This window comes from Tasmannia lanceolata, unplaced genomic scaffold, assembly GCF_043159265.1.
Source record: "Tasmannia lanceolata isolate RefF3 unplaced genomic scaffold, GAP_Taslan_0.1 ptg000023l, whole genome shotgun sequence".
Lineage (NCBI taxonomy): Eukaryota > Viridiplantae > Streptophyta > Magnoliopsida > Canellales > Winteraceae > Tasmannia > Tasmannia lanceolata.
This window is the reverse complement of record NW_027518700.1, coordinates 6392343-6446827: the sequence shown is the minus strand read 5'-3', so window position 1 is coordinate 6446827 and position 54485 is coordinate 6392343. Positions and strand designations below refer to the sequence as shown.

General features: G+C 39.7%; 1 protein-coding gene across 1 annotated transcript; it reads right to left on the bottom strand.

The window, feature by feature from the left end:
- Positions 1-22218: 22218 nt before the first annotated feature.
- On the bottom strand, positions 22219-54029 carry LOC143855657 (sister chromatid cohesion protein PDS5 homolog D-like). The gene is made up of 13 exons (XM_077365726.1): positions 53693-54029; positions 47664-47867; positions 47319-47500; positions 43530-43656; positions 43241-43438; positions 36493-37458; positions 36269-36382; positions 31808-31893; positions 28174-28225; positions 27992-28078; positions 27865-27902; positions 23109-23183; positions 22219-23026 (listed from the first exon to the last, which is right to left on the bottom strand). Exons 1-13 carry the CDS (start codon positions 53795-53797, stop codon positions 22543-22545), a joined length of 2718 nt encoding a protein of 905 aa, XP_077221841.1. The 5' UTR covers positions 53798-54029; the 3' UTR covers positions 22219-22542.
- Between the last annotated feature and the right edge of the window lie 456 nt (positions 54030-54485).

Sequence of the window (54485 nt, the reverse complement as noted above, 5' to 3'; positions counted from 1 at the left end):
TGTATTAACTGGGCACAAATTCGGTGGCACCGTTGCGTTAAGATTTACTTCGAAGCTATGGGTATTTCAGTCATTTTAGTTGACATATGATTTAGTCCCAACAATTAAACTCTCATCTCTTGCCTTTTCTCCCAAATGTAGCTTTCAAAACTCCCAACCCCCCCCCCCCCCCCCCCGGTTACTGTGTTCCCTCTAGTTGACTCTTTTCTACCTTGGCCGCATTCTTGTTCAACTCTGTGTTTTACCCTTTAAGGTCTATCAAACCTCATTTGACTATCCCAAGTTAAGACCGTGTCAACAGAGTACTCGACTGCGCCGTGTTGAGTCAACTAGGAACTGGGATTTCTTTTCTTGTCTCCGGATCTTCTTGCGCCAACATACATCCGAGAGACGTATCCGTGTTTGAAAGATACATGAGAAAAGGCCGTCCTGGGACTGGTCATTTTGATAACAACTCTATAAAAAAGGAGATTGTTTCACCTCTGTTGTAAATAAGCAAGTTGTCTATCAATCAGTCTTTCCCTTTTTCGTGAATGATAGAGATTAAAAAAACATGTTTTTTTAATAACATTAATCTTAGTCCTTCCCCAAAAAAGTAAAAGGCTGATTCGGGCGTGAGGGAGGTGACCCCATATTGAAAGTGACTATTTACATAATCGTTCTCTTAATTTATACACACATACACATTTATAATAGAATATGGCTCTGATTAGTTACTTGTTTATTGTTTTGAGTATACAGTAATATGTTAATAAGAATATGGCTCTTTCTCTATCCTGCATGGCCCTGTACCATCTAGGCACATGATTCCATGTGCCTCTTCGCTAAAGCAAATACTTAAAAAGGGATGGGCTGTCTAGCCCAGGTTCTGCCACGTGTACATAATCAAATTCGTTAATAAAAACGGCAATCATATGTCCAGTTAAATGCCATTGAGAATATTATGATCAGATAATGCTTCGCCCTCGATCCATCAACCTTCATTTTAGGGTTCGATCGAGAAGTGCGTGAGATGCCCGATCGGGAGGGGAGAACAACCATGTCAGTTGCTCTATGATGTTCTACAAGATGAAAGGTCTTGATTTCGCATACATGCCCTCAACAGAACCTAAACATTTCATTTTACCATGAGAAAAGTACGGAATGTGGGCTAATGTTTAGTGAAATTACGGATTACGGGCACCTTTTAAAACAAGAACCAAAAAAGAGCTAAGCTTCGAAATCGGGTGGGAAAAAGACCCCAAGACCCTTCTGACACCATCAGGACTCCTCGTATGTTGGTCCTCATCATTCTCTTTGTCATTATTTTACTAGTTTCTTCCGAGGGAAAGCCCCTCGTATTTAATGCAAGTCATCCCCATTTACGTTTGGCGCACTGCACGAGGTTTCGTTGGGTTCGTCTGAATGTATATTTGAACCCAAAGAAGCGTGGGTTCATTTGGATCCTAGCCATTGGAAATTATTGCAGACGGAAGGATGCTTGACACGTCGTAAATAAACTTTTCGGAATGGTAGCGCCTTTTTTATAGCTAGTTTGGTTTGGATTTGAAATTTCTGTTTGAACCCAGAGTCCCTTCGGTTCGTTTAAATCTTGGCCATCGCTAATATGCATAGACGGACAGATGAACGACACATGGATATAGAAAGGAACGATGGCGTCCTTTACTAATACCGCCATGTTGAACCTTGCCTAAAATTTATGGTGACGTTATGTCCCTGTGTCCCAACCCTTACATAGTGATGAACAAAATATTTCGGTGAGGTCTCCAGAGCCTTTACGCCGGCTTACCTAATAGTCACGCCAGCGTAACGTACGTTAACGCCGGCGTACCCACTAAGTAAGCCGGCCAACTTAAACTAATGTCGGCGTATCTAGTAAACGCCGGCGTACCAGGTGTGATACGGTGGCGTACCCTTACTGAAGGCCGGCTTGTTTCGGCGATGGAGGTCAAATTTACCCAGTTAATCACTATCTTCTGATTTCTTTCCGCCTTTATCCAGGTAATGAATCTGGTTTGGTTTTTTAACCATTCAGTTATCTAGAGAACCAATTTAGTACTTAGTGGAGTTTACCCAGTAAATTGTGTTACGGTCAGAGAAAGATACTTGATGTGTGATGTAACCAGAATATAATATCAAATGGATTTGGCCTTGACGACATGAACGGAACAAAGAAGAATGTTATGATTAATCAATTATCTATACAAGAATAGGTTTGGACAATTAGTCATCTACTACTACACAGCTTCTAACAGTCAGCCTTCCAAACATTTATAATCAACATCTCTACTCCCTACATCTTATAATCCCCGCGGAATCTGAAGTATTGAAGAAGAGAGGCTACATGTGGCTACATTCCCAAATTATCTCGAATGTTCTCTCCACGCGTAGGAAACATATATCCTCCTGCCATAAGATACAACTGTAAGAACTCGACTAATGAGTAATTTCTTTGTATGCTTCTAAGAATTAGTACCTTTGTAGACTTGAATTGTTTGTAGTGGCATAGAGCTTTTATGAACTCGAGGACGAACACCCTACAGTCGACCCCACCAATACAAATTGTAGCAGTTGATATTATGTAACCTGCACCTGGAAATAGATGAAGAGTATATTGTCTTAACGGTGCAGTAGGAGTACTCACGCGTTTTCTTGCGTTGGTCTTCTTGTTTCGACGGTATCTTCCCATGTATCCGCCGCATGTTGAAATCTTTTTAGAACCCTCCTAAAGATAGTAATCTGCATGCCGAGATTATTGAGAAAATCCATCCAAACGTATTAAACTAAGGAATATCACTACGCAGGAAACCTCACATTCCCCTTGCAAGCTTCCTATTGTGAGCTCTGGCCATTGAATCATACATTATATATTTTCCTTCGTTCATACTGACCATTAATAATATCCAGTGTTTCCCGTCCCCTATTGGGGCCAGGATTCTGTCCACCCAATTCATATCGCTTAGGAATTAATTGATGATGGTCGCACATTCCTTACCATGCTTCACAAGCTCCTAAAAACCATGGCAATTAAAGGGCAACGCATAAGCATGGGATACAAACAGAGGCTGTGGTAATGGTAAAGCGTTCAGGTGCAGAACTTATTGAAACATAGGTAGGGAGGCATACGCATCGTTTGTCCACTGCCTTGGACATGGAAAGATCTCCGTACACATTTATGACCTTCAAAAGAATGAGATTTATAGTGGAACACTGAATGAGATAAATTATTTGAAATGTGCATTGGCGATATATATATATATATATATATATATATATATATATATATATATATATATATATATATATATATATATATATATATAAGCCCTTAGACTTGAGAACTTACCAAGCTGTGGACTAGACCCTCAAGATGATACAGTGTCCTCAGGTCCGACTTTTAGCAGTGACTTCTACTGGTAATTTATAGAGTATTACTGAAGAAATAATCAAACTGTTTATTGTACGCACTCTGGAACTGAGTCAATAAATTGTATTATGGTTGTAATTTACATACTCAAAATCGCTGCTGAAGTAATCGGAGATAACTTTCTCCTGGGTGTGGGGATCGAGTAGGTCATATGTCAGTTTCTTCTCTGCCCACGATGTTCTGTATTGGATCGTAAATTTTGTACTGACATCCTCCTCTTCCGATGATTCCATTTGTGATTTAATGGCCTCTTCCCCGTGTTCCGACATTTCCATTTCCGGCTCAACCACATGCTGGCCTGCCTCAAACAAATCCATCTGCATCTCAACCGACTGTTGGCCATCTTCCCTTTCCTCGGGAATGTAATCCGCATCTGTCTGCACTATCAACCAAGTGTTTGCTTAGCTTCATTGCTTAAATACCGGACGGCAGAATGAACAACATATATTATCTTTCATTTTATGCTCACCTGCTCTTCGGGAGTTGTAAGTAGATGGAGGTCACAATCATCTGGAACTATCTTCACTCGCACCTAATAGAGAGACAATTACTCAGAATTCAAAATTACGTAGCTCGCATAAGGAAATAAGATAATGAATAACAATGTTTGATTATTATACCTCGCCATCCTGCAGCCCTCTCACCATCTTTACTACATTGGCTGGTTTGCGTTTAGATTTTGTTTTTTCCCATCCAAGGAATCTGGGATATTTGTTGTTAGCACTGGTATAGGCCGTGAAGTGCTCGTATAGCCAAACCTTTCAATAAGAAATAAACAAGTAAGGGAGAGGGTATTACAATAGATATGCATTTTACCCCTGTGGTTTCCACTCTTACCTGCATACAATAGGTGCAGCCAGGGAGGTAAACCTCCTTTTTGGATCCTCCACTGCACGAGATCCTATCAATGCCGCGTATTATGTGCTGATGCACGGCCTTTCCCCATGCATAGTTACCTATAGTAGTCAGATCATCCACATATCTAACGAATTTGTGGTTTACAGTGTAGGCTGTGTCGGAAAATAGGAACGATGAGAACAGATATAAAATTAATAACTTCGCAGCGGTTTATGGGTGATGGTCTCTCGTACTCTTTATTGAGTTCAATATATGTACACTAGTTATGTGTTTAGTCTTACGAAAAAAACGGGTATGTAGTGGAGATTGCACGAGCTGAGTCTCCAAAGAAACTTCTTCTCCGACAGTGCTCAACCCTAATATTACGCTAATATCTTCTGCGCTGAATAGAATATATCTCTCCCCGAATTTAAAGACCTTAGTCTCTTTGTTCCACAGGGAAAGCATAGCAGCCATTACTCCCCTATGAAGAGTAGTATCAGGATTTGTAAACATGTGTGCAAAGGGGGTTTTGTTAAGTACAACCTGGGCTGGTGCTCCAAGGTTCGCCTCCACTACCCCATCTTGCAATTTACTAGTGGAGCATCGTGACTTTACGGGCGGAAGATCTACCAGTGCATCGACCTTAGCTGACCTTTTCCTCCTTCCCTCAGCAGAAGACATTCTTCTTTTCTTTGTCTGGAACACCTGAAAGAGACCATCCATGTTCACATTAACCCGCAGACCAAAGAAAGAAAGGAAAGCAGGGAAAGGATGGCCTTACAAATTGGTAAATAATGTTGGAGCACCTGAAGAGGGAGTTCCCTCCGTCTTTACACAGAAAACTCTAACAGCGTCTGCATCCTAGGGTTTCTGGCTTCTCGCGGTCTGCGGAGTATTAGGGTTTGAATATGTAAAAGTTAGGTTCTAAACCCTTTATCGACAGTTTGAGTATTTAGTAACAACGCTGGTTAGGACTGCAACAGGGTTGGGTTGGGTTGGGTCGGGTTTTTCAAAACCCTAGCCCAAACCTCAACCCATTGCCCGCCCTACAGGGTTCAGTGCTGGCCCTGGCCAGCCCTGATTGGCCCTGATTGGGCTGGGCCGGCCCTAATTGACCTGCAAATACCTGTTAAGAGTGCAAAAAATAAAGCAACCACTTATCATATAGAACAAAATGATCACTAAACAGAGAAAGGGAACAAAATAAGACAATATGAATTCAACAACATGACGGGCAACAGAGACAATTAATAATAATAATCTAAAGAAACATCAATCCAAGATAATAGAAAACATTAGCAAAAGAAACATGCACAGATGGTTCAATTCTATAATAGAAAACTTAGGGTCGGGCTGGGTCAGGGTACCTGAGGCATTAACCCAGAACCCGACCCGACCTGAGTCAGGGTCTAAAAAAATGAACCTTGACCCGCCCTCAGGGTTGGAAAATCCAGCCCTGACCCTGTTCGGGCTCAGGGCGGGTCAGGGCTGACAGGGCCAAACTTGCACCCCTAGCGCCGGTATCATGACTTTCTCATCTACGAATTTAAAGTTCCGCTGGCGTACCTTTGATAATCGGCGGCTTTAAATGATATACAGTGGCGTTATTATTATCCGGTGGCGTACCTAATGTAGAAATTTAAAATGGCAATTTTCGGCGCTTAATTTTAACCGGCGGCGTACATGTTCAGTTAGTAGGGGAATCTTCACCTAGTTTGCAAACACCGGCCTACCCAATGTAATGGTGGCGTACCAGTTGAAACGGTGGCGCCCGTTCTGTAAATTTGAAATTGTTGTAATTAGGGTTTGAACGGACAACGGTGGCGTGCCTATTGTAAACTGTCGTTCTTTAAGAGACGAACCCACTTTAAGGTTTTCAAGGTTCGTGGGTTCTATTTTCCTAACCGTATGAAGCGTGGGATGTGGGATTGTTACAGCAAATATTGCATTTTTCAAGCTGTAAGATACCATTCCCTGATCTTTCTTTGTTGGTGGGGTGAACTGAGGACCATCTTGCTCGTAAAATTGATTGAAGCTATGAAACGGAAACAGACTGACGATGCAGCCACCGGGGCAGGAGTACAGGTGATTTGCTGCCTCTTTGTATATGGAATATATCCTATGGAAAAATGAAACTAATCGAGTTTCTTGTACCACTTTGATAATGCAGGGAAGAGGAAAAGTTAAGTACGTAATGTCTATATGCTCTCCAAGGAATTTTCTCTCGCGTCTTAAGGATCTACGATTAGAGCTTAGGGATGTTCACTATGATGCACTGTATAGAACTCCATTCGAACATCTATTTCATCTCGAGGCCTTGTATTACATAAACCTATACTGACAATGCTACTTGGTTTGTGGGATTGTGAGACTAATTCAATTAGATTAGGTGGTCAATTAGTTCCATTTCATGTATCGGATGTTGCATTAGTATTAGGCCTACATATCAGTGGCGAAAGAATACCGATGAGACGGAGCCTCAGTGCAAATGTGCCTGGGTGGATGTTTACCAAACCATCTATAAAAGCGGACGAAATATGTGAGAAAATCAAAAGTTTAGTACGCAGCGATAAGGAGGACAATATTGATTTGGTTGTTAAACTTTTGTTGTTGCTCCTGTTCAGTAGATTTCTCTTTAATCAGACTGACCACAAGGTTGATGCGTCCTTTTTACCTTATATAGACAATCTTCAAAACATATCAAATTTTGCATGGGCATATGTTGTCTACAAGTACCTTCTTCAATCTATAAACAAAAGTGCAACGGGCAAAGGTCATCTCGCCGGATGCTCGATTGTCCTTCAGGTAAGCCACTACATTATGGTGAATCTAATAGTGCAATTGTAAGATCTTACATGAAAACCTTAAAACGTATATGCGCATTACTTCAGGTATGGTTGTTTGAGCATACTAATCTGTGGAGTTGCAATCACGCAGGAGCGACCCCACGAATATTTAAATGGAAAGGTATTGTACACAGCAGGAGGTCTGAGCATAAATTACTGTTTACGTTGGTGAAGGAGATGCAGTTGGGTGACTCCCAGGTGAGGCATCACAGTACTTAGTTAATCTAATGTGCATGTAATCTGCATGTTTTATTTCATCTCAGCAGTTGCTTGCAATCAATGACTAGGTCATCAAGGTTCTAGCACCGACTCCAGATTAGGTTAGGTTTATGCCTCCATTGCACATGAAGGCGAGATTTGCAACATCATCACCAATATTACATACATTTCATCCCTCGGTAATGTATCATCGTCACCGAGGCGAAGCAGATCAGTCGAACCCTATAACAAATGCTGACAATCTTATGACCCTTGCTTCCGTTGTGCATGAAAGCAGCGATACTACGAAGGAACCTAATGACAGTCTCGTCCAACAGGAAACAACGGCCGACAGTGTGTATGACCTTCATCAAGAGCTGTTACATAAGAGTTTGCTGAGAAAAGTTGCGGAAGCGGAGACTTTGGCAATGAAGGGAGAGCTACAGGCAATCAAATCACAATATTAGGAATACGATCGGAAGCTAAGTGAGCTAGTCAGAGAAGTAAATGTGCTTAAGGAGGGGCAAGCCCAACTTAACCGTGTCGAAAGAGTAGAAAGGGATGCACATGCTATTGATCAGTCAGATAGAACAATAGTATTTGAGGGGCTGTAGATCCATGAGTCCAGTCGAGACGAGAAGTTGGACGCCTTTTTGGCACTAGGAGAAGGGTAAGGATGAACTAAAAATCCCATGTCTTTTTCTGTTTTAATGCGGTTAAGATTTGAATGAGATATTGGTAATGTATGTACGTCGATTGAGCTGCCTTCTTGTCTTTTATAGGAAAATAATAGTAAATGGAGAAAATGATTTTCTAACGAAGAGCCATCTTATGACCCTCTATAATTTAAACGGGCTTGTTATAGATTCGGTGAGCATTATTCAACACGTTCCTTACAATGTGGTGGTTGATCCTTGACTTATGCCGACCAATTTCCTGTGTAGGTCATTGATGTTTATGGTGAGCACCTTAATCGAATGGATGAAAGCAGAGCACCGGGTAAGGGTCGGTGCTGCCTTGCGGTAGGTGAAAGCCACCATTGGTTGCCTTCTAAGCATTTTTATAAATATCCATTCCATGGTTATTATAATGACTACCTTGTAAATGCAGGCAAAGCTAAATCAAGCCAACCCCCCACCATGCCATCTCTAACACCATACCTCAGGGGCTTAGAGCACATTCCCATTAATGACATCAAACGAATACTTCTTTCGATAGGTGACGGAGTACATTGGGTTCTTCTTCTGGTAGATTTGGAATGCAATGCATTTGTAAAGTTCGACTCGTTGGGCTTAGAAGGCACCCAACCTGTGGAATGCAATCATATATTGCTTCCCATCCAACATTGGAAAAAACCGTCCTAACATTATATATAATCAATGTCGGCACAGGTTAATTTTTTTAAGATATACTTAATAAAGTGGGGAAAAAATACCGCAGAGTGGCCAATTATGATTGTAAGAAAGCAACCATTGCAGAGCAACCAGTGAGGGTATTTAAAACGATTCTCTCTATCATATGATCTCCTCTACTGAATATTAAATTTACGTACCACATCTTTGTGTGCAGATATGATTGTGAGGTATTTGTGATGAAGTATATGGAGTGCCTACTGATGAACCACGACCGACGACATACCCCTTATAAGACACCCTTGCAATCAATTTTTGTCCGGGCGTACGGAAAATGTAGGGTATAGGATGATGAATGAAGGATGATTTATCTGTATGTATTTAACTTCCGGCAGCGATTTTCCCGCCCCCTTATTTTAATTAAGAGAAACGGATCATCCAACATTGTTAATGTACATGCCTATTTCTACCATTGATCATTCATCGTACATTGTCATTCGTAGTCAATATTTTGCTATTACATGAAAGGGAGTTCACTAACCGGTACCAATTCTTACTCGTTTCTAACGTGGCAGCCCAAATGACGCCGGCGTTATTACATAACGTCGGCGTCATTTAGATACGCAAGCGTCACCGCAGAAATTTACCCACACATTCTGATTTAATTTACTGACTACAATACTAACACTCATGAAATTTACCCAAATATTTTCTACACAGACATCTCTATCATCATACCAACACTCATGGAATAATTTACCACACAGACATCTCTATCGTCATACCAACACTCATGGAATGAATGGAATAATTTACCACACAGACATCTCTATCGTCATACCAACACACATGGAATAACAGTCGTGTACCCAAAAAGTTAATATTTATATAGATTCAAAATTCAAACAAACAAAAGCTCATATTTATAAAAAATTCATATACAATCTAAAACTCCTCCACCTTAGACAAACCTTGGAGCCATCCTCAAGGGTGGCGACCCTGGTCATCGGAGGAGGGGGACGGGGACGACGGTGAGGGGGAGGGGAATTTTCACTAGGTTCCTCGATGATAGGTCTCAACGAGCGTGTCCTCTTCGCCACCGGCAATCCAATGTACTGCCGGAGGTATTTACTGTCTGGTAGAGCCTCCACATCAATTAAAGAGAATCCTGGCGGGAAGGAGAGGTTGTAATTTCTTTCGGATGGTTCTCCAGCCATTGTTCAAAGAAGGGAGTTGCAGTAGTTGCAGACGGTTCGAGTGGGATGGGAGAGAAGAACCCAACTTACATTTATTTTATAATAAGTTAGCGACGGTTCGGGCTTATCGCCTCCTGGAACGACGTATCATAATGATATGCCCTTTCCAATCAAGTCATTAATTCTAGATAGGTACGCCACCGGTACGATATACTTACGCCAGCATTACGCTATGTGGCCGCTATAAATAACATCTGTTGGCGAATTGCACAAGGATTCTTTTGGTTCGTTTGATTGTGAATTGAACCGATAGAACGGCGGCGCCTTTTTGACAGCTGGTTTTGTTTGCATTTCAAATTTCCCTTTCAGCCCAGACTCACTTGGGTTGGTTGAAATCTTGGTCGTCTCCAATATGAATTTCTGGTCGGATACACGACACTTGGACATCGAATTGGAATAGTGGTGCCTTTTAGTGTTATCCACCATTTTATTCATTCGAACTCTTTCATATCATCTATACCGTATATTCCGGTGGCGTACGAAAGAGCCGGTGGCATACCATTTACTAAATTTACCCAGTTTATCAATATCTTTTGATATCTATCCACCTGTAATCCAGGTATTGAATCTAGATAATAATTTTACCCAGTTATTAGTCAGTGAATAATCATGGACATTTTGTATGGGATGCTTCATTTGTGATGTAACCACAAGTTCATATCATATGGATTGGGCCTAGACAACATGAACATAACAATCTAACGTTTGTATTAATCTCAATCATATATAGTTGGGCTTAATTACATTGTGGGGCTTCAAGGCCAAATTCTATGAAACAAAAAAAAAAGTAAACAGAAAACAATTGGTTGATAGTGTAGCGACTGAGACTCCTATACAACTGGCAAAAAGGTGTTTCCAGATCCTTAGGGAAGAGTTGCAGAGAAGGACTTCTCGCCTCCTTGACAATGAGGTCATAATCCTTAGGGAAGAGTTGCAGAGAAGGACTTCTCCCCTCCTCAATTACGAGATCCAGGTGAAGAAAATCACTCGACAAGGTGTGCCTCGGGAGGAACCTCCGACCGTGAAGGACCATCACCCACCGATGAGCCTTCGAGCCGGGCCTTCAGAACTGCGTTTTCTTCCTCCAGGAGCGCGACCTTCATCCGGAGGTCACACACCTCATCCCCCAGTTGGAGGAACTTGGTGGCGAATTCCAGACCCCGAGTCTTGGCGCGTCTCACCGATCGTTGGAATCCTCCAGCAAAGGCTCGGAGGCATTTCTTGCAGTACATCTCGCACGTGTCCAGGGATGGAGCGCGAGATTTCGAGGAACCTTCCCCCGGCTTCTTCCCGGTCACCGAAGGAGAGGGCTGGGAGTTTAGCCTCCGGCAAGGAGTCCACGTCCACTATTAAAGCCTCAAAGAGCCTTGGTGTAGAAAGATCCAGGTCTTGCCCCATTGTTGAGAGGACGGTTCGAATGGGATGGGAGAGAAGAACCCAAGGCACAAAATAAATAGACTTAAGGTGACAGTTTGGTTTGGCCGCCCTAGAACGGCGCCTCATAATGATGGCAACCTTTCCAATAGGTATGCCACCGGTACAAAATATGTACGCCATTTGTACCCTACGATAGACAATACAAATAGTTACAACATAGGTAAGCCAACGGTACGCTACGAAGGACAACAAATAGCTACAACATAGGTACGCCAACAGTACATAAACTGTGTGCCATCGAAAATGAACAGTATACGCCACCGGTAAATGTAGATACGCCACCGGCACAATACAGATACAAGAAAAAGGAATATGCATACAGAATGGACTAACAAACGAGGATGATTGACATCATTTCAGAAGGACCAACTTCCAATGAGTCCAATTTGGTCCTGATGGTGTCAGAAGGGTATTTGGGTCTTTTTCTTACCCGATTTCGAAGCTTAGCCCTTTTTTGGTTCTTGTTTCAAAAGGTGCCTGTAATCCGTAATTTTACTAAACATCGGCCTACATTCCGTACTTTTCTCTTTTACCATTAATCGTAGGAATGGATTTAAATATAGTTGGTCTCGTCCTAAATTTTTTAATCATTGTTCTGAAAGGGAAAAGAAAAAGTTGATCAAAGGTTCACAATCACTAATGTCATGGCTGATGTCACGTTCCTCTTGTCAATTAAATGAGATTGATAACTTGTTTTGGGCCTTTGGATACAAGGATTTTATAATCCCCAATTGTACAATCCTAGCTAAATTCTGGATTTTATAAACTAAAACCTGGATTTTACATTTTCAGGATTGGAAAATCCAGGTTTTAGCTTATAAAATCTAAGTTTTAGCTTCTAATTAAAATCCTAGACTTTACAATCTTGGATTATAAAAGCCATGTATCCAACTGGTGGGATTGAGTTGGTCAAATGGTTAGATGAAAATCAAGTTTAATAAGCTTAATCTTAAGCGTGGGAAGTCTTTGAAGTAGACAAGTGGGTAGTTGAGTTGGATTGCAAACTTTTCTGGTCTGCTTTAAATACTTCAACCATGTCAATGGTCTAGTCAAAGTCTGTCCAAGAGGAAAGGTCATAGTAGGAAACTTCGACTAGTATTTTGCCGAGAAAATTGACTTCCTTTAATTGGTATTTGACTAGAACCATGTCAAGATGCTTAGCATATTCGTATTCCAAATGAACAAATAAAGTTTGTCTTACATTTATGTGATTGGTGGGCCCTGCTGAGCACCACAGTAGTGAACAGTGTTACAGTCAAGCAAGAGGTTGCTTGAAGCATTACGTCCTAGGTATCTAGTTTGGAATACCTAGTTTGTTGCCTCCAGCCCCTATATATAGAGAGAGATACACTAGGGTTAATGACTGGTTAATGGACTTTAGCCCATGTAGGCCCACTACACCGGTCCATTATCTTATTGGGCTTATAATAGAATAGACATGGGTTATACTATATACCCAACAAAAAGTTCAATAGTAGGAGTGTCCTTAGTCCTACTTACATTGTACATAGTTAGGGCGTAGGATTAGGGGGGGGGGGGGGGGGGGGGGGGGGGGGAGAGAGAGAGAGTCATTTGATTTTGAGTAAGATTTTAAATATTAAAATATAAATGAAGGTGCTTAAGAGAGATGAAGAAGAAATTAGAACACAAGAACACAACTAAGAGAAGAAGAAAATGGGAGATGCTCAACCCAATTGATATATTATCAATAACATAAGTTTATCAAAATCCAAAATCTCCTTTGAAAGATGTTGCTACACTTTTTATAAATGACTCATTGAGAAAAAACGTTCAGGCTACTCCACTAACTAGCTTAGGGACTCACGTACTTATTAATAGCTCAGGAACTCACAAACACAAAACTAGCTTGGGAACTAACTGACATAGTCGACTAAAACAGTAATAACTCTCCAACCTATTGTCCAATTTACGAGTGCCTATACTCGTTGGAAAGAGCACTAAAATATCTACAACTTCCTAATTTACTACTTTTCAAGACTCTTCCATCTAGAAGTCCAAATGCTAGGTTCAAAATCCGGCTAATGAAGCATAGAGGGAGAGCACCTTGGACACTCCACCCAAGCCTCCTAGGCATGACATGGCTACCATGTTGGCACTGCATCATCTATACACATCATGACTAAACATGTTCGATTGAAAATATGAAGGATATTCTCATAATTAAGTTGGCACCCTCCATTCATATCTAAGACACTCCATTTAATTTATTGGCTACGTCAAGGTCACCATCCCAAAATATTTCAGACTTGATATAGGATGTTTCCTGGTTTCCTTTGGGTTTCTTAGTTTACTTGGATTAAAAGTTGGTGAGAGTATAGCTAAATTAGAGTGCTAGTCTTAGTTAGATTACAACTATAGTTGAGAGAGATTAGAAGAGTTTGAGTAGGATAGAGAGTCAAGGATGAAGGGGTTGAGGTTTATAAATAGTGGACGTCTTCGTGTACGAGACAACTTATCGATTGAATAAAATTTTAGTTTTAAGTTTCTCTTTTATCTCTTCTTACTTTGTGGATTCAAGGTTTACCTAAAGGTGAGAGTATGCTCTCCCTTTCTTCTTCCATTTACGTCCTCCGCTAAGCCAAGTTAATGGACACAGCTTTGATCCAGTTGTTGTATACAATTATATCCACTAGCATATGGATCCTTTAGATCAATCGGACAATATGGGCCCATTTGACCCTTAGTTAATAGTTCAAACAAGAAGGGCTCGTGTGACACACGAACAAAATTACCCACACAAATCATGTACTAATATGGGTTCCATCAATTGCACCTAGGGAATCAGCATATCAAATTTTGCACTACTGGAATCAACATATCAATATCAAAGAAGACTTCAAAAATCTTGCGACCTTTTTATTAGAGTTTTCTCACATGTAGTTTTACTGTTTTATGCATAAAAGAGTAAAATTGTATTTATCTTATATTGGTAATTTTTCTCTAAGTAGGTAATTTTGTTGTCTCGAGCTCAAAAGTTAGGTGGACAGAAACATAAGTAGAACAAACGAAAGAAGATTAAAGTAGTGTTGGCTAACTTTCTCATTTACCATCTATCTTTTTAGAAGTCCAATCAGTATTTACCATCTCTCTTTTTAGATGTCTATTAAGTGTAAGTAAAAGAATTGAGCAGATTAAAAGGAACTTCGTGTAGGGAGGAGATGATGACAAGAAAAGATACATTTGGTCAATTGGAAGGAACCTTGGAAACCTACCAAAACTGGTGAGATCGGGATTTGCCAATTGAGAGACATCAATTAAGCATTGTTTGAAAAGTGGTTGTGGCGGTTTGGTGAGGAAGTATCAAAACCTGTAAACCTATCTCGAGGAAGAATTACAAGTTCCAAGGTATCAGACATAGTGACAAATGGTGTTCTAATGAGCCCCTTATGGATTGTTTCATAGTTCTTTCTAGTGCATCCTTAAAAATAGAAGCATTTGTGATAGCTTGCTTTGTTAGAGAAGGTGACAGGGTCTCGTAGAAAATTGAATTTAGGCAGAACTTCTTTGATTTAGAATTGGACATGGTTGCTTTTGTAGCCCCTCTCTTGGAGACTCACTACAAGGGGAAGGTTCGAAGAGAAAAATAGGTTTGGATCTTGAACTCCTCGGGATTCTTCTCAGTGAAGTTATTCTCTCTCCATCTTGCTTTTTCATTTCCTCCATTGAAGCTATCAAAAGCCAGGAATATTCCAGCTCCACTAGGAGTGTGTGTTCAGGTAGACTTGATTTCTAGAACAAGATCTAGACTATTGATCACCTCCATCGTTGCCACATGACAATCATTGACAATTACATCCTTTTGGTGAAATCGTTGATCATATGCTCCTTCACTACTGCTACGCTAGATATGTCTTGGCCAGAATTATGGACAATTCTATGATTTCCTAGGTCACTCCTGCCCATGTTTCCGATCTCCTAGACAGTAGTGACTATGCGCCTTGGCACAAGAAGAGGATGATTAAATGGAAGCTCGTATTGCTGGCCACTGTTTGAGTTGTTTCGAAAGAGGAATGCCCACACTTTTAAGAATGTAGTCAAAAGCACAGCCTCTTCCTATTGTAGGATTGTATCTCCATTCATATCTTGGGTTAGAGTTCATCCTAGCTTCAAGTTGTATTCGGCTAAAAAGATACCAGAATTTATTGGAAGGAAATTTGCCTTAGCAAGGACCATGAGGAGATCTTAGCTGCTAGATGGACTCCTGACCGTGGTGGGTTGAAGTTAAAGTTTGACAGATCTAGCTTGGCCAACTCGGGTCGGACAGGCATAGGCATTCGTAGAGACAAGACTAGTGTCACGGGGAAACAGTTCAGGACTCAACCGGTATTAAAATCCAAACATACCTCGTCTTGTTGCGTCTTGAGAAGTCGTCATTTATAGCACATTTGGTTGCCACTCTTGGTTGAGAGGGTTGGTTGGCCAAACTCTATAGGGAGAGTTGGCCCCGTGACCTATTGACTCCTCCCCCATTAGGCCTAGCAGGTGTGGGCCGAAACCTTGGCGATTTGCTCATGGGTTGCAAGAGGACTTGCTTGTGCATGTGACGCACACAGCAAGAAATCATACTACAACTCGTAGGCGTGCCCTAAGGGAGCTTTGGGTGCGGACTGTAAGTTATCCACAGGGATTCTCCAGTTTCTTTGGTAGAGGATGGGAGCCAAAGACAGTGCATATTGGGTTGGGTTCCCACATCCATTGCTCATACGGACAGGTACAAGGGGCTAGCTATACTGTTTGCCTCATGTACCGCGGTACGTCTCGTGGGCAGGCTAATCTCTAGGTCTTCCATGAGTACGTGCCGGGGCAACCTCGGGTGTCCTCGCGAGGTGTACACCTTGCGGATCAGTCCATGGGGCATCTTGCTCCTTGGATGACCAAGCCCCAGTGCTTAGCAGATTTGTGCGTGGCATCGTCATACCTCGTACTCGATGGACTTTGCATTGGGCTCAAAGGCCTGGTGTTCGATGTACTCATGATGCAGGCTGATCATGAGAGTGGTTATCTAGAAGCGCATGTCAAGATCTGAGCCAAGTAGCCTATTGAACAGCTTAGAGACTGTGTGCACATCCGAAGCATCAAGGGGTGTTGGCATGTAGGGCCTTCAGAGCCTTGTATGATTGAAGGCTTTCCCTAGCATTCATGCATGTTAGGGCGTCGCACAGGTTATTCCGCTGCTCAAACAATAGGCCCGTGACAGTTGGTATCAGAGCAAAATGTTCAAGCTATGTATTCAGAATGTGCTTTGGTAGTTGGTATCAAATGGTATCAGGTGGCAGATCAAAGCAGGTTGTGAATGCAAGAGTTTGTCAAGGAGCTATGATACAGCCATTGTTTGTGCTGCCATAGTTGCAACAAGTTGCAGTGTTTGTGGCTATGGTTAGTGCATCTCAATTGCATATTGCAGTGCACAAAAGAACGGGAAACGATTTCAATTGTGGCAGAGTTGGAAAGAGCTTGAATTTTATCCAAGTGGTGGCAGCTTGGTTTGCTATACTACGGTAGTCTTTGAAACTAATGCCTTGAAAGTCCATTAATCAGCCGAAGAAGAGCTGAAATTGCATGGGTATGTTCCTTTCTGAAAAGTGACGCAAAGCTTTCTCAGTGTTGTGTGTGAGACTTCATTGAGCCATGTTGGTGGCATGGGTTACTTTGTAAGCTCGGCAAACAAAGTGATAAAGTATGGCAGCTTGGAAGTTTGAACTCTCCCCTATTCTACTTGAGTCGTGCAACAGAGGTGCGATGACCTGGAAAGATTCGTGCCATCAGTGTTTGTTTAAGCATTGTTCAATGGATTTGCTCGAAGCTTGATACAGCGGAAGAGCAGCGACCCTCAGCGAATGGGTTGGCATGTTTCGATGACCCGCCGATGTGTGAGATCGAAAGTGGCAGTTGGGGAGTTGTGAATTCTCCGTTGCAGTGTTGGCTAAACAGTGATGTGTTTGCATATGGCCTTAAGGGCTCTCTATGACAAAGGGTTGGCTTGCTGACAGAAGCCTTCCCCTACCAGATAAGGTGCTGAACGTGTCGGCACCAAAGCGCTCACTGAAGTGAATTTGCTTGCTTAGTGTGATTGCATAACCAGTTTGACAAACTAGTAGTATGCTCTCAGGGTGAAGAGGAAGCACCGACGAACCAAGGTCAAGGTACAACCCATGAGAAGGGTGGCGATACTGGGGGCGAGTAGGGTGAAGGTGTGTTCATGACCTCTACGAACTAGCAGACATGCTCAGGGTGAAGAGCTGGTCAATGACTGAAGTACTTGGATGGCAGTTCACAATCATTATGGAGCATGCGAGATGCCCACCTCTGAAAGACCTTGGAACATACGCTAAGGCCGCTTAGATCAACGATGGATTTGCTGTACTGATATGGGACAGTGTGGTGAGCTCAGATGGTATATGGGTAGACTGTCTTGGTATGGGACGACATGGTATGTTTGTGTGTTTCTTGCTGCTTTGAAATTTCTGTGTTTGTTGAAACTGAAAGGGCAGTTCAATCCGAATGATGGAAGATTTGGGTGGTTAGCAGTGTGAGTACTAGCCGCGAGTGCCCAAGGAGACCATTGGTGGCATAAGGGTTGATTGTTCAAAACAAATACTATGGCGTTGGACCGAAGCAAGCAAGACTAAGCGTCACAGTTGGGGATGTGGTTGGTTCCCCTTAAGATCTTTGCACCTGGAAGAGTAGCAGGTGTGTTGTGCTGGTCGATCCCACCAGGGGACTCTTGGCCTCATCAGGAGGCAGGACTTATGGCGGTCCCTTTCACTCAGGAACGTAGGTTGTTTCCTGAAGCTCGTTCGCACTCTGTATGTGGCAAGTGCCGTGCCGAAAGTGATGGCACCCTATTCGGTTGTAGGTTAGCTAAAACCTTCCATGCCGAAAGTGATGGCATGCTATCCGGTTATAGGTTATCCAAAACCTCCCGCAGCGTTTGTAGGCACCGTCAAAAAACCTTCGCCTGGTTTGATGGAGTCCGAGAAAATCATCGATGTTGAAGATAACTCCAGCAGAGGTATAAAGCAGTGGTTGGCAGAACTTGAGGCAGTATGATATGCAGTAGAAGTCAGAATGCGTTGATTGTCGAAGTACCAGTGGCAGCTGTTTTCAAAATTGAGAAGTCATTACTATTGTGGAACTAAGCTTCACAGAGCGCTCAGTGTCGACGAGGGCATCGACGTTATCGGGTGGGGGAGTGTCACGAGGTATTAAAATCCAAACGTACCTCGTCTCGTTATGTCTTGAGAAGTCGTCATTTATAGCACCTTTGGTTGCCATTCCTGGTTGAGAGGGTTGGTTGGCCAAACTCTATAGGGAGAGTTGGCCCCGTGACCTATTGACTCCTCCCCCGTTAGGCCTAGAAGGTGTGGGCCGGAACCTTGGCAGTTTGCTCATGGGTTGCAAGAGGAGCATGTGACGCACACAGCAAGAAATCATACTACAACTCGTAGGCGTGCCCAAAGGGAGCTTTGGGTGCGGACTGTGAGTTATCTGTAGGGATTCTCTAGTTTTTTGGTCGACGATGGGGGCCAAAGACAGTGCATATTGGGTTGGGTTCCCACATGCATTGCACGTACGGACCGGTGCAAAGGGCTAGCGATATTATTTGCCTCCTGCACCGCTGTACGTCTCGTGGGAAGGCCAATCTCTAGGTCTTCCATGAGTTCATGCTGGGGCAACCTCGGTTGCCCTCGCGAGGTGTACACCTTGCGGATCAGTCCATGAGGCATCTTGCTCCTTGGATGACCAAGCCCCAGTGCTTGGCGTATTGGTGTGTGGCATCGTCATGCCTCGTACTCGATGGACTTTGCATTGGGCTCAAAGGCCTGGTGTTTGATGTACTCATGATACAGGCAATTATCATGAGAGTAGTTATCTAGAAGCGCATGTCAAGATCTGAGCCAAGTAGCATGTTGAACAACTTAGAGACTGTGTACACATCCGAAGCATCAAGGGGTGTTGGCATGTAGGGCCTTCAGTGCCTTGCACGATTGAAGGCTTGCCCTAGCATTCATGCATACTGGGACGCCACACGGGTTATTCCACTGCTCAAACATTAAGCCCGTGACACTAGCTTGACCAAATAGACTTTTTCTGGGCCTATTGGAATCAACGATTCTAGACAGAAGTGAGGGCGGTCCTTTATGGCATTAGATTGATGACAGCCACAGTACCAACACTATCAGTGTGGTGTGCCAGCATACCCAATGTCAAGGGACCATTTAGTCCAGCGTTGTTCACATGGCACGCGCAACAGTGGTCACATGTGAGCCTAGGAAGGTCTATTCATTTTGGGACCAGTTGTTGCTTTGATTACATTAAGGGATTAAACACGCGTGATTTCCCCAATATCATGGGAAGTTTGTCTTTTCAAACGCATCAAGGTGCAACATTGAGCACATCTTACGACCATTTAAGCTTTAACAACTCCAAAATATCATATTTTAAGAACTCCAAGATATGGTCCCTCCCATGGGATTTTCAACACACCTTTTTTATAATGAGTAAACTAATTCAAAATCATTGATACTTTTGTTACCTTCTACAAGATAATGATATGCATGAAATTCCAGACGTATTTGGTTCGTTTTATACCTTGTATACAACACAATAGAGTAATGTATAGGGAACTGATATCTGAACTACTTTACTTTGATAATGGCACTACTTTCTTCATTTTACACTTATTAACCACCTCTGTAAGCTCTTATAATTCCCAAAAAGCTCTCAACAGCCCATCATAAAACCGTAAACGTGATTAGTGCCATTATCAAAAAAGGGTTGTGTGGATATCACTCCCTTTTTTTTATAAAGAAATCATTAAGACTCATGGAATTTGAAAAATGCAGCTAATTATATAATAGGAAGTCATAACTGGCATAGCCACGTGCGTCCCACTGTTAGAATGCATGTACCCAATCGCCATGGATTTGGGTTCTCTTGGAAATGTTGACAAGGAGAAAGAAGCATGAAACTCTCAAGGAGATGCATTCTAACAAGGTGGGATCAGCAAAACATGGGGGCTTGTTTGATAATAGATTTTTTTTCTTTGGGAGATGATTTTTCAAGGTTTGCTCAAATTTTAGGTGATATAATTTCTTACCTAAAAGAGGAATGGATTCATAAACCTTTGAAAAATAAAAATAAAATTGGGGTCATTGAGCCACAGAGCAAACCCCATATACCAGACTAAGTTATCCAGCTTGAAATTTTCTTTCTGCAAAAGCTCTTGGGAGTCTCCTAGAATGGAATTGAATTTAATGAAATCTCTATTTGGGTTTTAAGGGTAGTAAATCAAAATCAATGTGCCTTGGCAAGTGAAGTGACACTCGTATAATTGCGCTTATTCTAGCATTTCCTTAATTTTTTTGCCTATCATTTTTGTGGACTTTCATAAACCGTTGTGATTTTTGGAGGATTCCATAGACGATCCACGAAGTACTTCCACTTTTGCAGGGACCAAAGCACTTAAAGCACATACCAAAACCAACATTTAAAACCTTATTGAAACACAATCAAGCTAAAAAACAAGTGATTTAGAATTGTACAGGTGAAGTGCATTTTAGGGAACTCAAAGGGATTCTATGATAGATGGGACACCAGGGTAGAATGGAATGTTGACGTTAAAAGAAACTTGGAAGATGAGATGGTTAGGTGAAGTCGAACAGCTAAAACTAAAATTTTAGTAGCTACTCTCTTTGATATCAAGTGGTAACCTGTTTAGGGTATTTAGTTGAGGATCATAATGGGAAGGCTTAAATGGGTTTTTCTAGACCGTTAGGCATGAAGGATCTAGCTCTTGGCAAGGGGAGTCAAGGTGTGTTCCTCTCATTTGATTGGGGACAAATGAGTTGATTCAATATTATAAGACGTGTTAGAAAATGGTTCAAATTTTTGTTTCTAGTTCTTTTGCATTCATGTATAATTGTTATATCATGTGTATTTTAGAGTGTTGAATATGTATTTCCCTTACCACTCTACCGTCCCTTTATAAAATGTCAAAACACCCAAGGCATGCATAAACTGTGGGGAAAAAAAATAAACAATAAATGCTCAGTGGTAAGGGAAATACAGTCCATGAAAAATTATTCCATAGAATATTGGTGGGACCAATTGTGATGGACGAGTTGAAAAGGAGGGAAAGGGGTGAGGCTTAAGAAGAAGGGACTGGGGAACAGCGAAGAAAATCCATCTCAAGTCTCCCTATCCACCCATCTCTCACAACTGGCCCTCCTAATAATATTCCACGAAATATTTTTCATGGTTGCAAAACATGCTCCTCATAGTAGAGCATGTTATCTAATTAACATCACGATCTCTAGCGTAGCTAAGAAGACTGATCCTAGTTGATTATCTAAATAAACTCCATTCTAGAGCAATTACTCAAACATCAAAACACACTACTGACAGTACAATCTGATCGAACTGACCCCAGATTAGAAGGTTACCACAACTTACCAATGCAATTTTCGGGCCATGGTGAGACCCAACAGATAAGCAAGGCTTCAATCATAATTCTTAGGCCCCCATTATGCAAGGATATTGGGACAAATCAGCAATAAAAGTGGGTCCACCTATGACCTAACTATATGTATAAAGTGCCGAGGCAGAACACAGAGGTTATACCTGCATTCCCATATTTGATAATAGCACTCCTCTCCTCATAACAGCATGAGGCCACTCACATGCTCTTGGTCCTGTGTCAACTATCAAACAGACATCCCCATGGGTTGGAGAAGTAACTATAAACATTAACAGTTGCATTTTTTTGGCATGAAACCACAAATTAGCAAAGGGTGGTTAGCTACAATTAATACTATCAAAAGAGACTTCAAGCATCTAAGTCATGGGAAGCCATACTTATATGATTTCTGAAACGCCAACACAGATTTTTACCTAAAAATAAATGCCCAATCTTACAAAAGCCCCCATCATCATAACCCATCATTTGAGTTCAAAATCACTAGCCATTCATGGTTCTCAGAATGTCAGCATAAAAGTACCAACTACTTAGCCAGCGAAGCACAGTGCACTAAAACTAGTGCATACCTCCCAAGATTGAAAAAGGAAGACAAAAATAGATATCGATATATATTATATATTTACCTTTGGAAGAACAGAGGATAGACAACTATTCCCCTGATCGATTGGTCGGCTTAAGGAGTAGATCAGCCCTGTTGCCGTCGTCGCTTCTTCCCACTTTGCACCTCGCTTTCTTGAGCCTTTGCTGGACTTGATTTTCCTTTAGCAGAATCGTCGACCGCCTTCCCCTTTGATGAACCAGCTTTCTTCTTTGGAGAAGCAACATTCAAATTGGATTTACCAGTTTTAGGGCTATCAACCTTTGATTTGCTACTGCCTTTAGAGGTCTCTTCCTTTTGTTTGCTTTCAGTTTTAGGTGGGCCGCCCTTAGATTTTCTGCCGGGTTTAGGTGTGTCCTTGGATTTGCTCCCAGTATCATCCTTAGACTTGCGACCAGTTTTAGGAACACCCTCTTTGGATTTACCGCCAGATTTGGGAGTGCTATCTTTAGATTCGCTGACTACATTAGCAGAGTCACTCTTCTCGCCAGTTATAGTTGCACTGACCTTAGCTTTGCCAACTGTTTTTCTGCTGCCACTCTTGGATTTACTGGCTGAAGTTACTGTTCCCCTGGAATAGCAATTTACATTTTAGAGATCTCTCTACAAATTAGTCTAAACATTAAAACCAATAATAAAATGCATAATTTTACCTTTTTGATGGTGTAGAGGTCTTTGCCTCCTTGGTTGATGAATCTGATTTTCTGTTTCTTTTCTTTTTTTGTGGCCTACGCACAATAAATTATACATGCATAACATACCATGCAAAAAAAAAACGATACAGGCATAACAATGGAAAACCACTCAATGTGCTCAAGGATTGGATCTAAGAAATTATGAATGTAGATTTTCAAGCACGTCGATAGTCAACTTTAGTCGTCAAATTTGTCTTTCCATTAATTCCGTTTTTCACCGTCTAACTTAACAAGAAACTTATGATTGCCATATTCTTTTTTTTTTTATGATTGCCACTTTTTAGATTGCAGTTTACATGGAATGAAGAACTAAATAATTAAAGCAGAAAAGTAGGCAAAGATTCTGTTCCGTGCCCAAATAAAAAAAAGGCTAAATAAACGTGGTTTTCTACTCTTCCAAAGTTTTTAACTCACACTGCAAAATTGCCAAACAGTCATAGCATCAGATAATAATCGGATACTAATTTATAAGATACATGCAAGGGCTAGAAGTCAGTTCTAGGAAAGCTGAATAGTTTCTGATACAAACAATAATAATAATAATAAAGGCAGTGATAAATCGACTCCCAAATATCTTAAATTGACTCCCTATGTGTCTTTCTCTCTCCTCTGGGTTAGAGAGAGATAGACACATGGGGAGTCGATTTAAGATATATGGGAGTCGATTTATCACTCCCCTAATAATAATAATAGGGAAAAGTAATAATAAATAAGCAACTTGCAAAGGGTTATCAATCTATTTGTAGGATAAGGAATGTGAAAGAACTCCAAAGCTTGCCACGAGTATCCTAAGCAGTCACCTAGTAACAGTTATTTTAGCTTGATATTATTTCAGCCCGCAAAGGCATCTTCTAATGCTTTTGCAGATAATGTGTACATACATAATAAGAAGGAGAGAGTAACGAATGGCCAATTCCAAATGAAAACGAAAATTACTAAAATGGAAGAAGAAATGGATGGCCACGGCTGACATGATATCCAAAATCACTACATGATTTATTAATCTTTTTTTTTTTTGAGAGCTCCGATCAACGTTAAACTTGACCCACCCGGTGGTGGCAGGCTCCACCTTGGCACAATGCTCGACTTTACCTTCTTTTCAGCAATGACTACTCTTCAGTTTCTTAAGATCTCTCCCATGGTGTAGGCATTTAGGATTTTTCCTTGCCTTGCCCAAGATACAATGTCAATTTTGATCTCTGTCACAATTCTTCCCACCTTCCTCATTTTCTCTTCGAATATTCAATTATTCCTTTCCATAAATGCCAAAGAAAACCCCACAATCCTCCCTTCTTTCTTTGTACTCACGGACTCTTGCCCCTCTATTCGTCGGTAGACTGAACAGGTTCGGAAATGCATGGCACAACATTGACTCAGCTCTAAATCCGACTAAAGGCCCATACAAAGGTCTTGACGCACAAATGGACTTCCATGCACCTGAACATTTGCCTAACACTAGGTTCCTACTCTCCCAACCCCCCAACCCTGCTCATTACCTATCCCTAATCATTTTGTACCATAATGCATCCTCCGCATACCTCCATAACCACTAACCCAAAAGTAGGGCTGTTCATTAATCGGTTTAAACCGAAATAACCGACCGAACCGAATTCGGTCAGTTATTTCAGTTCGGTTAATATATATATATATATATATATAACGGTTCGGTTTCGGTTATGGGATCATAAAAATTTCGGATATCGGTTTCGAGTTCGGTTTTTAGTGCAAATTAATTCGGTTAACCGAACATAGCGTAAAAGTAATACCAAAACTCATTGGTTTGGGCTGTTTGGCCTTTCGCTTTCACCCCCTAAAATAATATAATAAAATAATATTATAATGTTATCTAGTTGGTCCCTAAGGCGGTGTACTCCTCCCAACACAAGTAAAGGGAAAAGGCCTGACGTGACATAAAGGAAGGAAATTTGACCTTTTGCTATTTTCAAGAAAGAGAAAAGACTACTAGAGTAGGTATGGCAGCAAACCCATCTAAACTTTCCCTCTTCTTATCTAATCTCCCACTGTCCTCTTCCTTATGAAAAACCAGGAAGGGAGGCGTAGATCTGGTCATTTTGCTTATGAGAAACCAATGAAGGTGCCACTGCTATTCGCACGCCTCCCACCCGACCCGAGGATGCCGGAAGTCCTGCCGGTGAGTCCAGACCATCGTACATAAAGGCACCGGTGGAGAGAAACCACCACAAAGATGACATCCCTATTTCCAGTGAGTCTATATAACCTGTATTTCTTACCCAAATCAGTCATCTGCAACCTATTTTCCCCATATCTACTTCCATTTTAAAATCCAGAATTTTACACTCATATAATTCAGTTATAACCGAACTAGCCGAACCACAGAATTCATTTTTCGGTTTCGGTTTCGGTTCAAGTTCGGTTATCAAATAATTCGGTTCGGTTTCGGTTATCTTTTTTCAGTAACCGAAATATTTCGGTTCGGTTATTTTCGATGATTTTGGTTCGGTTTAAACCGAATGAACACCCCTACCCAAAAGTGCTTTGTCCCTCAATCTTAGCCTGCCAATTCCGATGCCTCCATTCTCCTTCAATCTACAAACCTTCTCCCAGCGCATAAGGTCCTTCAACTTTCTGTTCACTTCTCTTCCTTCCCATAAGAAATCTCTTTGGTGTTTTCTACTCGTTTTGCCACCTTTGCCAGTAATTTCTAAAGGCGTTTGTAATAAACTGGAAGATTGGCCAGTGCCACCTTGATGAGGGTAATCCTTCCCCCTAGGGATAAGTATTTCTTCTTCCACGCTGCCAATTCCCTTTCAACACTTTCTATTACAGGGTCCCATAATGAAGCCTTTGGGGAGCCGGGGCACAAGGGTAAAACCCACGTAAATTATTGGCATGGCCTCATTTCTGCAGCTAAGCACCATCACACGTGTAATCCCTGCAATCGTGCTTTGAAAGGTTGATCTTCAAGCCGGTTTGGGCCAAACCAAGTTCCTGGTTTGCATATAGTAAAGGAAGAATAGGGATCTCATCTATACCTACATCCCAATTACTCCCAGAAATGAGGGCTGGCTGCAAACTCCCAACTCTAAACTGGAGTTGCACCATAGCTTGTTCCTTGGGTCAAGCAAGAAAATGGGGTTACACAAGATCACAATTCTGAATTTAAATGCAAAGCAATCACCGAATGAAGAGAGATTGGGAATCTTCACTATCCTGACAACGACTGAAATATTTGATCCAAATGTCTATTTGCCACATAAAACTGCCTCTCGCCCTACGAATGAACAATATCAATTGACCAAAGCTCAAACTTCCACCATTGTGAATCCAATGGGTGTGGTGGCATTGGCATGGGCTAATCAAGACAAGCATGTTAAGGGGTACTTGTATGAGTCCATGGGTAAGGTTGAAGTGTAAAAAATTCCAAGTGCATGCCTATCTAGAAGGTGATTGATAGAAGAAGATATGAGCAACTTCATAATCCCCTTCATGTGGCGGGTTACTTCCTCAACTCAACTCAACTAAACTAAGCCTTTGTCCCAAACTAGTTGGGGTTGGCCAATGGATCATTTTCTTTAGAAAATTTTCATGACGAAGGTGAAAGAATCTACCCGGCTCAAATTGACTAAGTCTAATCCTGACACTAGTTGGGTTCGTCTACATGGATCATTTTCTTCCATTCTATCCTATCCAAGGTCATGTTCTTTGTTATGCTCCTAGCCCTCAAGTGTTTCCTCACTGTTTCTACCCAAGTGGTTTTCGGTCCACCCCTACCTCTTTTTACTCCATCAACTTGGCACGAGTCACTTCTTCTCACTGGCCTGCCTCTTTTTATATCAACTTGGCACGAGTCACTTCTTCTCACTAGAGCATCCAAAGGCCTACGTTGGATATGCCCAAACCATCTTAAGCAGTGCTCTCTCATCTTCTCCTCAATTGGTGCCACCCCCACCATTTTACGGATGTCTTCATTTTTAATTTGATCTAACGATCTAACCTTGTGTGGTCGCACATCCATCTAAGCATTTGCGTCTCCGCTACACTCATCTTATGCACATGCTGCTTCTTGGTGGCCCAAATTGACACTAGTTGGGTTCGTCTACATGGATCATCTTCTTCCATTCTATCCTATCCAATGTCATGTTCTTTGTTATGTTCCTAGCCCTCAAGTCTTTCCTCACTGTTTCTACCCAAGTTGGGTGATCAAATATATGTTCACTACAACTTGAAGTTTCAAGAAAGATATTTTTACAGAACTTTACTTAAGCTCCTACAATCTAAGTCATCTATATCGTTCACAGGAATTTTTCAGCAAGGGAAAATCTCAGGATATATAAAAAAAATTATTTTTTTCGGGGAAAACGATAATTTTATAAATATAATTTAAGAAAAAATATATAAAATAAAATTATCGTAGAAATATAGCGATATTATCATGATATTTTCAAGGTAAATGATAACAATGAAAATATCGCTATATTTTTTTTTAAATTGTCGGGATTGTTTTTCCAATTTTTTCTTATAAAAATGTGGCGATATTTTGAAAATGCCAAGATATTTGTGACATAGCCTACAATCAATGAAATTAAATTGAAACCTACATCTGGTAAGCACATCAAGTACCTGACAGCAAGATAGGAATTGAAAGCACATGCAATTGCAATGTCTAAAATTTGCACATAATAGAAAACTTTCTGAATAGAAAATTGCAACATTAGCTATGAGCAACACTTACATTTCAGAAGAACCGGGACCGGACGGATTAGCTTGATCCTGATAAGAAAATCTATTAGCACCGAGGAAGGGTATTAAGGATGTGAAACTAAATGAGAAAGAATATGGCACCATAAACATAAGCATACCTCATCCTGAGCAGTGTCACTTTCAACAAACTCCCATTTCTCATCTTTGAGCAGCAACACCTCCTCATCATCATCGAAATATTGAATCTATACAAAGGTGATAATAAAAAAATCAAACGGGATAACTTTGGAAATCCATGACCCAACAAAGCCAAGGAAATCCTGCATGCAACCCATCTTACCGTGTGCTTTCCATTTGATTCATCAAAAGAGCTAACAAGACCTTCATAAAACCTGCACAAAATAATTTAAATATATGAGAACAAACATGATACACAATGAATTCCAAATCTTCAAGAGAAGTATTTGACCGGGATATAGTTCTGTAAAGGCAATTCAAAATGTTAAATCCTAAATACGAGCCAAAGCATGAAAGAAAACATGGCAGCACCTAGCACACAAACGAGCTCTCACTACCTGGTTAGCTGGTTCGCTAATCTTAGTTGCTATTTGTTTTGGCTCCAATACCAACGGAAGGCTGTAAATATATTGATTTCAACTTACAAATAGAACATCTACATCTTGCAATGATTCACAAGATATATGGTTTCAAACACCACACCCACGTGTTGCGCAACTACCGCTAAGCACTCTTACATTTTATAACGGAAGGCTGTAAATATATTGATTTCAACTTACAAATAGAACATCTACATCTTGCAATGATTCACAAGATATATGGTTTCAAACACCACACTCACGTGTTGCGCAACTACCGCTAAGCACTCTTACATTTTATATAAAATCCAATACATGTTACTCGTATAATTGTGGTATGAGAAAACTTTGTGTGCGTGTATATAATGTGTATATATACAATACACCCACAGATATATATATATATATATATATATATATATATATATATATATATATATATATATATATATATATATATATTGTGTGTATCAAAATGAGGAATGCTACACTGAAGGGTACCCTTGCAAACCTGCTACAAGGTGGCCCTCATTGGACTGTCTCACCAATGTGCACATTGGTGAAGGGTGCCCTTGCGAACCGGCTACAAGGTCGCCCTCATTGGATTACCTCACCAAAGTGCATTTTCGTGAGATAGTCCAATGAGAGCGACCTTTGCAAAGGGCCTCTCTCTCTCTCTCTCTCTCTCTCTCTCTCTCTCTCTCTCTCTCTCTCTCTCTCTCTCTCTCTCTCTCTCTATATATATATATATATATATATATATATATATATATATATATATATAGCTGATCTTCAAACGTGCTGCAAATCTATCCAGAATCTTTTCTATCACGTATGCGCACGACCAAGGGTACGAGCCTCTTGAACTAATCCAATGGATCACATTGAGTCCCCTTCCACAATGAGCTGACCAAGGTCTTCCTTGTCTGGCAATTGGATGCCCGTTAGGAGGGTCTGAACTTCTACACTAGTAGCATCCGATATACCCAAGGGACAAGAATAAGCCCATCTTGTCACATATGTTGTAGGGGAGTGGAAGGAAGATGGCAAAACCCAAAACCCAAAATATCTTCAACCAACTAGTTTACTGTTGCAAAACCGCAAAGAAGAGAAGAAAACTTGAGTCAAAACTCAAACTTGAAAATTCCAATTCATTCATATTAAAAAGTCCTCTGAAAACGTCTCATACTTTTATAATGAGAATTCTCATCCTAGCAGCATTCTAAAACAAAGCCGCTAATATATAGGAAGACACCTGCTTTAGACACCAGCATTCTAAACGCAGGTCTTGATTGCTAAACTAAGATAATTTTTTTTAATGGTAAAAAACTAAGATAATCATAAGCTAAGATGATTATAAAGGGTAATGTTTCAAATAGTAAGGTTTCTTAAGAATCCTTTTTTGCTTTATTTTTTGGAATAAGAGCTTGTTAACCCCAACTACTTTGGGACAAAGGCTTTGTTGAGTTGAGATGAGTTGAGTTGAGTTGAGTTGAGTTTTGGAATTTGAGCTTCTGCGTTAATAGATGCAGCAGCATCAAACGCCTCTGGTTGAGGACTCGTCCTTGAGTCCGAATGATCAATACCATCATCTCCATGATATGCCTCCAGATCAACCAAGTTTGCAGAAATGCCCATCTCGCATGATAGATAAATCATATAAGCATTCTCACCAATACACTTTAGTACACAAAACGGTCCATCGGTTCGATCTTGTAACTTGCCATGCTGGCCCCTTGGGAACCTCTCATTTTGCACGTTGATCAAAACAAGGTCTCCTTTAAATTTCACATGCTTCCTAATTTTATCAGCCAATTCTTTGTATTTTTTGTGGTGCTCGTGAATCAATCCCTTATTTCCTTTCGATTCCTCCAATAATTCGGGAGTGGATAGAAAGTTACTTCCCTCCCCTTTTAAAGGTTTAGGAATACTTTCCATCTTATATGGACAAAATCACTTTCACGACATCCTTAACAAACGTATAAGTATTTGTGTGCCCATCATGGATGGTTTTAAGATCGTATTGCAACGTTCGACCCCACAACAAGTGACAAGCATCCATCGTCATCACATCATTAAGCATCATGATATTGTTTACCGATAGAATAAGAAAATAAACAACATTGGTTAACAAGTACCCCATTCCCTTTTCTAAACCATGCAAGCTTGTAAGCCGCTGGCCTCCTCTCCGTCTTAAGGTTGAGCTTGTCGACCATCTCTCGCACCACCACCTTATCACAACTCTCACAATCAATGATGAGATTGCAAATTTTTCCATTCAACGTCCACCTTGTATCGAAAATATTATGCCGCATCTAGTCAAGCTTTTCTTCAACTTTAGCCGTATCACACCAAATAACTAACGTTTCGCCGTGATCGCTATAAATATTCTCATCACCCTCATCATCGTTGTAGTCATCAAAGCGTGGTTGTTCATCTAGAACCTTTGATTCAACCAAATCATCAAACTCTTCAACCAAATTTACGTACCTTTGGTTTGGGCACTCTATCTCTATATGGCTGAAACGCAAGCCACTTGAAGCACTTAGGTGTCACACCGGTTTTTGGCTTGCCTGAAGGGTTAGAGCTTTGACTAATATCCCTTCAATCGCCATCCCGTTTGTCACGCTCTCTACGATCATTTTCACCACCGACATAATTAAGATTTGCCGCAACCTGACCGAAACTAGTTGATTTCCTAGTTGACAATGGGTTTCAAGGCATATTCTCGAACTCAGACATCGTTGGATGACTTGAGCGTCGCTTCTGTTGCATCTCGACATTAATGGCCAACTTGTACACGTTGTTGTAACTCCAATAGGGTTGAAGTGACACCACATCTTGAATCTCCTTCTATAAGCCTCCAAAAAATAGGGAATAGCGTGCATTAGTCTACTCTTCAGGATTTACACCGCACATAGTAATTAAATCGAACTCCTCCGTGTAATCATCCATGATCGGATTTACTTGCACAAAATTATATAGTTACGTAGAGTTGTCTTGAAGGCACTTAGGATTGATTAGGAATTGTTCTAATGCCGATATATCAATCCAATTTAATAGGGATGCATTTCAAGTATATTAATCGGTATTATTAGGTACATGTTGGTGTGACATTATTTCAAGTTTAGCTGAAAGTAGGCTAATATCGTGGTCCTAAACCAACTAAATATCTTAGCACAAACTGGAAAACGTAGAATGGCAGCTGATTGTGAATAAGCTGAATCACTAATAAGCAATACCATAATAAAAATATACAACATTGTAGTGCAATTATAGCGAAGAGTATTGTAAAATAGAAAAACTGATATTTATAACTATGAATTGCAAACAAAAAAATTACATTCACGAGAAATCACAAAAGGCATAAGAACGTACTCGTTATCATCAGGCCACCAAACCTTAATGGTTGAACCAACAATGCTCCCATCAAGATGTATAACACGATGAGGAGTTTCAGAAGTCTGACATTCAAACAAACAATAAATCAGCGAATTATAAAACCAGTCCTTCAACAAAAACAACACAAAAGTCCCTTCAAAGCAGCAGCAAATGAAGAGGAAGACAAAGCAGTCACATCACATGAACTGAAGAGGAATATGTAGCAAAACTATTCTAGTCCTGAAACTCAGCAACTTAAAAAGTAAGAAATTCCAGTCAGCGTTAACACACAAACAACCCCTAGATTCCCTTAAAGAGACGTAATTCATAGAAAATAAAGTTCAAAAACCAACTAACTACTAATGCTTTCTGTGAATTAGAACCCAGAAATTGCAGACTATTGCAAGAAAAAAAATTCCCAAACCAATTAAAACTATTTAAAATCCAAGGTTTCAGGTTTCGGTTTTGGTAAGTGTTTCGGTAGTGGTGGTAATGAAAATTTGTCGGCTTCGGATGGAAATTTTTGTGGAAATCCTGTAAAATCATGGAAACATATATTAACGTATGTAAATAATATACATTTAAGATGAAAGTTCAAGTGCTAGAAAAAGCACAAACACAAACTCAAAAATCATCGAATAAGCACAAAAAAAAATACTCATAATGGTTTAACATCTTTGTCGTGCATGTCTAGTAAATCAGTACATTTCAGATTTCACATGTAATGCAAATAAATACTCAACTCAACTCAACAAAGCCTTTGTCCCAAACTAGTTGGGGTCGGCTAAATGAATCCTTTAGAAAAATTTCACGAAGAAGGTGAGAGGAATCTACCCGGCTCTAATCCTGGCTCTAGTTGGATTCTTCTACGTGGATCATTTTCGTCCATCCTATCCTATCCAAGGTCATGTTCTCTGTTATGTTCCTAGCTATCAAGTCCTTCCTCACTGTTTCTACCCCAAGTTGTTTTCGGTCTGCCCCTACCTCTTTTTACTCCAGATTGGCACGAATCGCCTCTTCTCACTGGAGCATCCAAAGGCCTACGAACCATCTTATGCGGTGCTCTCTCATCTTCTCCTCAATTGGTGCCACCCCCACCTTTTTACGAATGTTTTCATTTTTAATTCTATCTAACCTTGTGTGGCCGCACATCCATCTAAGCATTCGCATCTCCGCCATGGTTTTAAATTTCGGCCGAAACGAAACGTTTCAGCAAAAATATTTCGGTTTCGGCACAAACAGAAACGAAATTCACATGAAGTCATTTCTTTACAAGATTTTGCCGAAATTTCACCGAAATTTTAAAAATGTACGCCGAAATAAAAAATGTACACCGAAATGCTATAATTTCCACCAAAATAGCTGAAATTTCAACCGAAATCGTCAAAATTGACATCGAAATTTTAGACATTTCGGTCGAAATTAAAAAATAAACGAAATCATAATCATATTTTTATATGATTTCGACGGAAATTTCAGCCCGAAACGGAAATGCTTCGGTTTCGGCCACCGTAACTGAAATTTAAAACCTCGGTCTCCACTACACTCATCTTATGCACATGCTGCTTCTTGGTGGCCCAACAATCTGAGCCGTACAGCATGGCTGGCCTCATAGCTGTCTTATATAAACTTTCCCTTCAACTTGGTAGGGATTTTACGGTCGCACAGGACTCTTGAGGCAAGCTTCCACTTCAACCAACCTGCTCTTATTCTATGGTTAACATCCCCTTCAATCTCTCCTTCCTTATGTAGAATTGAACCAATATAGCGAAAGATATCCCTCTTAGGTACCTCCTGTTCAGTCATATTTACTACATCCTCATCCCGCCTCCTTCCATTACTAAAGTTGCACTCCATATACTCTGTCTTAGTCCTACTCAGTCTAAAACCTTGGGATTCCAAAGTAGTTCTCCATAACTCTAACTTAGCATTTAAAAATAATACATACACCTCATTTCACATGCAATTTATATAACTATAATTATGCAACACGCACTTGTATGGTATCACACTAACACACTTACAGTTATAGTTTCGGTATGAGTTTCAATGGGGATGAAACAGAAACATTTCAATTGTTTCTTGTTGGTCTCGATGAAGATTTAAAAGCGAATTAAAACCATCATAACTTCTAATCCTGCTTGGGCTCTTTGACTGGATGTCTAAACCCAATCAAATATGGTTTGAACCTTTATGTAGAAATTTTTCTGCACTTTGACTTCTTTTTAACTGCTGAAGTGTGCAGGTCGTACACTGCTTTGGTAAGGACTCTTTAAAACCAGTCCACATGATTCCAGAAAATTCTGGAAAAATCAAATCAAATCTAAAAATAGAAAATGGGAGGAAATAGGCCTTAACAGCTCTTGGATTGTTCTGAACCTGAATTTTCACATCTTCCCCAGCAGCATACCAACAACAGACAACACTTTTGAACATTCTCCTCCATTATCACCCTGCAATCTAGAGTTGGCCTCAAACTGGAATTCATCATTTCTCTTTTTAAGTGGGTATGTTGCCTTTGGCAGACCCTTCCAATTTTTTCCTTTTTTTAATGGTAACTCTTATAAATTATTAAAAACAACAAAATGCTCTAATAAAATATTCCATCATTTCTCTACCTCGTCTATCATATGAAAAAGAACAGAGACTGGATGAGAGCCGTATGCAGTAATACTAGTGATAGTATTCCAGATTTTCACAATAAAAATGGCCCTCATTTTGGACTTACTCCATGATTTTGAAACTTTTCCAAAGCGCTCAGAGCACAAATAACACCATAGAGGCACTTTCTCATATATCATGGACGCACTATCATCAAAATGTCTTGCACCACTAAATTAGAATTTGACTAAAGTCTCATATTGGGGAATCCAAATCAAGAATGCAGATAGCTTTTGGCTAAAGAAGATTGAGCACTCAACAGTGTCATCAGAAGAGTCGAGGTAGGTGGTAGGATAAAATTTACTAAGGGATGCTTAGAAGATAAAAAATTTAGAAACTGAAAATCGTTCTAATAGTAAAGAAAAATAAAAAAGGGAGCAACAAAAGGCAATTAAAGCTCACCAAAATGTATGATGATATACAAGCTTTCTTTAAAGACTATACCCAACAAAATTCGTGAGGCTCAATAACGATCTCGACTCCCACCATGAGATCGTATAGAGAAAACCCAAAACAACCACTGAATATACGACAAGAATTTGAGCGAGCAATACCTAAAATGTCAAATTCAAATTGTTCCCTAAACCATGTTGACCCACCAAAACTATTGCCAATGAGGTTTGTATTTGGCTCCTCATAAGGCATTACAACAGCCATCCAAAAGCTGCTTCTCAAAGGACAGAAAAGCATTTGACCCATCAAAAGCTCTCAGAAACTAACTGAAATTTAAAACAGTGCAAATGGTTCCAAAAATATCCATTAGCCAAAGCTCCATTCCTTTCCCTCGAAGTGAACAGACTACATTAATAAAGACTTCTTCTAACACGAATATAGAGAGAGAGAGAGAAAAAGTTATCAGTAAAAACATATCTCCACCTATTGTACCAATATACTTTGAGGCGAATGTATCATGTACAACACGACATAATATTCGTACCAGATACATTTTTCAAAAACAAAAAAATAATTGACACATTTCAAACTTGTCACTCTTCTGATTGTCTAACATGTCTGTTGCTGGTTAGTGTTACAGATTTACAATTATAATTTTGATTGTGTGAGTTTTACAGGTACTATTTGAAATTTCTTATTAATACCGCCGTCTAAGTTAAATCTAGTCAAGTTTTATGGTGTGTTGAGAGATATCTTGTTTGTTATCTCATGCCATGGGATGACCATATCAGCATCCATATCGATGCCATACATTTTGTAAATGTCAGTCGTATTTCTGTTCCTGTGTCGGTGTCGGTGTTCTCATCCTGAGTATCATAGTTCTCCATCATCCCCGGATCTCATTCACAGCATTCAGCACATGAATGCATGTATCATTCATCATAATGAATGCAAAAAAGCTCTTATAATGTCAATACGACCGGGGCCAGTATAGTAAATTCTCAAACTCAAAATCCCAACCTCCCCAAGTCTTAAGAAGCTGATCCTAGAATGTCCAGTATTTTATATATAAAGCTCAAATATATCTGAAAGAAATAAGATAACCTAAAAACAAAAATGGATGCACAAAGAGTTTCGGATAAATCTACTTTCATTTAACTAAAATGTCCAAAAGAAAAATAGAAAGAAAAATAATATAACAGTCATCAAACCCAAAACAATCCACTCATTGTAGGTCAGATATTCAATACAAGAATTTATAACAGTATAAAACATAACGTGCGAAGTCAAAAAACCATACAGCTAAAACATAACAAAAATAAAATTCAGATCATAACTGGAATTTTACAGTTTCAACAATCAGATGTGCAGTTTTAAATTACAACAAAATCAAAGAAATGTTACCTCTTCCATCACTGGCGTACGTTTTTTCTTGGATTTCGTCTTAGGGGTTGCCTTCAAATGACTTTGATCATTATTTGATGATTTTTTGGAAGCCTTGGGTGATGACATCATTTTCTGTCCATACATGGCAGAAAATGCAAACATTATCATAAATACGAAAAATCATGACTTGTCACATCTTGAAAATTTAAAATAAAGAAAAACTGAACAGTCATAGACAGTACCTTCAGACTCAAATCTTCTATTGCACCCTGTTCAGCAATAGGAGCTTCCTTTTGCCGCTCATTTTTAGCTCTTTGTTGTTTATTTGATGATCCAACCTCAACGACATCACGTAACCTTTTCCCTGAGCGCCTTGGAGGTTTTGCCTCGGAACCACTTATGATCTCAGCTTCCTTTTTCGAGCTAACATGCGTGGATGGCATTGCTTCATCCTCATTTTCTTTCACTGCATCTACATTTTTACCTGAATCACTGTTTCCCTCGGATTCCTTCTTTGACTTAATATTCATAGATTGTGGTGCTCCATCCCCTATTTGATCACTCAATAAACTTTCGTTCATTTCTGAAGGCAAAGCAGGGTGCTCGGCTTTTGCATTTACACTTGCTTTCTTCTTTGATACAGGCCGGCCCCTTTTGGGCCGAGTTGGTTCTGGCTGGGTTTGACTAGGGGACTGTGAAATACTTCGAGTTTCATTCTGTGATCCAGTTGGCGATGAAAGCTCAGTCTTCTTTTCATTTTCTAATGGAATAACTGTCTCATTGGTAGATGGGCATTCCGAAAGTGAATTATCGGCTTCCTTGGTGGGACCATTTTTGCTGTTTGTCATTCCAACGGCTTCTTTTTCAGTGTCATTTCGAGAATGATCAGAATTTTCAACTGATTGCGCGGAGGAAGTAGCTTTCCGACCCCTCGTCTTCTTGGCAGCTTGATCTGGCATAGTTTCTGGTTTGACAGTCTTCGGAGATTCCAAACTATCAGGTTCATCTCTAGTTATAGAAACTATAGCTTTGGATTGATTACTACGATGGGAACGTTCGGGTTTCTTTTTTGGAGAGTTTGCACCAACCAAGGCATCGTCATTCTCAGTTTGAGCAGTACCATTGCTAACCACTGTTGTTGGCAACTTAACCATAGCAGGGTCGACATCTTGAGGACATGCCGGTTCTGGCACCATCTCTTCAGCCTCCTGATCAGTAAACAATTGAAACTTCACATATTTGTTCTCATATTTCAAATATTCAATGAAATAAGATAAAGAAAGTGGAAAAATACTGGTATAGAAGCAACAAAATCCGAAAAGAACCAGTCCTTTGAGATAATTTGGTCTCATCAGCTTGAAGAATATAGTTCAGTGAACAGGAAAAAATAATTACTCATAATGATTATATTTATGTCAACTTGCGAGACCAATAAGCAGAAACTAGCATCAATCACGAGCAATGTTCTAAAAACCGGACCCCAACTAGTGTATCCAGCCCAGATCGACCAAAACCGGCCATTTTTTAAGCTGCCTTCATCACGCCAGCATATGTTTTGAAAAATCGAAACCCGCCCTGTATTTTAATTTTATCGGTATAACCATCCGAAGCGGCTGATTAGGAGCAAACCGAGAGGTTCATTGATATACTAAACTTGGTCTCATAATTACTTAAGATAATTATATTTATAAGAAAAATAATAAAACTTAAAAAAGGTGAAAGCTTAGCACTGATCATTTACCACCTTACCATATGCATTAATACTTAATAGAAAATCTATATGAAGGCTCTTAATTTCTTAATTTTCTTCTAACTTTCTCACTTATAATTTTGATTTGGAACTTTGGACTATGGTGTAGTTGTGTTGCAAAGTACTTACAATGTTAAGTCTTCTTAGTTACCGAATGTAGTAGTTGATTAATAGAAATTATTAACTTGGTTAAGGAAAGTTAATTAACAAAAAAGTTAAACCCATACCATTCGGGGGGGGGGGGAAAGGTTAACCCCATTTGAAGTAAAAAAATCTTTTAAAGATGATCACACAAAATTATATAAAAGAGAAGAGGAGAAATAAGGTGGAGTATTAACTCTTCAATTTTTATTTTTATTTTGAATGGTAGAAATTTTCATTAGAATAAACAAGACCGAGGTGGTCAATACAAACATATGATAATCATAATAGAATACAAGAAAAGAAAAAAGGATTCAAGGAGGGAGGAAGTCAAAATATAGTTGCCAGAGTGGGAAGCGAGTGCGAGAAGCGATGTGGGAAGCAAAAGCGGGAAGCGAGGGGCTTAGAAAATTGAAAAAAGCGGGAAGCGAGAAGTTTTAAAGAAAATAAAGAAAAAATGTTTAGGAAGTATCATTGAAAGTCAAAATGAAGCATATAAAAGCCTCATTAGAAGCAAAAAAGTGCATAGAAAGAGTACAATTGTAGTAGGTCGGGAAGGAAGGGTTATTATACGTAAGGATTACAGGTAGAAAATAAGACTATGTGACTAATTAAAATTACTAATTTTTAGAAATTTACAATTTCACATGTTTTATTCATACTCATCAAATACTAAGATTTTTGGGAAAAGTTCCACATAAATTCCATTTGAAACTTAAGGTGAGTTTCAAGTTTTAAATGCATTTTTTTAAAATAAGATCTTTCAGCATTATCAAAAGAAGAAAATATTCTTTTAGGAAGAAATAATCACCTAAATAGGAAGCGTGATCTTTAATTAGGAGGAAACACGTAGGAAGCGTCCCTTAAATTTGGGAAGCGAGAAGAACTTAGCTTCCAAAGCGAGTTTCAAGGAAGCGAGCTTCCCATCTAACTAAGAAGTTTCCAGTAACTTGTCAAATAACTCTAAGCCCTCCTTGGAGATGCCATCCCTGTCAAGCCTATCGGCAACAGTGTTAGCCGATCTACTCACATGACGAAAAGATATGTTCACGCCAATCATACTATCTTGAGTCTCATCAAAAAAAGAAGCAAATCTCCAAGGATATGGATGGGATCCTCTAAGCCATTTTATCACATTTAGAGAATCCCCTTCCACTATGACTTTGTCCATGTCTTCAACCTCAATTAGCTTTATTCCTTGACATACTGCTCTCACTTCTGCTTCACTAGAGTCGGCTACCCCATGGGCCCTACAAATGCCCACCTCACTGATCGGAGTATTAATTCTTCATAACTTCTTTAATTCAAAAATACTGCTTACATTGGCTTTTACACAGCATCGGTAAAATGAATAAAATGCCCCTAGTAAAAAAAATTGACTATCTTAAACACCCTACCCCACCCCACACACCCTCAAGCTATTATGTTATATAGAACATGTTCAGCTTGTCAATTAATGATGATGATTTCCTATTAGACCCACCATGAATACATCTGCCATCATGGTTCTAAATTTCAGCCGAAATACTAAAATTTCGGATTTCGGCCAGGGCCGAAATTTAAAACCAAAACTGAAATTTAAAAATTTTGGCCGAAATTATAAGATTTACACCTAAATTTCCACCGAAACCGAAATATCAAACCTTGTCTGCCACTTGTTCTTTACTAGAGAGATAGCTAGGATAACCATCACCATCTTCTACCTTCTCACATATGCCATTAATCTATCTCAATGTGCTTTGGTCAAGTAAGAAGGGCAGGATTTTGCAATACTTTAATGGTGTTATGATTATCAGAGTAAAGAATATGAGTCCCTCATCTCAAACATAACTCTTGTATGAGATGCCAGCCATGTATGCTCTAATGTACTAGAAGACATGGACGTGTACTCCGCCTCTACACTCAATCTTGCTACAATCCTTAGCTTCTTTGCTGCTCTATAAAATCAGACAGACAGTGGGTAAGAATCTTCTTAGTTGATCCTAAAGGTGCTCTTCTCTTGTATCGTATAGATATTGACAGACCTGATTCACCGTAAAGGTAATATTTAGTCTAGTAAGAGTCAGGCAGAGGAGTGCTCCTAACATACTCCTAGGACAATCATTAAATCTGTCATTCTTTTCTTTTCTTTTTTGAATGGATGCAAATTTCATTCAAAGGAAAAGGGAAGACCGAGGCAGTCAACCCAGCGTAGTACAAAGAAAATTAAAGGAAAAGGAATAAAGTACATAAGCGGAGTAGATCAAGGTGGCAGAAAATTAAAAAACTCCAAACCTTGCTTTTCTACCCCTTCCCTTGCTAGACCTGTCATTCTTTTCCACTAATGTCTACGGCTGGTGTACTTACTAGTTTGCAATTCATCATCTTAAACCCGTTGAGCAGGTCCACAAGCATACGTCAAACACATCTTTTCATCATATCTCTCCATCTCCACTTCAATAAAGTATCGTAATTCACATAGGTCCTTCATATCAAAGGCGTCTTTCAAGCCATATTTGAGCCTTGGAATTTCAGATTTATCACTCCTTGTTATGATAATATTAACCACGTATACTAGCACCAAAACATACCAGAATGACTTGTCATACTTCTTATGTATCCGCTATAATTAAGTGTATTGTGAAGCTTATTGAATCATGCTCGAGGCACCTGTTTCAATCCATAGATTGCCTTCTTAAATTTAAAGACATATTGATCTCTTTGAACAGAGTTTCAAAACCTCTGTGTGCTCCACGTACACATCTTCTTTCAATGAGCCATGAAGAAAAGTATCATTCGCATCCATCTGGCTAAGAGTCTAGCCAAAGGTATTGGCTAGAGCAAGAGCAAGTCTCACTATTGTGCTCTTGACTAGGAGTGGACACGGTTCGGGTCCAACCTGAAGAACCGAACTGAACCGGCCTATTTGGTTTGTTCGGTTCTGAAAATATGTGGCCCGGTTCTGGTTCCAAAATTTTGGAACCGTTGGTTTTCAGTTTGGTTCTCGGTTTGGGGTCCTGGGACCCTAAACCGAACCGAAGATATATATATGTGACAGCCACGGGGGAGAATTTCTTCTGAGTGGAAGATTGTATCTGCACATAGCAAATGCACCCCCATGAACTAAGTGAAAAATAATTTGCGTGTCTCAATAAGTACCAGAGGGGGTCATGCCTGGCCAATAGTAGACGGGAACATCTTAATAGCATTCACAGAGAAGATGTGTTACATGAGTCAACATGGGTAATGGGAATTAAAAGATTCATAGCCTAGCACTGAGTGAGATGAACGAGAATATGGAACCAGTTGGCTAAATGATGCGTAGCACCCAAGTCAAGTAAAGAAGAAGCTTCGAATGGAGACAAAAGAGATATACTAAAAAAAAAGAATGTGGACCAGCCGTTGGTGGGCATTGCTAATACTTTAAATTGTAGGGATAGTAGCAGTAAGAGCATTGTGATTATGTCGACTGGAAATATAACAGGCTATGGAAGCCAGAATGCCAGAATGCCAGAACAAAAGGAATGAAGCCCAAAACACAAGGACACTTGAGGCATCGATGAAGGGTTTCCAACAGATAGTGGTGTAGGTAACAGACCATGCTGAGGTGCTCTTTGAGTAGGTCGTGGATAAAAGACCCCAAGTCAAGGATTGTGAAATCCTTAATTGATTGTATGACAAGCATTGGCAGCCTCTACTTCAACCATGACCACGGTTGTGACCTTGTCCACATCCATGAGAATTAGATGAAACTTCTGCATAAAGGACCTCAAAGGTTGTCACATGCATGGTTTTAAATTTCGGTTTTGGTACATATTTCAGTGCTCACCGAAATTTCGGGCGAAATGCCGAAATTTAGGTCGAAATCCGGTAAGGTGATAAGAAATTTCAATTTTTTGGGCCGAAATTCGGTAAGAAAATAAAAAAACCATGTTATCGAAATTTTGGTAAGAAAATTTAAAAAAAAACATTTTATCAAAATTTCGGTAAATTTCGGTTTCAGTACGTTTCGGTTTCGGTGTTGACTGAAATCTGTCCGAAATTTCGTATTTCGGTCGAAATTTAAGACTGGTCACTTGTCATGTAATAAGGCTTGTGATGTTTGGGGATAGGTAGGGGTAGAAAAGAATGGAGCAAGTCCATAATACTGTATAAGGATCATAAACTTACTGAATGTAGGAAACTCTGAGGGTGACTAAAGGAAATCAAAAATCTTACATTCCCTGGCTGGGTCCAATCAGAATGTAGAGGACTCGATCACATCCATCGAGTGATTGTTTTACAGCTGCAAATTAATCAGATATTTTTTCATCTTCAAGAAGAACTGATGGATAGAAAGATTAGTTTTCATCCGTATAGTTCTAAACATCACAACCAAGACAACAAGAGCAGGGGTATATCTAGGAACACATTGGGTGAAGTTATTAATGCATATTTAAGGATGATAGGTGATATCGATCAAGACAAAGCAAAAACATGAGTGTTACTCACCAATCTCCAAGTCTTCAAGGCGTAGTAGTCCGGTAATCTATTGGTGGAAGAAGATTCTAGGAATTTGAGTTCATGAGAATTGAAGTTACCATTGCGACCTATGAGACTAGCACACTATATATTAGAAGTGTTTGGCCTATGTTGGTCATCAATCATACCATTAACCATATTCTAAGGTCAACTAACAATATAATGGACAAATTGACAAGAAAACGTGAAGAGAAGCAAGCTTATCATCATCATCGTGGTTCCCTTATGATATGTTATGTTTTTTCTAAAAACGGTCTTTTCGGTTTCTTGAATCGATGATGCTGCGACAGCTTGCCCGTTGTAGCTATGTTGTTCATATGGATTTGGAATATAAAAAAACTTTACCATAATTGCTTCAAACTATTGTCATGAAAATTTAATTTGGATACTCAGGTTTAAATGTTGGTCAATGATGCCAAAGAAATTGATGAATAAATTTTAAAATTAATGTCACTAACATGCCCATGTTATTAAAGAGTTGTAAAATGCCAGATATTGCATAAACAAAACGAAAAAAAAAAAAAAAAACAAAGAAACGACCCATAAGGACGACTATAAAATTAAAAACTAGATATGGAGAATAACAATGAGTAACGCACCAAAGGTTGACCAGAAGTATTTAAATCGCTATGATCCGGGACCTCAGATGCCTCTTGGCATACAGAAGCAACAATTTTACTGTAATCATCCAAAGAATTGCCCATAGACTGCACTTCATGCATAAGGTAAGGTTTGAGCTTAGCAGCACAGTTCGATATTACCCTCTCTCCCAATCTGCGTGCAATAGGTAAAAGATCCTGAAAAATGACTAAATCTGATCAGTAAATCCCGCACACAGAAACAACAAAAGGAATGAAGCAAAAAAAAATGTCAAGGGGCTAAAATTACCAGATTTTCTTTTTTCACACTGCTTAAGAGGCAAGAGAGAAGCTCAGATGAAATATCTTCACTCTCCTCCAATACCAGGGTCATAATTGTCTCCATGGAGGAAAAGACATTGTCCGGATGACTGTCCCTGAAAGTTAAACACAGTTTTCCATCCTATTACGAACATACAACGCCAAAGATAAAAATCATGCATTCAACAAAAAACACATCAAAAAAAGCATAAGTAACCAGAAAAATGAAGTAAATGGAGAGAACAGGCCAGTTACAAGGCACGTTTTTATATTAAATGCATAGCAAATAGAATTGGGTGACAATTTTAGAACAGAGGACCAAGTTCTTTTAAATGTGCAAAGGAAAAACTCAAAACAGAAGCAAAATTAATAGAAGGTCAATGAAAATAAGAAGCACTTTATTAATCCCAGAAGACCATGCAGACAAGTAAAACTCAACTCAACTAAGCCTTTGTCCCAAGCAAGTTGGGGTCAGCACCATGCAGACAAGTAATGCAGAAAAAAAATTGAATAATAAGTAATGCAGAAATTAACCTGCTCAGATACCACAAACATACGATGAGGTAATTCAAACCCAAGCAAAAAACATAGAATACATAAAGAGGAGAGCAATATGACAGAGGGAAATAGAGTATTGAGTGTTGATTTATATGCTATGATTTGTGGACACGGACAAGAGTGTCGCGTGTCGACACAGACACGGAGTGTCGGACACAGCAAACCCCCAAACTTTAGAAACGGGGACACAACTAAAATAGAAAGTATATGTAATCATGATTTGTGGATATAGATTCGTGTGTCCAGTTTCGACATGTATACGAGTTGTCTAAATAAGGTAAACACAATATTCAATAAAAAAACAGAATGTCACACTTGACACCGTACAAAAACCTGTCCACTCACCCACATTAAGTCTTAACACTTCCAGCAATACAAACAAAAGTGTCCAAACTCCAAAGGAGTGTCGACACGTGTGGACACGACAAGACACGTGAGTCGGCAATAAATTCGAAGTGTCAGCCAAATCATAGTTTATATGAAAACCAGAAAAAAGAAAGGATCAGTTGCACAAGATTAAAATCTTGTACTGCATCAAATGACCAAAACCTTCGCAAGACACAACACCCTAGAATCCTCTACGAACTAAAATTATAGTTTTCTAAAGAAACTAACTCACCTTTCAAACAAACATTATATCATCATTCCTAAATATAAACCACTCCTAACTCAATCTTTCTACATCAGCTTAAACCTCCTCGAAATCAAAATAGAAACTCTAGAAGCTTTGAATGGTGCCGCCACCTTATTATAAAACATGGAATATTTAAATCCTAGCAAAAAAACCCAGAATTCAAATAAAAACACCAAATTTCATGACAAAATCCATCTTAAAAGACAAGCATACTACGAAAAAATATAGAAGCTTACTACATAACGACATACTAGGCAAAAGGAACAGAAGCTAATGCTAATAATGTACATGAATGATGGGATGGATACCGATGCCTCTTTTGCCACCAGTTAGAAGAAAATGATGGTAATTAAATCAGTAAAAGAGGAGTACACAAGTGATAGAACCATCAGTGAAGAACAAGTGGGGTGGGATGGGAGGGGGAAATGGGGCATAGAAGCAACAAAAAGCTATTTGCAGTGACCATATCAACGTATGTGAGACTTACGAGTTACGACTTCATGAACGAGTACCCCGCGCTGCTCTAGGTGGCCATACACATAAATTGAATACAACCCCATGGTTGGACAATACAAGAAACCATCTAGGTGGCAAGAAATGCAAAAGCCAAACAGATGGCCCAAACATGGTTTTAAATTTCCACTGAAACCAGAGCAAAACGACCAAAATATTTCGGTTTCTATCCCCACCGAAATGAATACCACAACCAAAATCATAAGTGCAATAGTGGTTGACTATATCACTACACATTACATAATTATTTTATTATGAATTAGAGGTGATGTGGCGTGTGTATTATGTATAAATAATTAAATAAATTACATGTGAAAAGCGGGATATACTGAATTATCATACATGCATGACAGGGTGTTCGATGTTATTAAACCACTATAGATAGTTGTCTTGCTTATGTGATGGTTTCTAAGTGTGCATTTGTGCTTATTCTAGCATTTTCTGAAGCTTCATCTCAAAATTCTATCATTTACATGTTTTCGTTTGTTTCCATGATTATACAAGATTTCCACCGAAATTTCCAACCAAAACAGAAATGTTTCTATTTCCATGGCAACTGAAACCGAAATTTAAAACCTCGAACCCAAAATTACCGGTAAACCGATATCAACCACCAACCCATAACAATATATGTTATTGCCACGAGGTACAATGCACCATGAACTAATGAGGTGGACGAAAAAAGTGAAGCTTACATCAGTTGGAGGGGAAAATGGCATCATAGTTCACATAAAGGAAGTCAGAAGGATGTTAACTTTTTTTTATGATCAACGAGATAGAAGATAAGAGCAGAGACCATGGATATTCATCAGATTTAGGCCTTCGGCACTTCCAACAAAAAACCCTCCCAAGATACCAAATGCAAAACCTTCCCACTCATGTAGCCTCGAAAATACATAAGGCAGCCAAACATGCACTTTTCAGACGCACAAAAATGTTAACTATAGCTCCTATTTTTTGACACATGAACATTTACAACAAAAGCAATACAAAACAAACACTGCACCAATTGAATATGGGAAACCGACTAAGTTCAAATAACATGCAACACCATACATAATAGTAAGAACTGGAAAACAACACCATCCATGATAACAATGCCTAGAAAACATAGCAATCATTGAGTGGCATCTGGACCGTGCAAGTTGGTGGGGGCTGTCATTGCGCAGCTAACCAAGTCATTCATGACCTACTCAATTCAAAAAAAAAAAAAAACATAGCCATATTATAAAACTATAAAAGAGAAACAGATTGACTGTAATAGAATATGATATTGATCTTCACAAGCTTGGCACACAAGTGAGTGCCGACAGACTGCAAATCTCTAAACAACGATGGTCTTCTGGAAGAACAATAAGGCATCATTAGAAGTCGTTTCAAAAATAAAGATTCCTGAATGCTAATGCTAATAGCATTAAAGTCGCAAAGAAGGAACATACCCTTCACTAGTAATGTCCAATGAAGATTTTGAGGGCTCCACAATTATTTAATTGGGAAACCATGTCCTCATGTAGAGGAAGCCCTGTATGCCATGGTTTGGAATTTTCATCGAAACCTTCAGGAAACAACTAAAATGTTTTTGTTTCCATCCCTACCGAAACGTATACTAAAACCAAAATCATAGGTGAAAGAAAAGAATGGTTAACATTTAATAACCTCCTTGACCATTTAAAAATAGAACCCATTAAAATGAGGTAGCTGAGTTTGATAAATATGCATAATTTCATACATGCATATACGTGAACCTTCAGCATATATTCCTTCCAACAATCATGGACGTAAGCAATCAAACAAAAGAAAATCATGATTGTGTTAGCAGGAAACATACGACTACAAAAATTAGTACAATCGATTAAGCGAAAAATGAGCCGCCAATGGTGCAGAACAAAGAATTTTTCTATTAAATGTTAAATATGCAGGAAAAATACTTTGAAGCCAATGAACTTCAAGAAGAGGAACAAGCTAAAACAGACAGCCCCCAGTGTATATAATTCCATATCAGGAGCTCTTCCTAAATAGAAATAACTAAAAAAATGGAAGAACTAACAAAACTACCAGCATTAACCTTGTTACCTTATGGCATTCAGAAAATGGTGGAACATCTCAAGAATCAAATCATCACATTCGAGGTCCAGCATCACAACACATGACCTAACCTTTGCCACAGTTTCTAGAATTGAAATCCTCTTAGAATATGAGCGACTAGACATATCAAACAAATTTTCAAACGACGTAACTATCATCCTGAAAATTTCCTGAAAAAAAAATAAAATGGACACATACTCAGTAAAATATTTCGATATAAATGAAATATGAGGAACTTGCAGCTGACAAACAACTGAAAATATGATGTTAAAAACAAGAGACCACGTGCCAGTCAAAAAAAGCAAAAAAAACATGAGATCACATTTTCATTACCTTCATTAATTCATCATCATAGGGAGCATCTGGTGCTGTTATTCTTGTGATCTCACTGATACATGACGCCACAGCAACTTTCACATCCACATCTGAATGTTTCAAAAGTTCGTTTGCTATCAATGCTTTCATTGAAGGTTGAAGGGCATTTAGCATGGCCTTGGATGGTGATTGTTCCACCGTCGATAAACAACCCTCAACTCGCTGGAAACCATGGACACATACGAGAGAGAGAAAATGCATAAACCAGTTAAGCAAGCAGAAGGAAATGCAATTCATAAACAACTGAAAACAAATGCATGCATAATAATTAATCAAATAACTTAAAGATGGTTTAGTAATAGAAGCTCAAGCATTTGCAGTTCATAAATCACAGAAAACAAATGCATGCATAATAATTACTCAAATGCCTTAATCAATGTCACGATATGATGATGCTCAAATATAGATAGGGATATGGAAATGGTCACCTGTACAGGTATCCCATACGACATGTATAAAATAAAAATTTATAAAACTTGCCTGTATTCACTTGGAAAAGAGAATTTATAATATATTAACTATGGTGTATCTAAATCTAAATAATAAAAAATTAAATTGCATATAAAACAACAGTAACAATGAAACAATAAGCATGGCAATTATTTCAATGAGTGTACTTTAAGCATGATATTAATGCATCAAACAGAAATATCCATCCGGTGTCCACTACTAGTACCAAATCATGTTCCATAATGCTCAAGACTGAAGCTCAAGAATTGAAAATTGACTTGGGACACCCCATGGCAGATTTTGAAAATGGGTGCCTTTGGTGTTAGTACACTATAATGGAAACCAATGTTTGGTGACACTACATGACAGCAATAATAACATGAGCAGATGCATAAAATTGCCCTGAGATTAAGAGGACCAAGTCGTTGAGGTCAGTAAACTTCATGGAAACCAACGTTTGGAGTTTGGACTGCAGGTTGGAAGTTAATATCAAGCAGTGCTATGCCAATAAAAAGTGGAGACGAACCACGCCTACATGTGTGGGAGGTGATTATTATAGATAATCTGTTGAGGATCTCTCCATACTTTCTCGCAAATATTAGCATCAGCTCCACAGGAGCTCTTCTATAGTTGCTTCTATAGTTGATGAAGACCTTGATGATTTACTACTTATTTGGTTTTGCAGTTAGTGTTGGCACCTTTTTTAATGATGTATTACTACCAGAGTATCATTAGTGAACGCATTGGTATATGGATTTGAATCCAACATCCAAATCTAGATACAGAGCCACGAGGTAAACTAGTGTCACGGGGATGCAGTTAGAATTAGAATCAGAAAGAGAATCATCTCATTGCATCTTCAAAAGTATGCCACTACAAGACAATTGGTGGGCACTCCTGTCTAAGCGGGGTGGTTACCTCCCACTCCTTAAGGGGTTGGCATCCCACATGCGAACCTCCTAAGCCCAGCAAGTTGTGGGCCAGAACCTTAGTTGTGTGTTAAAGAAATGTACAAGGACCTTACTTATGCGTGAGGTACAGCAGGAAATCGACTTGTTGCTCGTAGGGGTGCCCTAAGAGAGCTTTGGGTGTGGACTGTGAGTTTTTCAGGTCGATGACGGGGTCAAAAGCAGTGCATGTTGGGCTGGGCTCCCACTTGAATTTCGCATACGGATTGGTGTAGAGATTTAAGTATAACTCTGCCTATGTGGGTAGGCTGATTTCTAGGTTTTCTATGGGTTCATGTCCGGGTGACTTCGACCATTCTCGTGAGACGCAAATCTTGAGGATTAGCCCATGGTGCATGCTTGCTCCTTGGATGACCAAGTCTTCAGATTTGGCAGATCGGGACGGGAAAAACCCGATGCCTCGCTACTTGTGTCACGAGCCTTTTCTTTTTCAAGCAAACAAACCCGCGTGGCGCTCCAACATAAGCATATGCTAAGGCCAGCCTTCTCCAATGCAAGGACCTAAAGGCCCTACACACCCAACACCTCTTGATGCTTTGTTGGTGCTCACAATCTCCAAGTTGTTTAGCATGCTACTGAGTTTGTTAATGCCACGCACATCTTTTAACTCTTACGATCTCCAAGACTTTCAACAAGCTATTAAACTTGGTATTGTCATGCCCAACTCTCATGATCAACCTACGCCTTAAGCCCACTCTCACGATCAGCCTGCATCACGAGAACATCGAACATAAGGCACTTAAGCCAAATGCAAAGTCCATCCAATGTGAGGCATGACGATGCCACGCACCAATCCGCCAAGTCTTACGACCCAGCAGCCAAGGCACAGACTTATGCCATGAATCAATCCACAGGACTGAAGTCTCGCAAGGCAACTCCAACAGTCTGGAAGCGACACCGGGTCCAGCGACGCTCTGTGCCGCCAAGCCCAAGGACTTAGGCGCTCACACCACCGCATCGCGGGAGCATTCGGATAACTGAAGCCGGCCAAAGAATGAGGCATTGTCCGCCACATCACAATCCCCCAAACCCGAAGGCCTGGTCATCCAAGGAACAAGTATGCCCCATGGACTTATCCGCAAGACTTGCATCTCGCGAGGGTGGGGCTGAAGCACCCCAAAACAAACTCGTGGAAAGCCTAGAGATTGCCCTACCCACAAGACATATCGCGGTACAGAGGTAACATATAGCAGCAACCTCGCGCACCATCTGTACACGCAATGCAAGTGAGAACCCAACCCAACATGCATTATCTTTGGCCCCTGTCCGCGATCAAAGAAACCGAAGCATCCCTATAGAAAACTCATGGTTTGCACCCAAAGCTCCCTTTGAGCAAGCCTACGAACTGCAAATCAATTTCTTATGGTGCCTAATACACACACAAGCAAGGTCCTTGTACAACCCTTCAGCAAACCACGAAGGTTCCGACCCATAGCCTGTTGGGCCAGGAGGGAGGGGTGGCTAGCATTCACGGGAGCCATTAGAAAGGAATGACCACCAAACGTTCTCTACTAACATTCTTTTGAAGACGCAACGAGACAAGGTCACTTCTTAGTTATAATTCCAACTACGTCCACGTGACACTCGGTGGCCTCAGCTATCCGGGCAGGAAAGTAGACTAGTGCCACAACCTGGAAAATGGTCTCTCAATGCGATGGTATGAGCACCAAAGTCTTTGCACTTGGTGGATAAGAGATTGGCCGGACCTTGTCTTGCCTCCAGATGGCTTTGGCTACCATGTGGGTTTCAGTCCTACGGATTGGTTCATGGCATAGGTCTCTGCAATGAACTGTCGGGTTGTAAGACTTGGCGGATTTGTCTGTGGCGTCACAATGCCTCCAATGGAAGACTTGCACTTAGCTTGAGGGACTTAGTGTCCAATGAACCCATGATGTGGGCTGCTCACGAGATGAAGAATGAGCGTGTTTTCGAGCCATCGTGGAAACGCAGGCAGGGTCGACGAGGGAGCGAACAATGAAACTTTAAGATACATGTTCACTTGCATCACACAACAAGTGCTCTGTTCTCTGAACCGTGCAATGAGGTAACCCATAACACAGCTCTCCTGCTTAAGTGACCTTAGTCCCAGGCCATATTAATCCATGGTATTTGAAAAAAATGGTAGAGTAACATATCTTATAGTATTGAAATTTAGTCGCCATTTCGAAAATTAAAAGTGTTTCAATAGGATCCTTCAGTCGCACACCAATTAATTAATCAAAAAGTAGACTTGTGACCTTAGTTGGCGAATCTGTTTAGTTCGGCATTCCGTTTTGGAAAAGACGCTGCGATGGAGAAATTATTTTTAATTGTAACAGATGTTTAAAAAATTCAAAAAATAAAATAAAAAGTTAGAAAAGTATAAGAAACTATCATATGAACCAAATTTAACAAAAACACGGTTAATTACTTAAAACATTAAATTTATTGTAGATAACGAGGTCTTGGATAAGTTTATGAAGCTTTTTTGTTTGGGGAGACAAAAGCTAAAACATGCCCTTCAAACGGCTATAAAATGATAAAAATAAGTGTAAAATAGTAAAAAAAAAAAAACAAAATGAAGCCATTTGAGAGCATTACTTTAAATTTTTCAGAAAAAAAAAAGTGTATTCCTGCAGAAGCAATATTTACTGTAATTTTTGCCTTCTTTCAGCCAGAACACTCCGGAATTGACTAGAATTTGGGGCGAAACAGGATATATATGCATCTTGTTCCATTTTCCATACGGAAACAAAACATTTCCTCCGTTACTAATGGAACAGAACGAAATTCACAACTAAGCTCGCAGCCCTTAACAATATCACACTTGGCTCCGCACACCTCCGGTACTTCGATAAGGCGAGCAGTTTGATCGCAACTTCTTGCCATCATGGTTTTAAATTTTCATTGAAACCAATACAAAATGACCAAAATATTTCTATTTTCATCCCCACTAAAACATATACCGAAACCAAAATGCATATTGAAACCAAAACCGTACCAAAATCAAAATGCATATTCAAACCAAAACCGTAAGTGCATTGGTGGATCCTACATTAATATGGTTACATATATATGTGTGTGTGTGTGTGTGTGTGTGAATTACATGTGAAACGGATATATATTATGTATAGATATTGATATGAATTACATGTGAATTGTGGTGTGTGTTGTAAGAGATGTTCAATGTTGTTAAACCATTATGGACGGTTCTCTTGCATTTGTAGTGGTTTTTAAGTGTGTATTTGAGCTCATTCTAGAATTTCCTATACTTTCAGCGTAAAATTCTGTCATTTGCATGTTTTCATACGTTTCTGAGATTTTACAAGATTTTCACTGAAATTTCCAACCAAAACCGAAATGTTTTCGTTGCCATACCAACTGAAAGCAAGATTGAAACCTAATTAAAAACTTGCTTTCCATGAGACTCAAGGGCAGCATACGGGCCGTATTAGTAAAGTGACAAGAGGCTATTTCAATCTATAAAAGAGATAGAAAGTTGAGAGGGTCCCTTTGGAAGGGTTTGCCGATAAACGAAAGAGATATTGATTCCTTTCTTAAAGCGGTTACCTCTATGTTAGGGGTGGACTTTTGTTAAACAATCTTGTCAACTAAACTATTAATGAAACTAAACGACTACTCGACAAAATGATAAAGAGACTGAACTGACTTACCTAAAGAAAGAAAGGGATATCCATTTCTTCCTCAAGGCAAGGGACTTAAAAGAAACAAAAATAGGTTTAACCTGATGGCTTCTATACTGAGAAGAGCTAAACGTGGTAAGGAGCGCGCTTAATAGAGCCACAAATGAACTTAGGGCATGAGGGCAACTGATAGGTAGCCTTTGCATGCCCCATGGGTTCATCATAAACCAATACATATTCATCCTTTCAAACCCGACACAAATCCGACACAAATGATTGGACAAACCCTAGTAAACTAAAACAAGATCCCGCAATAATTCCACTGTTTGCCATGAATAAAGCAGATAAATGTCTCAAACAAGAAATCAAACCCTAAAAGAACACCAAAACCAAAAACCCTGCCGAAACCAAAATCAACGAAATCAACAGAAATGCTTTCATACAATAAAGCTCACATAGAAAAGAGAAAGAATATCATCAACAGAAGACAATGATCTTTGTTAAACAATCTTGTAAACTAACCTATTAACAAAACTAAACGACTGCTCGACAAAAACTGACTTACCTAAAGAAAGAAAGGCATATCCATTTCTTGGGGCTTAAAAGAAACAAAAATATGTTTAACCAGAACAAGGAAAGACAAGCATGTGATGGCTTCACTTAATAGAGCCACAAATGAAATTAGGAGGGCAAGCAGGGTTTCATCATAAACCAATACATATTCATCCACAAATGATAGGACAAACCCTAGTAAACTAAAACAAGATCCCGCAATAATTCCACTAATCAGAGAAATGTCTGAAACAAGAAATCAAATCCTAGCAGAACAACAAAACCAAAAACCCTTCCAAAACCATGTTTGACAAAATCAACAGGAAAATGGTTTCCTTTCATACAATGAAGCCCTAAATATTAAAGTAAAGTAAAAAAAAAAAAAATAGCTCACATCGAGAAGAGAAAGAAGATCATCAACAGAAGCCGGAGGAGGTTTCAGAAGTTTGTTTCCAGCATCAAGGAGCTGCTCCTCCAATTTTTTCTCGGCAGACGCCATTTTTTCTCCCTCTAAGATTCCCCAAGCTCTCACACCATTGAAAGTTGAAACCCTAGGGTTAAAGAGCTAGGGTTAGAGAGAAATAGGGGAAAACAAAAACTATGGTTCTTTTTATAGGCCACAGAAAGGGAACTAGGGTTTTCTTCAGGCCATATTTAGGTTTTTCCTCTATTTCCCTCTTTCGAGTTTCGATTCATCCCCTCAGTCTGAGTATTTAAGAGGAATCGTAAAATCAGAAGCTCAATTTCGGATTCCACACGATTTATGGATTTGGGCTCACCGTTCCTTTGGTGTCCGCCTCTCGGTCAGACCTGTTATCTGTCGTTAAAATGACTTAAATATCCTCCATTCTTCTGTCTAATGCCACATGAATCCCTACGAAGACGTGCATGTTTCACGTAATCCCCTAACATGTTTCTAAATTGATGCCGCGTGTCTATGTTCTCTATTTTGGAATAGAAAGTGACGTTAGCTGGGGATTTGGAAGAATCATAAGCGTGCCTTCATATCATTTCCCATTTACCATTTTTCCAATTGAGGTGGTCTGAAGCAATCTCCATTATCTTTGTTAGATCACTCCAAAATCTTGTTAGATTACATTTCCAGTTTTAGTTTTGCATTTGGTTATATCCATTTGTGGAGAGTGAGTTACAGGATGAATTATGGGCTATTCTTTGTGGGGATAGCA

Bases quoted from the DNA above. Each gene is read 5' to 3' on its own strand.
- LOC143855657 (XM_077365726.1), bottom strand. From the start codon at position 53,797: ATGGCGTCTGCCGAGAAAAAATTGGAGGAGCAGCTCCTTGATGCTGGA. The intron at 47,868-53,692 runs GTGAGCTATTTT...CATGGTTTCCAG, and splicing joins ATCTTCTTTCTCTTCTCGAT to CGAGTTGAGGGTTGTTTATC. The intron at 23,184-27,864 runs GTAAGTGTTGCT...TATTGTGCGTAG, and splicing joins GGTCCCGGTTCTTCTGAAAT to GCCACAAAAAAAGAAAAGAA.